The sequence below is a fragment of the Vicia villosa genome, linkage group LG7 (genome assembly GCF_029867415.1).
Source record: "Vicia villosa cultivar HV-30 ecotype Madison, WI linkage group LG7, Vvil1.0, whole genome shotgun sequence".
In the NCBI taxonomy this organism is placed as follows: domain Eukaryota; kingdom Viridiplantae; phylum Streptophyta; class Magnoliopsida; order Fabales; family Fabaceae; genus Vicia; species Vicia villosa.
The window spans coordinates 10,601,449-10,673,537 of record NC_081186.1 but is presented as its reverse complement, the minus strand read 5'-3'; the positions used below and the strand labels follow the sequence as shown (position 1 = coordinate 10,673,537).

Here is a 72,089-nt window from a genome sequence, read left to right as displayed (position 1 = left end):
TTGACTTGTAAGATGCACCTTCTGGTTGTTGGCTTCTGGGACGTAGAATAACTTCTGACTTCTCACCATGTGCCACTGCTTGGAGGATTTTCAGCTTGAGGAAATTCCCTCGATTCACCATGTTAGGGATGAGAAATCCAGGTAACGAGCCTTGGTTAGGGAAGTAGGACAACTCCTAGGAGAAATGAACTCCTATGCTTGAGGAATGGAATAAACTCTCAGGAGAAATAAACTCTTATGCTTGGGGGGAGACCAAATTTCTAGGAGAAATAAACTCCTATGGTCGGGGAGAGTCGATATAACTCAAAAGATTGTGCTCCAAGCTTTGTGACCTACGAAGGAATTTTCCCTAAGGGATCCTTGGAGAGATTTGTCGAATCTCGACGTAACTGCCCCAAATTGGTTGAACTCAAGAGAGATTCCTCGACGTGATCGCCCCAGATATGCTGAATTTGAGAGGTCAAACCTCGACTTAATTGCCCCTAATTAGGTACATCTGACTAGAATCCCCAAGCTTTCTTTGTTTTGAAGTCAAACAAACATGGAAACAACTTTACCACGCTCAACGGAGTCTTCAAACTCTTCCCCTCAGGGTAATGAGGGAATGTATTAATCGTCCATGCCCAATGAAGTTTTTTTAGAGAACCTGCCCCTTGATGGTCAACATTTGAGATGATTAGCTTTTACTCCTTGGAGTTCTCAAGTCTCTTGTACTTTGACATGATCAAGTTACCCACTGATTCTCATCCTGAAATTTTTTTGATGTTTAAGCAAATGTTTTGTATGCAAAAGAATGTTAATTCTAAGAATGATAATTCTAATGCAAAGCCTATGTTAGTCTTGAAGTTGTAAAACTTTTTTATGAAATGAGCTTGCGACCTCTTGTGACCGAATCACTAGTTGACACAACCTCGATTTTTGCATATGGAAGATAAAGCAAACGTACGATACCAACATGGATATGAGTCTCGCTTCATTAGGAGTCAGTTAAACGCTATCTCATCGGAGTGCGCTTTCAAAATAAACCCTACTTCAATTAGGACTTTTAAGGGTTGTAATTTGGCCGGGTTCACGGTTTTAGAAAAACAATGGATTTTTAGGCTCAAAATTATTTGTACCCACCCTCTTCATGATGTTCTCCATTCCTAGGTTCAATTAACTCAACATGAGTGTTCATTCCTCACAAGGAATTTGGAATGGTTGAGGAATCAATGAGGTTTTTTGGACATGGCGGTCGCTCACCTTTTATTCTTCTGATTCATTATCACACGACTTTGTTCTTGCTTGGCAATTTCATCATCTTTTTTTCTTTTGCCATTTTCTTTTCATCTTTTTTTTTTATTTTCATTATTTTTTCGCCATTTTTTTTGCTCTCCTTTTTTTTTGAACAAGTCGTGTGACCTCGCATAGTCTTTGATTCGTTGGAGGTGATTGCGATTGCCTCACTCCTTTGATTTGATGAAGGATTACCATTATGGTATTGTCATCTCTTGATCTCTCGATGGAATAAGGATAATCATTGCGGTTTTGACATTCCTCAACCTTTTGGAGGATAACCATTGTTGTATCCTTAAATGCATGCCCTTCTGGTGAGTTTTGAACACTCGATCAAGTTAAATGAACACTACCCTGCCCCAAGGTCAAAATAAGGGTTTTTATGATTGGAAAAGAAACTCCTACTTCAAGGCTCAAAGGGGTTGACGAGGGTCTATCTCCCTTATATCTCCGGTGTTTGGGGATTTGAAACAATGCCTGTACAAGATGATGCAATGGGGAGTAAACAAGATGAATTTTATAATCATGGTGGAATTTAGGATTAGGCAGATGAAGATTGAGTTCTAGCTTTTGTATAGGTGTTGTGTAAATTGGTATGGATGTAATGGATATATTTTTTGTAATGGATACTCCTTGTAATCGTAATAAAGTTTGGATTTCTTCTCTTCTTGCAAATGGGGATAAAGTGATATAGCATTGGTGCTTGATTTGAATTTGAACGATGACTTTCTCTTTTTTCGAATAATGAGCACTTGTATTTTCCTTCTAATTTGTTCTTCTTGGATTTGAGTCTTGGAAATGTGATGTGACCTTTGAATAAAGAAATGTTGACTTTTCTTGTGTGTTCCTTGCAATTCTTTTCCAATCTTGTAATACTAAATCGTACAACATCAATGGAATGAAATCTCAAGGTAGTTCGATAGGGTCTATGGTTAAAAGTCAACCTTTCATGGTTGACTTTGACCAAAAGTCAAAGTCTTAGTCATTGGCCTTCAAACTTGGAAATAAAAAAAAGCCCAATATAAACTTCAAATGGACAAATCCACTCTTTTGATGAAGCTTCAAGCAAATAACTTGTACCTCGAGTAACCAGATGAACCAAACCTCAAGTTGGTGAATAAATCAGATGAACCCTTAATGATCCAAGATCCTTGATCCCATGCCAATTTATTGATTAATGATGCATGATGAGTTAGATGACCTAATGGAAGGTATGTACATGAAATGCAAAGCCTAAGCCAGATGAAAGTAAAAGGGTAGGACAAATTTGGGGTATGACACCCGTTAGGGAATTGGAATTTTCTAAGAATCGATGATGAGTTGGAAGCCGATGCAGTAGGTTGATTCATTTTAGCTTATTCAGATAATCACTTTTTATAATCACTTAATTTAATCGCTTTTTTCCTAAAAGTTTTAAATCGAAACTTAAACCAAATCCCCCCTAAATCGATTTTGCTTTTGATTAATAATAATACAAGAATCCTTGTGAGAACGATAACTCGAGTCACTTGTCGCTATCTACGGTTTTATTCAAAATCACTCATTTTTTATCCGTGCGCGACAGTGGATCACGAAGCTTATTCACCTATCGATCTTCAATTCACATAGGTGATGTATCAACCGTCAAATTATCTCTTACTTGAACATCATCTAATTGAACAACATGCGATGGATCCACAATGTACATCCTCAATTGAGACACATGGAATACATCATGAAGATTAGAAAGAGACGGTGGCAATGCAATCCGATATGCCACTTCACCCACTCTCTCCGATATCTGATACGGACCAATAAAACATGGCGTTAACTTACGCAACTTCAATGCTCTACCAACAACGGTCATATGCATAACCCTAAAAAACACATGATAGGTTGAAAAGTGATTTTTGGTTTTGGAAGCTTTGAAAGGCTAAGGAAGGTATAGACACCTTCTAAATGATGTTTAGAAGTTTTCTAAACCATTGGTTGACACCCAGAACTCTTAGAACAAGAATTCACTATAAAAGTGAAAAGATCAAGAAATGGAGAATTTCAAGTGAAGGTGGACTTGGAGAATTCTGGTATATATGATCTAAGAGGCAATGTCCTCTATTTATAGGGGGAAATTAGGGTTTGTGGATGGTAAAAGTTTATAGTTTTAAGTTCACATGTGACTTGTGTACCATCTTGCTTGTTTGTGAAGACAAAAGAAAATTGTGTTTCCAATGGTATGGTACAAGCTCAAGCATGCTTCTATGACTTTATTCTGAGTTTGGGGAGCTTGCTTGTGGTGTTCAATTTTCTTTTGATGCAGAGGAGACATTGTAGTGGCTCAAGAAGAGTGAACTTTGTTCATAAAGCCTCTTTATCAAAATGGAAGTGTGATCTTTATGCCATTAATGAAATGATCACTTGGATAATGTATTAAACACTTGGATTATAGCTCAAAAGCAAGTGTATTCTTATGATTATGGTGCTTTGAAAAGTTATTTGGGCGGCAAGAAAGGAATCTTTGCATTTGAAATGGTTTTGGTTCATAACTTCTTCATTTTCTTCATGTTCTTCTTCATTTTCAAGTGTTCATGGTGCCATATTGCAAAAATACTTATCTCTTGGGAAAGCAATTGCTACATACTTCAAATGAGTAGTTAAAAGTTTCCTCAAACTCCTTTTGGATCATTGAGAAAAATGGCTACAAAGTTAGGAAAAAATCCAAGTAAAACACTTGAATTTTTTTTTAAGTCTTTGAAAATTATCTTCTTAATTCCAAATCTCTCAAAATAATCATTTTTGCAAAAAGTTCCAATGTGATAAGTTGATTGTTTTGCCAAGATACAACTTTCATGTTAGGAGATTTTTGAGTGTGTAGGCAAAATTTGGAGATCCATGAATTATGTCAAAATACACTTAAAACCCCTAATTTGACTTTTTGTTGACTTTTTGATTCTTGAAGAATTATTTGAATTTTCTTTTATCAAATGTCTTCAATATCCATATGATGATGATTTGGATCCTTAAAAGTCCATAGTTGACTATTTTTCTCAAAAGTCAAAGGTTGACTTGCACAATTGGCTTTTTCTAGATGAATTGCAGTTTTGTGATTTCCAAATGAATCAAGCTCTCATTTTAAAATGAATGATATGGATGGACTATAATGTTGATTTGGATGCCCTTGAATCATATTTTTATTCTTGGAACTATCTCCTGATTAAAAGTCAACCCTCTAGTGAAATTAGGTCAAAAACCCTAATGGGAGCTTCTAATGAACTTGAAGGTGATTGATCTTGCACTGACCCATCTTTGGACATTGGTAGTGATTAGAGAGCCCCTTGAATCATAGAAGAATGTTTAATTTCTTTGTGAGTCTAAAAACCCTAGTTTGCTCAATTTCTTCTTGACTAGTCTCCTGTCTTGGAACACAAGCAACAAACAACAGTTTTTTTGTATTTTTAGGTTAATGAATAATAAATGCATGATGATTATGATGACAATGATGGTCCTAATGTTTAAGCTATGGTGGGATCTCAGTGGTCAAAAATTGGGGTACAACAACAATTAACAAATATTATTGGATCATAAACAATAAGACGTCATAGCTATACTATTCACCCAATAGTATTATATTCAGATGTCCAGACAGTTCAACATCACACAATCAGCGCATCATCAATCCATAACACTGAAACATATTCAACCATGTTTGGAAAATCATACATATGAATTAATTGACACTATACATGTGGTACCAATATCATCAATGGGAATATCCCACCAACGGATCCAACATCATCAAGATACGACCCTGTCAGCACAAATTCCACACAATGGGAATTATGCCCTTCAGTGATCCACAAAAATCATTTGGATACAACCCTCAACATATGATTATGAATGAATGCAAACATATATAACATACTTATGCCATCATCGATCCGATGAACAACATCGTCTCATATTCAAATCATCATCATCATCAAAGCATGTTTATATATATTAACATCATTCATATACAATCCAATCATCACTCAACACAAAGGTTATTTCATAAGGTTCATCATACTTGAAACGACACTCAAAACAAGCCAACAGTTCAAAAGTTATGCATCATTAAACTTTCAAAAATCACAAAACAGAAAATTCTGCACACATGCCTAGCCATACACGTATGACCTCATCCATACGCGTATCACACTACCCCATACGCGTATCAGTAGAGGGATGCATTTGTGACGGGACAGGGCAGCGTATCATACGCGTACGGCCCCCAGGAACGTCCCTCATACGCGTATCATACGTAAATCACCAGTGTCTTCTGCAAAACCTGCAATCATACCAGTCCATTTTCCCCTCGTTTTCACCGCTAACAGTCTGTGATTTTGAGTCTAAATCAGTGTTTTTACACACTTTAGCTTATAGGATTCATCCAACTTCATCAATTGACTATCCTATATCAGTTTTGCACATAAAAACCTAACCTTCTATTCAATTATCTAGAAAAACCATATTCTCATATTAGTTTTCATGGATGAACACAACAACACATCAATAAACACCATATTCATACCATAACATCAATCAAAACACGATTACGCATAGAATTCAACATAGGTAACATCAATTATATAATTCTCCTCAAAATCATCCTAAACCCCAATCCAACATATAACCAAATTGATATAAACAATACATCTAATCAGCCCTATCATCTATAACACGATAAGAGATGCTAACCAGAGAGTCCCCCTTACCTTAGCTAAAGGTTCTTGATTGGTCCTCTTCCTCTTCTGTTCCTCTTTCTCGTATCGGCTTCTCTATTCCTTTGTTCTCCTTTCACGTCTAATATTCCTTTTCTCTCAATTCCTTACTTTTATGAAAATAAACTTTTAATTAGTAAAAGGCTTTACTAACATAACACCCCCCCTTCTTACTAATACCACGTATGGCCCAATGCCATAACTAATCTTTTCCAAATAATTTCACAAGATCAAAATAATTCTAATTATTAATTTAAATTCATATTAAATTAAAATTAGAAAATACGGGTATTACAATTGTGAAGCAAATTGGGTTATTGTGGATAAATTAACGAAATCTGCTCACTTTATTCTGATGAGGAAGGATTATTCGATGGAGATACTTGCGAAGTTATACATCGAGAGAATTGTTTATTTGCATGGTATTCCGTAGAGTATTGTTTCGGATAGAGATATGAGGTTTACTTCTAGATTTTGTGAAGGTTTACAAAGTGCTTTGGGTACTAAGTTGCGTTTGAGTTCGGCGTATCATCTGCAAACTGATGGTCAAACGAAGAGGACTATTCAGTCACTTGAAGATCTTTTGAGGTCTTGTGTTTTGGAACATGGAGGATCTTGGGATAGTTTCTTGCCTTTGATTGAGTTTACCTATAACAATAGTTTCCATTCGAGTATTGAAATGGCACCTTTGGAAGCTTTGTATGGTCGAAGGTGTAGAACTCCTTTATGTTGGTATGAATCTGGAGAGAGTGTCGTGGTTGGACTGAGTTAGTTCAATAAACTATGGATAAGATTAAGATGATTCAAGAGAAAATGAAAACTTCTCAGAGTCGTCATAAGAGTTACCATGATAAGAGGAGGAAAGCACTTGAGTTCGAGAAGGATGAACATGTGTTTCCTCGATTTACGCCAGTAACCAGTGTTGGTAGGGCTTTGAAATCGCGTAAGTTGACTCCGCATTTTATTGGTCCATACCAAATTTCCAAAAGGATAAGTGAAGTGGCTTATGAGATTGTATTTCCTCCGTCTCTTTCTAATTTGCATGATGTATTCCATGTGTCTCAATTGAGGAGATACATTGTGGATCCATCGCATGTTGTTCAATTAGATGATGTTCAAGTAAGGAATAACTTGAAGGTTGATACATCACCTGTGCGAATTGAAGACTGAGAGGTTAAGAGACTTCGTGGCAAAGAAATTGCTTTGGTGAAAGTAATTTGGGGTGGAGTGGCCGATGGTAACATTACTTGGGAACTCGAGGATAAGATGAAGGAATCGTATCCGGAGTTGTTCGTTTGAGATAATTTTCGAGGACAAAAATCTTTTAAGTGGGGGAGAGTTGTAACATCCCGATTTTTATTTATTTATTTAAATATTTAATTTATTCTTAGTTTAATTATTCGATTATTTGGTGTGATAAATTAATTATTTGGTGTGTTTTGTGATTATTAGAATATGTGTGATATTTGGATAATTAGATATAAGTGATAATATTATTAAATTAGCTAATAGGCCTAATTAATTAGAAAGATTAGTTGGGTGGGTTAAGTCCAATATCACAAATAAAGTTAGTAGAGATTTGTGAGAGAAAACCTAATTACAAGAAAAGAGAGAAAGATAGAAAGAAGAGAAAAGAGTCTAAAGAGTAGAGAAAGAAGAGAAAGAGAAGAGGATTGTAGATTCTTGAAGAGGGAGGATTAAAATCAAAGGTAAGGGTGTGAATCTAAGTCTTTATAGGTTTACATGATTGGGTAATGTATGATTGGGTTAGTAATTGCATGATTTAGGATTGGGAGTTTACTATTTCTTGAGTTTTGGATGAAATTGGTATGTTAATCCATAAATGATGTGAAAATCTACCTTATGATGATAATGATTCTATACATGATTTATGAGTGGATATGTGAACAACTTGTGAAATAATGTATGGATGTGGATTTTGGTGAAACCCTAACTTTGAGATGTTAGAGAATCCATGAAATTGACTTATGTGTTATGATTTGATGTTTATCATTGCCTCTATGTGTTATATATGTGATATAAGCATGAAATTCGTGATAAAATCTGAGTTGGAAACGATTTTGGGTTGAAAATTGGGAGAAATGGGTTGCTGTCATCGCAGAGAAAATTATGCAGAAAACGCAAATGGCGCGTCGCGCGGTGTAAAGCGTGCAACGCACTGTTGAATATGCACAAAACTTTTTGGTAGAACGTAGCGCGCGGAGCGCGCGTATGAGGGCGCTTAGCTCCAGATGTTCTGACTCAGCACGTGTAGCAAGCTTCTGGGCGCGTAGCGCGACCTGTAGCTTGGTCTCATACCCCAAAATTTGCCCACACTTTTGAGTGACAAAAATTTTCGAAATTATTTTCATAATTGGATTTTTATAAAATCTTGGGTTCATTTACATTGACATCTTCAATTTTATAAATATTCGATTTAAAGTCTATTTAAAAATATAGTAGTTTACTCTTAAATTGCTTATATTTTAATAAATAGAAAATGCCGGGCGATGCTTCATACACTTTCAATTGGCTTTTTATTTCAAAGAAATAACATAGCTCAGTTGGTTAGGAAGTAAGGCTTGCAAACAAAAGGTCACGAGTTTTCCATGGGCCTTTGGGTTGGATCATTTCCTTATTTAGGATTGGTCTTGACCTAATTCCACTCTATAAATAGAGCACTCTACGCCCTCTCGTTTTCACACACAATTATCAACAACCATCCATAATTTTACAATTTCTCACAATCTCATTCAAACTTTTTTTAAAAGCTTTTCACAAACACTTTAAACGTTTTTTAAAACTTTGTTTTGGCCGATGATTTTCATATGAGCCCCCCATTTTTTCAGTTTTAATTTTAATCATTAAACCATATGATGAGAATTATCTGATGGTCCCATTTTTTTTAACTAATTAGTCATATTGTTGTTAACCATTTGTACATAATTTTATACATATAACTTGTACGTTATTTTACATTGTTCTTATGACAATCCACTATGCATTATGTATGTTAACAAAAATCATGTTGCGATATGTTTGGTAATCTAAATAGGCACTGAAAGCTCCAAATCAATACTAATGCGTGCCTGGGTTCTTGCTTTGTTTCATATTGTTTTGCTAGTTGTCTGTCATATAAACAAATTGTTTTTATGCTGCAAACAAAAATTGGACTCATAATTTTGTTTTATGTGAATTGAACTAGTAGTATTTTTTTTACAAAGCTATAAAGTTGTGATTATCATAACAACACAACCTGTACATTTTTTTCCAATTGAATCAACTTTACAAATCCATAAAATTGTTTTCCCATTCTACAATGTTCAAAATCTAATACAAACTCGGGAGGTTCAAACAAATTATCAAGCAATTGGCAGATGATTTAGATATGGGTTGTTGTTTTGTTTTGAATACAAGAAAAATAAAAGAAGTATATTTGGGAGCCGATGCCGCAATCACGCACAACATCATCGTCATTATCACTTGCGATCTGAAGCATCCTTCATAAAGTAAATCCGCAATCCACTTCGACCAACACATCAGCGTTCAACGCCGATTCTTCAACAGATCCAAGAGAATCGCAACACGCATTGTAACACCCCTTTTTATACCCCAAAATATTTAACAAATAATCAGAGAATAAAATGCATATAATTCAAAAGGGTGTCACATTGATGCTTTTAGAAGAACTAAAAACCTTAAAAAAACTGACAGCATTTATCTATACAGCACAATACTCCTGGTCATTTTTAATAACACTCAATATCAAATCACAATTTAACCTGGATATGCATTCACAGCGGAAATATATGATACTCATGTGATTTATAATGATTCATGTCCCATACCATGATCATACATAGACTAGTAGTCTCAATTCAACATAAAGTAAAATCAAAAGGTTGGGCTTATAAGCCTCTCAAAATGACATGTAACTGATAAATAAGTTCACAGGTCAAAGCATAATACATACGCAAATATAACATGAGTTCAATACACCTAGTCTACCCAGTGTTACATGACCAGAGCATCGACTCACTACCTAATCTCCAATAACCAAGGAAGAACCTCCGGCTAGGTCACACGCGGCTACTAAACTCCAGAACCTGCATGTTACCAAACGAGGGCAACATTAAAATAGAAGGGTGAGAATACGAACCATTATGAAGAAAGTATAACAGAATACAATGTTTAAATCAATACTTCAAATAATTATTCATACTATGTATAACCATGTAAATAATAGTAATCAATCCATATTTCACATGTCATCGAGTGTACAATAAACTTCAAAGTATAATATTACAAGTCTACTATTATATTCTCAATTAATTATATAATCATAGTTATCATATATTCACGCATTTATCAAATATGTGTCCAAACTTCATTCGTTTCAATTATTAAACTCATACACATATCACAACTACATCAATTCCACATACTCAATTATCACATAATTTAATGTGACCTGATGCAAGATATGTGACGCTATGCATGTGGTACCAAATTGTGAACCCAAGGTTTCACCGCTTTCCGATTCAATATCTAGAATCCAAGCCATGCTTCCGATCCGGACAAGACCAAAGCCCACCAAACGTAAACATATAGTTTACCGCTTCCGATTCACTTTAGAATCTAAGCCTCGCTTTTGTTTCAAAGCAAACCACCTTTGTTTCAAGGCATCCATGATATGAATGTATGTACAATGTTAATCAAACATATGCAATTAAGATCATCTCTACCATCTTTAATATTTAGCATATCACAATAATTCACTCAATGAATTATTCCACAATATTGTACACAACATTCTCATCACATAAGCATTATTCACATATAATAATCAACACACAATTCCAATCCACCATTTTAATTAATACTAGTCATTAATATTATTATATGCTAGCTCACAATTTCTCAATTAGGTAGATTTACTCTTTTAATAATAAACTAACAAGTCATTAGAATTATTCTATCTAAATATTTATAGAAAATTCAACCTTAAAATAATCATGGAAACATATTCAGTTACTAATTAGTTTATATATATATTCCTCACATTTTTGGCATTTAGCAACAAAACATCATTAACCAAGTAACAATAAAAAGAAAACAATGAATGAACAGGGCACGTTTTTTATTGGCTAAAGAAATGGCTACTGTGCAGTTTCTACTATCCTATAGAAATGAATTCACAACTCATGCTTCTAATTGGCCAAGTAGCCGCGACGGTGGCGTTTTCTCAACATTCAATATAATATGGAATCATGTTATGGTTAACTAAGACACATATCAACAGCCATTTAAGTATAAAGGAGGTAAAGTAAATATATAAATACTAGGATGATATGAATCCACGTTTCTATAGTCCAAGAAGCACAATAGCGGACAAATGAGTGGATGTTGGTGACTCACGGTTACCTAATCATGTGCTACACGGTTTCTCACAATTAATTGTAGTGATGCTTCATGTTAAAGTTGACTAAACAAACAGCCAGCAGCCAAGTGATATCATTAATGAACAATTAAAACAAAACAAGTAAAATGAAATAAATACATTATGGATGATACCATTCTTGTTCAGCCAGCTCACGTTTTCTTTACCATTAGCGGTCACGTTTTTCATTGGCCCAATGCTAACAAACAGTAGCCTAATTAATAAAAGAAAGAATGGAACAGACACGTTCCAACTTAACATGATAACAATGTCGCCTTTCAAGCAACAGCATGCCGTTGTCACCTTACTGTGTAATGACATCACTCGGCATTTTCCAACCAATAATTTCTTTCTAGTTTCATTTTCATACCTATATGGGTACAGAAGTATACCGTTCCGACATTAATCTTTGGTTTCAAAATTTCAATTCCTCAACAGTCTTGAATATAGGAAAACAGAAATCAAAACATATTTTATAAGATTTAACCATGAATAGATATAAATAGGTTAATCTAACCATTACCCCATTATACTAGCCCACAATGATTAGGGATTCTCCCCCTTACCTCTTGATTTCTCCTCCAAAACCCTAGCTTTTCTCTTCTTGTTCCTCTCCTCCACTTCTATTCTTGAAAACCAGAAAAATGATAAAATGATGTCTCTACCCCTTATTTCCTCTCTTACTATCTTTATTTATCATATTGGGCTTTAAAATTAATAACACCCCCTAATTGCTTATCACTCCAATAAATAGGCCCAATTAATCTAAATCTCTAATAATTTAATTAATTCTATTAAACACAAATGCACTCAAGTTTAATTAATTAAATTAATAATCAAGTCTCATAATAGTTAAATAATTAATTAACACTCTAAAAAAATATATAAAATATTATTATAAAATAAATACTATAAAAAAAACGGGTTGTTACAACTCTTCCCAACTTAAAAAGATTTTCGGCCTCGAAAATTACCTCAAACAAACAACTCCGGATACGATTCCTTCATCTTATCCTCGAGTTCCCAAGTGATGTTGCCATTGGCGACTCCGCCCCACACCACTTTCACCAAAACGATTTCCTTGCCACGAAGCTTCTTCACTTCACGACCCTCAATCCGCGTAGGTGTTGTATCAACCGTCAAATTATCTCTTACTTGAACATCATCCAACTGAACAACATGCGATGGATCCGCAATATATCTCCTCAATTGAGACACATGGAACACATCATGGAGATTAGAAAGAGACGGTGGCAACGCAATCCGATAAGCTACTTCACCCACCCTTTCCGAAATTTGGTAAGGACCAATAAAACGTGGCGTCAACTTACGCGACTTCAAAGCTCTACCAACTCCCGTTATTGGCGTAACACGAAGAAACACATGATCATCCTTCTCAAACTCAAGAGCCTTCCTTCTCCTATCATGGTAACTCTTTTGGCGGCTTTGAGAAGCCTTCATCTTCTCTTGAATCATCTTAATCTTATCCGTAGTCTCTTGAATCAATTCGGGTCCAACCACAACACTCTCTCCCGACTTATACCAACACAAAGGAGTTCTACACCTCCTTCCATAAAGCGCTTCGAAAGGTGCCATTCCAATACTTGAATGAAAACTGTTGTTATAAGTAAACTCGATCAAAGGCAAGAAACTATCCCAATTTCCTCCTTGTTCCAAAATACAAGACCTTAAGAGATCCTCAAGTGATTGAATAGTCCTCTCCGTTTGTCCATCGGTTTGCGGATGATACGCTGAACTCAAACGCAACTTCGTACCCAATGCGCTTTGCAAACCTTCCCAAAATCTCGAAGTAAACCTCGGATCTCTATCAGAAACAATACTCGATGGAATACCATGCAAGCACACAATCCTCTCGATGTATAACTTAGCAAGTCTCTCCATTGAATAATCCATCCTCATCGGAATAAAATGAGCACATTTAGTCAACCGATCTACAATTACCCAAATCGCCTCATAATTACTCGATGTCCTCGGTAAACCAGAGACAAAATCCATGGAGATACTATCCCATTTCCACTCGGGAATAGATAACGGTTGCATCAATCTAGATGGTTTTTGATGTTCAATCTTTGACTTTTGACAAGTCAAACAAGAATACACAAATTCCGCTATGTCCTTCTTCATACCTTGCCACCAAAACATTTTCCTCAAATCTTAATACATTTTAGTAGCGCCCGGATGGATACTCAAACCACTTCTATGTCCTTCCTCAAGAATCCTCTTTCTCAAGTCCGCAACATCTGGAACACAAACTCGATCACGACACTTCATAATACCATTCTCATCAATTCGAAAGTCACCACCTCTTCCTTGATTAATCAATGTGAATCGATCAACCAAACTCAAATCAGATTTTTGTCCCTCTCGAATCTCATCCAAAATACCGCTAGTAAGCTTCAACATACCAAGCTTCACACCACTAGAAGTCTCTTCGCATAACAAACTCAAGTCTCTAAATTGTTCCAACAATTCAAACTCTCGAACCATCAATATAGACATGTGCAATGATTTCCAACTCAATGCATCGGCTACAACATTCGCTTTACCAGGATGATAGTTTAAACCAAAATCGTAGTCCTTCAAGAATTCCAACCATCTTCTTTGTCTCATATTCAACTCTTTCTGATCGAACAAGTACTTCAAGCTCTTGCGATCACTAAACACGTCAAACCTTGGTCCAGACAAATAATGCCTCCAAAGCTTCAACACAAACACAACTGCGGCCAATTCTAAATCATGCGTCGGATAATTCCTCTCATGAACCTTTAGTTGCCTTGAAGCATAAGCTACAACTTGTCCTTTTTGCATTAGAACACCTCCCAATCCCAACAAAGAAGCATCACAGTATACCACAAAAGGTTCTAACGGGTCCGGTAAAATCAAAATGGGAGCAGAAGTCAATCTTCTCTTAAGTTCTTGGAAATTCTCTTCACATTGCGAAGTCCAAATAAAGGCTTGTCCCTTCCTAGTCAACTGCGTCAACGGTAACGACAACTTAGAAAACCCCTCAATGAACTTCCTGTAATAACCAGCCAAACCAAGAAAACTTCTAATCTCAGCAACAGACTTAGGAGCTTCCCATTGGGATACAGCCTCAATCTTCGAAGGATCAACAGAAATACCTCCACTTGAAATCACATGCCCGAGAAAGCTTACTTCACTTAACCAAAACTCACATTTAGATAGCTTAGCAAACAACTTCTTCTATTTCAACACAGACAAAACGACCCTCAAGTGCTCAGCATGCTCTTCCTCACTCTTAGAGTAAATCAGGATGTCATCAATGAATACCACAACAAACTTATCTAGGTAGTCATGAAAGATCCTATTCATATATTCCATGAACACACCAGGTGCATTAGTCACACCAAACGACATCACAGAATATTCGTAATGACCATACCTCGTCCGAAAAGCAGTTTTCTGAATATCCTCAGCTCTAACGCGAATCTGATGATAACCAGACCTCAAGTCAATCTTGCTAAACACACATGCTCCGACCAACTGATCCATCAAGTCATCAATTCTCGGAAGTGGATATCGGTTCTTAATCGTCACTTTGTTCAATTGTCTATAATCAACACATAATCTCATCGAACCTTCTTTCTTCTTGACCAATAGAACATGTGCACCCCACGGCGATACACTAGGACGAATAAATCTCTTCTCAAGCAACTCTTCAAGTTGACTCTTCAACTCTTTCAACTCAGAAGCGGACATCCTATAGGGAGCCATCGATACAGGACTAGTTCCAGGAACTAAATCAATCGAAAACTCAACTTCTCGTTCCGGTGGTAAGTCAGTTATATCATCAGGAAATACCTCCGCAAATTCACAAACTATAGGCAATTCCTCAATGGTCCTCTTCTCGCGCACATCTAAGGTTGCTAACAACATAAACAATTCAGCTCCACCTTGAACTGATTCGTCGACTTGCTTAGCGGATAAGAATAAATCTTCTTTAGTACAATTCTCAGGAAAGATAACCGTCTTATCAAAATAGTTGATATACACACGATTAAATTCCAACCAATTCATGCCCAAAATTACATCAAGTTGTTCTAAGGGAAGACAAACTAAATCGATCCCGAAATCCCTACCAAAGATACTCAATGGACAATTCAGACATACATAAGAAGTAGAAACAGAACCCATAGCAGGTGTATCAATAACCATACTTCTACGCATATCAGATAATACAAGATTCAATCTTCTAGCACAATCCAAGGAAATGAAAGAATGTGTCGCAGCAGTATCAATAATAGCAATCAAAGGTGTACCATTAATGAAGCACGTACCTTGAATTAGCCTCTCATCAGTAGTGGCTCCTGCACCAGACAATGCGAACACTTTTCCTGTTGCTTGATCCTTCTTTGGCTTGTCACATTTTGTACTAACGTGACCTTTCTCTCCACAGTTGAAACAAGTCACATTCGAACCCCCTCTACAATTAGTAGCTATGTGACCATACTTGCCACACTTGAAACAAGTAGTAACCTCTTTCTTGCACTCAGCAGCTTTATGACCCTCAACACCATATTTGAAACACTTAGGTGAAGTAGAAGATCCTCCCCAACTTGGCTTCTTGCCAAAACCAGCTTGTTTCCTCTTGTCATCATACGGTTTCCCACGATCCTGATTCTTTCCTTTCAAACTCTTGTAGATAGAGGCACTCTCTCTACTATCCTCATCATAAATCCGACTCTTGTTAACCAATTCAGTAAAACGGGTAATCTGTTGGTAACCAATAGCCTTCTTGATATCATGTCTCAAGCCATTCACAAACTTCAAACATTTAGATCTCTCAGCATTCGCAGTAATATAGTGGGGACAATACTTGATAAGCTCTTGAAATTTAGCAGCATAAACAGCAACGGTACCATTTCCTTGTTTCAACTCAAGGAACTCCACCTCTTTCTTCCCACGACAATCTTCTGGAAAGTAGTTCTCCAAGAAGACATCACGGAAAAGATCCCAAGTAACCTCAATGCCATCTTCTTCAAACCTCTGAGCATCAATACAGTTCATAACTCTGAAGATCTTCTCAATCGCCTTCAGCCAAGCTTGAGCTTTATCAGGTTCATGTTCACCTTCAAAAACAGGAGGATTGTTCCTCTGGAATCTCCCTAGAGCACGGTACTCATCATCATCTCCATTTCGGTTACCAGCATTCGCTTGAGGAATCTGACCAATGGAGCCAGCCAACATCCTCAACGCCTCAGCAATATCATCATCATTTCTGCCTGCAACCATCGTCCTAGACAACCAAACAACCAGACAAACAATATCGATCGTGTCAGATACACAAATCAAATACAACAAGATAAGAAAACATTAACGACTATTGACCAACTGGTCAACCAGGCTCTGATACCACTAATGTAACACCCCTTTTTATACCCCAAAATATTTAACAAATAATCAGAGAATAACATGCATATAATTCAAAAGGGCGTCACATTGATGCTTTTAGAAGAACTAAAAACCTTAAAAAAAACTGACAGCATTTATCTATACAGCACAATACTCCTGGTCATTTTTAATAACACTCAATATCAAATCACAATTTAACCTGGATATGCATTCACAGCGGAAATATATGATACCCATGTGATTTATAATGATTCATGTCCCATACCATGATCATACATCGACTAGTAGTCTCAATTCAACATAAAGTAAAATCAAAAGGTTTGGCTTATAAGCCTCTCAAAATGACATGTAACTGATAAATAAGTTCACAGGTCATAGCATAATACATACGCAAATATAACATGAGTTCAATACACCTAGTCTACCCAGTGTTACATGACCAGAGCATCGACTCACTACCTAATCTCCAATAACCAAGGAAGAACCTCCGGCTAGGTCACACGCGGCTACTAAACTCCAGAACCTGCATGTCGCCAAACGAGGGCAACATTAAAACAGAAGGGTGAGAATACGAACCATTATGAAGAAAGTATAACAGAATACAATGGTTAAATCAATACTTCAAATAATTATTCATACTATGTATAACCATGTAAATAATAGTAATCAATCCATATTTCACATGTCATCGAGTGTACAATAAACTTCAATAGTATAATATTACAAGTCTAGTAATATATTCTCAATTAATTATACAATCATAGTTATCATATATTCACGCATTTATCAAATATGTGTCCAAACTTCACTCGTTTCAATTATTAAACTCATACACATATCACAACTACATCAATTCCACATACTCAATTATCGCATAATTTAATGTGACCTGATGCAAGATATGTGACGCTATGCATGTGGTACCAAATTGTGAACCCAAGGTTTCACCGCTTTCCGATTCAATATCTAGAATCCAAGCCACGCTTCCGATCCGGACAAGACCAAAGCCCACCAAACGTAAACATATAGTTTACCGCTTCCGATTCACTTTAGAATCTAAGCCCCGCTTTTGTTTCAAAGCAAACCACCTTTGTTTCAAGGCATCCATGATATGAATGTATGTTCAATGTTAATCAAACATATGCAATTAAGATCATCTCTACCATCTTAATATTTAGCATATCACAATAATTCACTCAATGAATTATTCCACAATATTGTACACAACATTCTCATCACATAAGCATTATTCACATATAATAATCAACACACAATTCCAATCCACCATTTTAATTAATACTAGTCATTAATATTATTATATGCTAGCTCACAATTTCTCAATTAGGTAAGATTTACTCTTTTAATAATAAACTAACAAGTCATTAGAATTATTCTATCTAAATATTTATAGAAAATTCAACCTTAAAATAATCATGGAAACATATTCAGTTACTAATTAGTTTATATATATATATTCCTCACATTTTTGGCATTTAGCAACAAAACATCATTAACCAAGTAACAATAAAAAGAAAACAATGAATGAACAGGGCACGTTTTTTATTGGCTAAAGAAATGGCTACTGTGCGGTTTCTACTATCCTATAGAAATGAATTCACAACTCATGCTTCTAATTGGCCAAGTAGCCGCGACGGCGGCGTTTTCTCAACATTCAATATAATATGGAATCATGTTATGGTTAACTAAGACACACATCAACAACCATTTAAGTATAAAGGAGGTAAAGTAAATATATAAATACTAGGATGATATGAATCCACGTTTCTATAGTCCAAGAAGCACAGTAGCGGACAAATGAGTGGATGTTGGTGACTCACGGTTACCTAATCATGTGCTACACGGTTTCTCACAATTAATTGTAGTGATGCTTCATGTTAAAGTTGACTAAACAAACAACCAGCAGCCAAGTGATATCATTAATGAACAATTAAAACAAAACAAGTAAAATGAAATAAATACATTATGGATGATACCATTCTTGTTCAGCCAGCTCACGTTTTCTTTACCATTAGCGGTCACGTTTTTCATTGGCCCAATGCTAACAAACAGTAGCCTAATTAATAAAAGAAAGAATGGAACAGACACGTTCCAACTTAACATGATAACAATGCCGCCTTTCAAGCAACAGCATGCCATTGTCACCTTACTGTGTAATGACATCACTCGGCATTTTCCAACCAATAATTTCTTTGTAGTTTCATTTTCATACCTATATGGGTACAGAAGTATACCGTTCCGACATTAATCTTTGGTTTCAAAATTTCAATTCCTCAACAGTCTTGAATATAGGAAAACAGAAATCAAAACATATTTTATAAGATTTAACCATGAATAGATATAAATAGGTTAATCTAACCATTACCCCATTATACTAGCCCACAATGATTAGGGATTCTCCCCCTTACCTCTTGATTTCTCCTCCAAAACCCTAGCTTTTCTCTTCTTGTTCCTCTCCTCCACTTCTATTCTTGAAAACCAGAAAAATGATAAAATGATGTCTCTACCCCTTATTTCCTCTCTTACTATCTTTATTTATCATATTGGGCTTTAAAATTAATAACACCCCCTAATTGCTTATCACTCCAATAAATAGGCCCAATTAATCTAACTCTCTAATAATTTAATTAATTCTATTAAACACAAATGCACTCAAGTTTAATTAATTAAATTAATAATCAAGTCTCATAATAGTTAAATAATTAATTAACACTCTAAAAAAAATATAAAATATTATAATAAAATAAATACTATAAAAAAAACGGGTTGTTACACGCATCACCGAAGAGTCCACTGTTATTGAGATATAAAGGGCTGAGATTAACTTGATCCAATGGCTATTATTAGTCTTCTGTTTTTATACTCATGTTAGTATTGTATAAATAACTCTTTTGTGTTCATTCTGTACTTTATCACAAAATGAGATGAATCAATAATAGCCCTTCATTTGTTATCCTTGTTATCTTTTCTGTTACTTTTCAGTTACTATGCAGTTAAATTCTGTTACACAATTTTCCTCAATATGGTATCATTGAGCCTGTGAATCCATGGCTCCTCCGCGCACCACCACCAACTCTGGTAGCTCCGGTTCTTCTGATCGAGTCTTGGATCAAACAAGTCCTTACTACGTTCATCCAAGCGACGGTCCTTCATCTGTATCCATTACTCCGATCCTCAATGGTTCAAACTATCATAGTTGGGCGCGATCTATGCGCAGAGCTCTCGGCGGAAAGATGAAATTCGATTTCGTCGACGACACGATTCTTGTTCCTACAGATCCTTTTGAACCGACATTCCGTGCTTGGACTCGATGCAACATGCTGGTACACTCCTGGATAATGCGCTCGGTATCTGAATCCATTGGTCAATCAATAGTGTTCATGGAGAATGCGATTGATGTATGGAACAACTTGAAAGAGCAATTTGCACAAGGAGATTTGGTTTGCATAGCAGAATTGCAGCAAGAAATTTACTCTTTGAAGCAAGATAATCGATCGGTAACTGACTTTTTTTCTCAACTCAAGATTCTTTGGGAAGAATTAGAGATGTACATGCCTATCCCTCACTGTAGCTGTCGGATTCGTTGTTCATGTGAAGCTATGCGTAATGCTAGGTCAAACCATAACTTTCTATATGTTATTCGTTTCTTGACTGGTTTAAATGATGAATTCAATATTGTGAAATCTCAAATTTTGCTTCTTGATCCATTACCTACTTTGAACAAAATCTTTTCTATGGTGATTCAACATGAACGCCAAATTTCACCTATCTCTACTTTAGTTGATGATGATTCTAAGGTGTTAATCAATGCTGCTGATAATCGAAAACCTACTCCTTTCAAGAAATATGGTCAGAGAATCTGCACTTTCTATGGAAAATCAGGGCACATAGTGGATACGTGTTATCGCAAACACGGTGTTCCTCCTCATTTGCAACGCAATTCCAATTCAAATGCACACAATGCTAGTGCAGATAATAGTGAGTCTTCTAACTTGGAAACACCAAGTGATCCCAATCATCAATTTCCACCACAGCTCACTGCTGAGCAATATCAAACACTTATGTCAATTCTTTAGACTTCAAATGCTAGCAATCCGATAAGTACTTCAAATCAGGTTAGGACATTCCATTCAGATGCTAACACAGGTAATATATCCACTTCACTATGTATGCATAATTCCACAATTAGCTCTTGGATTATTGATTCGGGAGCAAGTGGTCATATTTGTGGATCCATTCTTTGGTTTCAGTCCCTTTAAGATATAAATCCTGTCAATATTAGGTTGCCTAATGGTAACTATGCCATAGCTAAACAAATAGGCAACATTCATTTTACTCCTGAATTTTCCTTACAGAATGTTTTATATGTACCTCAATTTTCCTTGAATCTGATTTCAGTCTCCAAACTTTGTTTTGAGTTACCCTGTATTGTTAGATTCACTAAATCTCAATGTTTGATTCAGGATCCACAGTCACTGAAGATGATTGGTTCTGCTGAGTTCATGGAGGGATTGTATCACTTAACTCTGTCAAATAAGAAGCTTCCCCTTGCTGATGGTATTTCTACTCTCAACATTGTCACTATACCTGATCAAGCCTTATGTCATTTTAGACTAGGACACCTTTCCAGTTCTAGAATGGCTATGTTGCATTCTCTTTTTCCTTTCATTGTTGTAGATCCTAAAGGAGCTTGTGATATACGTCACTTGGCCAAACATAGAAATTCACCTTTTGATCTAATACATTTTGATATATGGGGGCCCTTAGCTATTAAATCTATTCATGGTTTCTCTTATTTTCTTACTGCTGTTGATGATCATAGTAGATATACTTGGCTCACACTCATGAAATCCAAATCTGAAGTTAGACAACATATCATGAATTTTGTCCAATTAATTGAAACACAGCATAACACTCTTGTTAAAATCATAAGAACTGATAATGGACAAGAGTTTTTAATGCCTCAATTTTACTTATCCAAAGGTATAATCCATCAAACCAGTTGTGTCGAATCTCCCCAACAAAATGATAGGGTAGAGAGGAAACATCAACAAATTCTAAACATAAGTAGAGCCCTGCTTTTTCATTCCAACTTACCCAAACAATTTTGGTGCTATGCTGTGTCACATGCTGTTTTCATCATGAATAGGGTTGTTAGTCCTCTTCTTAACAATACTTCGCCTTATTTTTTGTTACATCAAACATTGCCAGACCTGCATTGTTTAAAAGTTTTTGGTTCTTTGGTCTATGCCTCTACATTGCAAGCTCATAGAACTAAACTTGATCAAAGAGGTAGGAAATGTGTTTTTCTAGGTTTCAAACCTGGAATGAAAGGTAGCATACTATATGACCTTATTAACAAGGAGATATTTGTTTCTAGAAACACAACACATTATGATAATATCCTTCCTTATCACCCTGCTTCCAAACCACCAACTTGGACCTACCTTTCACCCTTGAAAATCACCACCAAAGAACATACTAACTCTCCTATTCCTAACCACACAGACCCTGTTCCTAACCATACAGACCCTGTTCCTAACCATACAGACCCTACTAATGATGTCGACCCTTCCACATCAACTATCCCTGTACCTTTGCACACATCCACACCACAAACATTTGACAACTTATCCACTCTACAACCTACTGCACCTATAAAACAAAATACATCAAAATCTGCTAAACCTTCCCCCCAGAAGCAATCACCTTCTTATTTGGCAGACTATGTGTTCAATGCTTCCTATGATTCAAATGAATCATCTTCTTCAGGTACACCATATCCCATTACTGCTTTTCATTCCTTTTCTAACCTGTCTCCTGCCCAACATGTTTTTTCTGCATCCCTTACACATAATGTTGAACCTAAGTCTTACAAAGAAGATAGCAAGTATGTACATTGGTTAATAGCCATTAGAGATGAATTAGCAGCACTTGAAAAGCTTGGTACTTGGACTCTCGTCGACATACCACCTCATGTCAAACCCATAGGAAACCGGTGGGTTTTCAAAATTAAACATAAAGCCGATGGTTCTATTGAGAGGTACAAGGCGCGTTTAGTAGCCAAAGGCTACAACCAGATAGAGGGTCTGGATTTTTTTGACAGTTTCAGCCCTGTTGCTAAACTCACTACAGTTAGGATGTTACTTGCTTTGGCATCAATACATAATTTGCATCTCCACCAATTGGATGTTAATAACGCGTTTCTTCATGGAGATTTACAAGAAGATGTCTATATGACCATACCAGATGGAGTTACTTGCACAAAACCAAATCAGGTTTGCAAATTACTCAAAAGCATTTATGGTCTCAAACAATCAAGCAGAAAGTGGTATTAAAAGTTAACATCACTGTTGCTTCATGAAGGGTATACACAGTCCACAGCTGATTATTCACTTTTCACATTAAAAACTGCTACCGATTTCACTGCACTTTTAGTGTATGTTAATGATGTGATATTAGCAGGTACCTCTCTTACAGAATTTCAGAGGATCAAGACAATTCTTGATCACAATTTTAAAATCAAGAATTTAGGAGTTCTCAAGTATTTTTTGGGTTTAGAAGTGGCACATTCCAAATCTGGAATTACTATTTCTCAAAGGAAATACTGTCTAGATCTTCTAAATGACTCTGGTTTGCTGGGATCTAAACCTGCAGCTACTCCACTTGATCCGTCCATCAAACTTCATCAAGACAATGGAAAACTTTATGAAGACATAGCAGCATACAGGAGGTTAATTGGAAGGTTGTTATATCTCAACACAACTCGACCGGATATCACATTTGCCACTCAACAGTTAAGTCAATTCCTTCATGCTCCAACATTGACTCATTACAATGTTACTTGTAGAGTTATTAGATATCTCAAACACAATCCTGGCAGAGGTGTTCTCTTTCCTAGAAATTCTGAGGTACAACTTTTGGGATATTCGGATTCTGACTGGGCAGGATGTATTGATTCTCGCAAATCGATCTCTGGTTATTGCTTTTTTCTGGGTTCATCCTTAATTTCCTGGCGTGCCAAAAAGCAACAAACGATTTCGCGATCATCATCGGAGGCTGAATACAGGGCTCTCTCCACAGCAACTTGTGAATTACAGTGGATCTTACATTTGTTTAGAGATTTACAAGTCACTTCCACACGACAACCGGTCCTTTATTGCGACAGTCAAAGTGCGATTCACATTGCTTCTAACCCTGTCCTCCATGAGAGAACTAAGCACCTTGACATTGACTGCCATTTAGTAAGAGAAAAGGTTCAACAAGGAGTTCTTAGACTCTTACCCATTCCCTCTCAAGAACAACTAGCTGATTTTTTGACCAAGGCATTGGCTGCTCCCAAATTCAACAGTTCATTTCCAAGCTTGGCATGATAGACATTTATAATGCCCAGCTTGAGGGAGGCTATTGAGATCTAAAGGGCTGAGATTAACTTGATCCAATGGCTATTATTAGTCTTCTGTTTCTATACACGTGTTAGTATTGTATAAATAACTCTTTTGTGTTCATTATGTACTTTATCACAAAATGAGATGAGTCAATAATAGCCCTTCATTGGTTATCCTTGTTATCTTTTCTGTTACTTTTCAGTTACTATGCAGTTAAATTCTGTTACACAATTTTCCTCAATAACTGTTCCGAACCAAAATCCATGGGAACCTCCGTCAGACCTTCGCACAATCCAGACCTCCAAGCCACACAAACCCAGATCCACTCACCAAGCACCAGCCCGTCTCCGTACGCGTGTAAGTTTGTAATATTTCTTTTTATTTTCAGATTGAAATTGATGGTTGAATTTGTTCATTTATTTTTAATCTTTGAGTATGAATAGATATGGTGATGTTGTGTTGTAAGAGAAGAAGATGCTCCTGGTTTTTCTTTTACGTTTATTTACTGTGCTCTAAAAAAGGTTGTTTGTGAGAGAGAAAAAGGGTGGCATGTTTGCAAAAGCTCTAGGTTAAATATATCATAAATAATTATTGTCTTTCATTTTTAATTGTAAAAATAAAATTAATTAACTTTCTATTTTTCAATGTTAGTTTTTTTTACAAGGACACGTTTCCCATTTTTTCTATGTACCTGTTTTCATCATTTCATTTAATTTATCAAATAGTAACAAACTCGTGCGTTCACACGGGTTCGGGTACGAGACCCGTATTTGTTTTAGATATATATTTTTTAATAGAAAAATGTCTGGTACGCGTAAATTTTTTCTTGAATGTATAGACAAAAATCTGGTACCCGTGAAAAAATAATAATTGCATATGTATAGAAAAATGTCTAGTACACGTGAAAAAATAATAATTGAATATATAGAAAAATGTCTGGTACCCGAAAAAACATTTAGATCAATAAAACCGTTTAATAAAAAAAACTTAGAAATTTAACTAAAATAACATATATTTTTATAAACACGTTTAAATATATATGAAGGATGTATTTTTTATATATATGCATCAATTATATAAATAATTAATAATTAATTTTTATGTATACTTATCATACAAGTTGTTATCCAAATACCATCACTATCATAATTCATCCTCGGGGTAGCAAAGCGGACGGCCCACCCTGTTTAGACCCGCCTCGTTTAAGCCCGTCTAAAAGCGGGATGGGGCGGAGCGGGCCTACTTAGGCGTTCGAGCTCAAATTTCATGCCCGCCCCGTTTACTAACGAGTTGGCGGCCTGCCAATTTTTTATTTATTTTTATTTTACAATTTGATTTGCCACATAATTTTAAAAAAATTGACTATTACCAAAAAGGTCGTTAAAATATTTTTTTAACAACGCACAATAGAATTTCAACATGTCTTAAGTCAAAACAGTTCAAAAAATAAAACAAATAAAGATCAATTATAACAAAAAAAATAACGAAATAAAGTCAACCACAATAAAAAAGCGTATCAAAATAAATAAAGAAAGAATACATATCACTCTAATCCTATATACAAACTAATTACTAAAAAATCTAATTAAAAATTTACATAAGATAGACAATGATAACAATTACACCGCATAATACATCACGGTGCATAAAATAATAGTGCATAAAATATCAACACCTAAATTTCTCACTAGTTACTTCATATTAACTTTTATATTAACCGATTCCTTAATAGTTAAATCCAAAATTTGTCACACTTATAAACTCATCAAATTTCTCCTTTTCTTAAAATCAACATCTATTTCTAAAGAAAACATGTGAGCTAATGTATTAACAACTTAATAATTATGCATGTTATACAACTATTCTTTTATTTCAAACTTTTCCAATCAACACATGTATTAGAAAGCTATAGAAAGAACGTTACAATTATAATTTATAATACAATTCAATCAACATAATTCTAAGAGAAGAGTGTTGTTTTTATAGTTAAAGTTGTTTTAATTCTAAATAAAAACTATTTTTTTAACAAAAAGTCCGCGGGTAAAACCCGCTCCGCCTCGACCCGCTTTTTAAGTGGGTTAGGCGGGGCAGGCCAACTTAAGGTACCGATCCAAAAACCTTATCGCAGCCCGCCCAAAATGGCGGGTCAAACGGACCGACCCGACGGACTTGGCCCGTTTTGCCACCCCTAATTCATCCCATAGTATTTCTTTTTATCCTAGAAAAAATTAGATCATTTTATCTACTCATATAATAAAAATAATAAATTTATTAAAATAATTGTTTTAATTATGGAGATAAATTTGAAGATAAAGTTTCACTCTTAAAATAAAGTTTTTCTCAAAAAATTTCTCTTTATCAACATGAAAAAAATATATAAATAAAAAAACAAAACATTTAGTACGTGTTTGGATTAATACATTGTTTTGACTTTTTTTTAATTGTACAAAAAATACAATAACCTGTTCGTTTGCACGAATTTAAATATGGCTATTCGTGCACTCACACGGTACAAGTGTGTTACACGTGCGTTCGAACAGATTCTGGCGTGGTTTGACGAATTGTGACAAAAAAATAGTAAGAAATATGTAAAAAAAAAAAAAGAAGTTGAAAAAAAAAGTTAAATAACACAAATTAAAAATAAATAAATTCTAAATGATATAGTAAATTATAATTGGATAAAAGAATGGTTATATATAGATTTTTTAAAACTAATGATTTATTAATAGGTTGAGTGGTATAAAAATAATATAAATATTATTCACATAAGTATAAATTAATAAGAAATAGAATAGTTATTAAAAAAAATTTAAGGAAATTAGTTGCAATTGGGATAGTGTTGGATTTCAAGTCATGTTGGGCAAAGAGTTAGGTCATTTTATTATTATTTGTGTTATGTAATTTATTTAAATGATAAAATATTTATTATTATATAATTTATACAATTAGTATATATATATATATATATATATATATATATATATATATATAAAATAATAATAATAATAATTTTGTTTCGTTGATCATAAAATAATTGTGAATTGTTTATATATATACAAAAATTTAGATTTAATAGATTTATAATTTTAAAAAAAATAAGACTAATTTATAATGACAAAATAATTTTCTAAGGTAGAAAATGATTGAATAGATTTGAATTGCATTAAAAAAGAGGGTTTTTATTTGAAATTGATTTGATAATACACGTGTAATCCAAACAAAAGAGACTATTTTGTTCAAATCTCAACAAAAAAAATTATTAATTTGAGTTGTATGATATTTGAATGCAACAATAATGTTACTTCAACACCTTAATGACAATATAGTATAAAAGGTACAAAATAATACTAATATTATTAAATGTCATTTATTTTAAATTAATTTTTTAAAAGCAAATGTTCAATTCTTTTTAATATTACTTCGACACGTTAATGACAATATAGTATAAAAGGTAGAAAATAATACTAATACCATTAAATGTAATTTATTTTTAATTAATTTTTTAAAAGCAAATGTTCAATTCTTTTTTAATAGAGATATTAAAATTAAAAGTAGTGTTTTAATAGAATATGTATAATGATTAGGGATGATAATTGTCTATTTAAACTTTCTCCAATATAATAAATACTTGAGATTTTTTTTAATGAAATTCTACCAATTATTCTTCAACTTTAATTTATAAAATACTATGTTTTATATTTGTTTTTAAATACGGGGACAGAGATATTAAATATTTAAATAGATAATAGAAAGGTTTAATTAAAATTTTAGTATTAAATATTTAATTTAAATTAATTAAAAAATAAGAAAGATTAGAAAACAATCATGCACTTCTCTTAAAAGTAAATCAAAGATATTAAAAAAAATTAAAAATCTAGAATAAATTTTTCTTACTAAAAAATAAATATATAGATTTTTTTCGTAAATATGAAGAGCAAGAAAATAAATTTTCTAAAATTCAAAATAATATTAAATTTGTTTAATTTTAAAATTAATAAAAATTTAAAGATATGGAGTCTTTAAGAAAATAATATAAACTATTATGTTTTTATTTATTTTAAAAATATATATAAATAAAAATTAATAATGATGATCATTAATTAATATTTAATTTTAAAATATTGATTGATTTATCAAACCATTTAATCTTTCATGTATTTTTTTTTGCAATCTTCTTTTTCTTTTTGTATGATGCAGTGACGAAAAAAATACATGAAAGATTGGGATTATGTTGTATGATGCAGTGAAAAAAAAATACATGAAAGATTGAGATTATGTTGTAGTAATGAATATAAATACAAGCCTCAGAACCTCCTTCAATTTCATGCTTAATATGTCCTTGCATAGTTAGATCATGTACTGATATACACCAAATACTAAAACCAAAATTAGCACAATATTTTTCTTTGTACTGATATTAACATAATTTGCGTCAACTTGGGTTCCTACGCAAGCCAAAATTAGCACAATATTTTTCGTGTATTGATATAATACAAACCAAATTTGTGTTGATATAATATAAATCAAAATATTATAGTTAAAGCTATAATATCCAAAATACATATTTGTTTAATATCTTTATCAATCTGTCAATGATGTGAAATCCTCATTAAAGTTTACATAATACATGGGATGATGCTGATACATGGGATGATGGTGATGACAGACCCAACATATAATACAAACCAAATATGTGTTGATATAACAAAAACAATATATTGATCAAACAAACTTCTTTGATCAGAATCATTTTTATTCAAGATCTACGGAACAGTTATATTCAAAAGAAAATAATATGAGAACTACATAATAAAGACCATATTTATACGTGGATTGACATGGCTTTCTATTTATTCAAGTTAGTTTACTGCACATACGAAAATTTGTTCAAATCAACAACAATACCACTAGATCTAATATATAAGCTACGGCTGATCCCAATTTTTTCAAAATTGAATTTATATCTGATTCGACATGGCATTCATGTTTGTTTCAAGTTGGGTTCCTACACATTCAATATTTTTTCAAATCAATAATGATACCACCAGATATAACATGTAAGTTACAATTAATATCAATTTTTTCAGACAATATTACGAGAAAACGAAGAAAGAAGGGGAAGAAGATATAATTTTCGGAAAAAAATTCAAACAACATTACAGAGAGAAGAGGAAGAAAGACAAGGAAGAAGGAGAAAGAAGATGAAGAAAGAGGAGAAAGAAGATGAAGAAAGAGGAGAGAGAAGAAAAAGAAGATGAATGATAGAAAAACACTTAGAAAGGGGGGTTTGAATAAGTGTAACTTTAAAAACTCTTAAGATAAAAACAATGTACACAATATTTTTATCCTGGTTCGTTGTTAACGAAACTACTCCAGTCCACCCCCTTAGAGTGATTTACCTCAACTGAGGTTTTAATCCACTAATCAATCTTGATTACAATGGTTATCCACTTAGAAACACTCTAAGTCTTCTAGAGTATACTGATCACACCTTGATCACTCTAGGAAATCAATACTTAGAAACTTCTAAGTCTTCTAGAGTCTACTGATCTCATCACTGATCACTCTAGGAACCTTTTACAAATCAATGTAAAATAAATGTTTACAAGAGTATGAATTGCTTCTTAGAAAGCTATAATCACAACTGTGATATTTCTCTTAAGTTCTAAGCTTAACACTCACTAAATATTACAATAGTTTGTGAGGTTGAAGATGAAGTTCGTAAGTATTGATTTCAGCAGCGTTTTGGTATTCTTGCAAGAGTTGTTTTTTGCTTCTGATAAGAACTTCATATTTATAGGTGTTTGAGAAGATGATTGTTGAAATGCATTTAATGCGTTGCGTGACTGGACAGCTTTGCATTTAATGTTTTCATTGTTTTGTCAACTACCTCGAGCCATGCTTTTCTCTGCTTTTACTAACTTTGCCTTTTGTAGCTTCTAACGTTCCTTTTGTCAGTCAGAGATTAGACTTCATAGCCTGTCATCTAGTACTAACTTCTGATCTCAAATTTTGTGAATACAACGTTTGAATAATCAGAATCAGAGTTACAGCTTGGTGCAGAGCATCTTCTTATCTTCTAACTTTGAAGTGCTTTAGCGTGATACCATAAGAACTTCAGTGCTTCTGCTTCTGATCTCAAGTTCTTCTGATGCTTCATAGACCATGTTCTGATTCTGCTTGACCATCTTTTGATGTCTTGCGAGAGCATGTTCTGATGTTGCAATCCTGAACCTTTTGAGTCAGTGCTTCTTAGCGCTGAATTGTGCATACTCCTTATATATTTCCTGAAATGGAAAATGCATAGGATTAGAGTGCCACATTGTCTTATACAAAATTCATATACATTGTTATCATCAAAACAAGAATATTGATCAGAACAAATCTTGTTCTAACAATCTCCCCCTTTTTGATGATGATAAAAACATATATAATTGATATGAATTTGCAATCAGAATATCAGATGACAAAAGACAATTACACAGATATAACATAAAACACATAATCAGAGTGTGTGAATATGTCTCCCCCTGAGATTAACAATCTCCCCCTGAAATAAATACTAGAAGAATTTATAAATAAAAGACTTCCCTGAGTATTTTTCATTTCAGTAGAGACTTTCACTTCGCCTAGAACTTCAGAATATTCAGAGCTTTTGCTTCTTGCTTCCATAGGACAGCTTCAAAGCTTTGAATTTCTTCTTTGTTGTCATAGCATGCTTGATTGAATCAGAACATTCTTGAATGTATCAGAGCATCATCAGAGCATCTTTACATCCTGAAATGTTTTAGAAACATACTAGACAAAAAAAATATCAGAACATGAATGTATCAGAACATTCTTGATAACTATCATGTATCAGAGCATTCTTAATGAATAGCATTTATCAGAGCATTTAAGATGAAGAAAATGTATCAGAGCATATTCTCTAACGAGAACATCAGAGCATTCTACGAATGACTATCAGAACATTCTTCTTCTTGCTTCTGATCTTGAAGCTTCACAGCACTAAGCTTGCTTCAATTTTCCAAGAACATGCTTCTTTATAGAATTGCTTTTCCCATGTATTTGCTTCTCATGTTGAGCTTTTTCAGAATATCTTCAATCCTGCAAAAAATCTTACAAACATAGAACTTGCAAATAATGTTAGGAATGTTGAGACTTAATCCCAGCGACTGATAATATAAATCAGATCAATTATCATGTTTCTCCCCCTTTTTGTCATAACATCAAAAAGCATTAAAAGATTCAGATGATAAAAGAAACAGAAAGTGAAGAAGATAATATTTCTTTGATTAACAAAATATCAGAAGTATAAGAGGAATAGAAGCAGATGCAAGAAACAGATGCAAGAAACAAGAAAACATCTAAGACCAAGACACACTACGACTAGCCTAGCTTAGAAGCCATCTTGGCCAGAAGGTTTTGAATCTCAGCAGTGCTTTTTGTCTGGGTCTTTATAAAAGATCTGAACTCATTGTGAGTTTCCTCATGCTTGTCCAGACGAGAAGCAAGATCAGCTTGATTATGTTGAAGAGCCTTCATGGTGTTCATCAGAACAAAAGGTCCAGCAGAAGAAGCATCAAAGTTATTGTCCAGAAGAGGAGTCTCAGCAGCAGCATCGACCATGAGAACATCAGCTTGAATTTCCTTAATAGGAGATTGTATATCAGGATGATTCTCAGCATCTTGAGTCTCTGCATCAGCTTCTGCCTCAGAAGCATCTTTAGCAAACACAGGAGAATGGATTTCAGAATCTGGATTCTCTAAAGCCAGAAGAATTTCAGCCAAGTTCTAAGGAGGTGTAGGAGCAGCAGGTTCTGATGGGTATTCAACTTCTGGATATACCATATTTGGTGCCTTAGCAGAGGGATTCTCCCTTAACCAGTTGAATAAGAATTGAAAGTCGCCAGTCAGAACATGGAGTTGAGGCTTCCACACAACCATAGCCAAAGGATGAACTTCTTCAAGCTCATCAACAAATTCCTTCTCTTCAAGAGATTTCCAGCTCTTGATGGGATGATAGTACTTACCATCATCTAACTCCAAGGAGTAACCAGAAGATCCAGGAGCTACAACTAAACATCTCTTTTGCATATTCAGAAGATCAGTCTGAATATTCTTCTTAAAAATCTTCCACAACCTATTAACAACAACAAGATCAATCTCAGAGTCATAAGCAGCTCTCAGAGTATCTAACCTTGTTCTGAATTTATAGTTAATCAAGTCATAACAAGAATCGATAGAGGGTTCAGAAGGATTGAAGGTGAATTGATAATCAGGGTAAAGAAGACTATATGGTTTAGATTCTCTTGAGAATAAAGCAGGGGTAGAAGAAAGGGGACGGTTTCTTTTTGTGGTTTTGGAAGAGGATGGAATTTCAGAAGGAGGAGGCTTTTTCTGAGGGGGATGGTTAGAAGGATCAGCATGGTAAATATCATGAATGAGCTTCGCAAACTGTTCTTCAGTTTTGGGTATTTTGAGAGACTCTTTAGGTTTCTTCTGTTTCTTTGCTTTCTTAGAATCAGGTCCTTCTTTTGTGGCCTTTCTCTTCAGCTTCTTCTCTTTCTTCTTCTTTTCCTTCTTTCTTAACTCATCCAGAGATGGAAGAGTCCTTCCACGAATCCAAGCAGGATCAACAGAAGTTTGAGCTTTGACACACGACTTCAGATAATGTTTAACAGATTTGTCTAGCTCCTCTTCAAACATGTGAGAGAAACTCACAACAGGAGTTCTTCTAGTCAGAATATCTGGAAACATTTTTGAAGGAGTGGTCACCTTTTCAATCAGCTGCATCCTTTTTAGAGTCTGAGCATTCAGAATAATGATCGGTCACCATTTGTATTGTGTTTTCATCAATCTCTCGGCGTAAATCTTGTCAATTCGGTAACACAATTGTCTATCTTTTATAGTTTTCTTTCTTATTTTGAATGTTTCGTTTAAGTAGTGTGTTTTGTTTTGATGTTAAGATCTCATGGTTTTTAAGATGCTTTGATGCTTGTTTCGGTAGTAATTATGTTTCAGGTTTAAGCGATGAAGACCATAAGAAGAATCCAGAGCCAAACAAATGCGAATCGAAGTTGAAAATGAAGATTTGGCGCATACAGTGGCCTGACACGGGTGCCAGTGTTACCTGACACGGCCCGTGTCAGGAAGCAGGAGAAAATATTGAAAGAGTGCAAAGCAGTGGTCTGACACGGGTACCCGTGTCACCTGACACGGCCCGTGTCAGGAAGTCTGGGGAAAATATTGAAAAACCACATGGACAGAGGGCCAACACGGGTGTTGTCGCACGCTCGTGAAATGATGAAACAGAGTCGCCACCAATATATTTATCCCAAAGAGGGAAAGGAATATCAGAAAACCTAAGATGAATAAGAACGAGGTCTTTCGACCAGAGATCAAGGTACGGGAGTCGGTTACGCAAGGGGAAGGTGCTAGCACCCCTCACGCCCATCGTACTCGATGGTATCCACCTATGTTTGTTTCTATCTAAAGGGTGTATAAATCTAAAGCTTAATTACTAAGGGAATGCATGCAAATGAAAGAAAAGAAACACGGGGAAAATAAGGTTTTAAATAGTTGTGCTCGCTTAGGCCCCGCGACCCAATGCCTACGTATCCTTTTCAGGAATCAGAGCGCCGTAGTTCGGCTCTTTAGTTTTTGTTTGTTTTTGTGTTTTTTAGTGGATGAAGTTACATTCGCACTCCGCTGCTCGACCTCTGGAGTCTTAAGCTGGGAATGGAGCGGAAATAACGTGTCCGATTAAAGAATGCCTCAGAGGCGAGATAGAGAAAAGAGTTTGAGCGTTCAAGTGGCACCCTAAAGCAAGGGAGACTCGAGTTGCTCTTTGGTTTGTGTTTTTTAGAAATTGGGAACTTACGCTCGAATGGTTCCCTAAAGCAAGGGAGATCCAAGCACTCGAATGATTCCCTAAAGCAAGGGAGATTCAAGCTTCCATTCCCTTTTTAATGATTTTCACTTTTTTATTAATGTTTTATTAAGTGTTTTCTTTGTATTTTTTAAAGGGATTTTATTTTGATATTTATTAGATGTTTTAAAGTTGAAAAGGAAAAGAAACTAGCCTAAGTATGAAGGGAATTTCTACCTAATGTTATCATGGTTTCTACCTAAGGTTAGGGATAAAAGAATATGAAAATAAAGATCACAATTAGAAGTCATAAGTAAGATACATGAGCAAAATTGAGAATGATATAATGGTACCAAATTATACACAAGCATGAAGCAACAAGCCAAAAAAATATAGTACAAAAGTGAAGTAAAATACTACTATTTTTATATTGATTTTTATGAGAGAAATTGAATTACAAGTCAAGTAAAAAGACTAAAAAACAAATAGCCTAAGAACTAATATTTTTATGTTTATTTTTTATATGTCAAAATTATGTACTAAAGTCTAAAATAATAGGAGAAAATTAGTGTTTTTACTACAAAAAAGAAATGGCAAAAGAAACTAATGGAATTTAAAATGAAATGCAAACAGGGGGCGTGAACTGAGAATAGAGGTGTGATGAGCAAGGCACAGGGCCCAGTGGTTCTGGCCCAAACAGAGTTTTTGTATAGTTTTTTTTGTTGGCACAAACAGATGCAACATGGGCTGAGCAAGGGGTGTAGAATAGCAATGGCCCAAGGTTTATTGTTTGATCCAATTATTATTATTATTATTATTCAGATTTTCGTTTCAATAAAGAATAAATTAAATTAAAACTAAGAAAATAAAAAAATGAGAAGAGGAATTAGGGTTTTCAGAATTCTGACCTTTGAGCTTACTTCTCCTCTTTTTCCCCTCTCTTCACAACGAAAATCGGCGGCGGCAGCGTTAGCCTTCTCTGATCGGAACAAACTCACCGCGCCGTCGTGAAATTTCCGGCCACATCCTCCTCTCATCACATCTCTTCGCATTGCTCTCCTTCGCCTCCTACCTCTTTGTTCATCTCCTTTTATCAAACGGCGAAATGAATTCACCGCGACGGAGGACTCCAGTTCTTCTCTGATTCCCCCTCTTCGATGTGATTGAATATGAAATCCGGCGAAGCCTTTCGAGAAATCAGGTATACTCGCTTCAACCCTTATTCATTCATTCCTCTTTCTTTTTTCAGATTTGTTCTTCTGCGTAAACCATCGTCGTGACTGCGTGAGGTTGTGATTGTTGTTGTTCTGACTTTGCAGATGAAGATGATGACGCAAAGGTGAGGAAGAGAGCGAGGTTTATGGATGGTTATTGAAGATTGGAAGAGGAAGGTTAAAGAAGATTATGGAGAGCTTTGATCAATGGAGATGATGAATGGTTCAGAGAGAGAGAGGGTTATTTGAAGATTGAAGATTGAGAGAAGGTGAAGATGATGGGAAAAATGGTGGAGTCCGAGAGAGTGAAGATTGAAGAATTGGTGGAGAGTTGAACTTTGATGAATGATGAAGATGGAAATGGTGTGAAGTGGAGAGAGAGAGATGAAGAATGAAGATAGAGTGAGGATGATGAAGAGTGAAGAGTTATGAGGTGGCAACAATGGAAAACAGAGTGAAAACCTGAAGAATGATGGAGGTCTTGGTTATATAGAGATGAAGGATCTTGATTCTCTGAAGGTTTGTTCTCAAACTCTGATCTTTTTTCTGTTAGGAGTCAGTTAGATTGGTTAAAAGTTTGTTAGATAATTCTGTTTTGGTAGTTAGGTGGTTATAGGTTAGTTACAAGGATAGGAAATTGTTAGTGTGGGTTCTGTTAAGAGGTATGACAGTTAGGAAAATGTTGAATGGTTGTTAATTCTGTTAGAGAAAATAGAAAGGGGTTAGTTAGAGGGTTGTTAAGTTAGTTATGATGTTTATGTATGATATGATGTGGCTGGGAGTTTTATGCAACTAATTGGTAAATGAATGATTAGGCTGTTAGGATGGGTTCCTGTTGGTTTATGCAGGGCTGCTGGTTTGAATTGAGTTAGACTTTGTAGGTGCTAATTTGAATGTATGGAGCTGTTTGGTTTTTGGTCAGTTAGAAGTTTTGGTTTTGTTATATAGCTTGAATTTGAATGAATGATGATTAGTAAGAAGTGATGAATTGAATTTGAATATATGACTTGATAATATAATCTCCTTGGATTGATATGCACTTGATTACGCAGGTTGGTTCGATGTGATGGAGAAGAAGAGGAGACTGAAATATGAGCTGGAAAATCGGAACAGGGAACAAGCCTTCAAGATTCCATTGGACTTTGGCCAAAGCAATATTATTATTTGTAATGCCTTTTTTCTGTAATGGATTTGATGATGTACATAATTAGGGATTGAATGTAGACATTTAATTTGACATAGAGACTTTTAATTTGAGATTGAATATGAGTTTGTATCCCTTTGAATAAAAAGTGAAATTCTTCTTTTGTTGGAATCGGATGAGCTTCCAAACATCCACGCCTGAACTTGAGATAAGATCAACCCCTTATGTAGGCTAGTCCAATAACTCATAATGAAAGGGACCACCTAAATGAATCCATTCATGTAGTAGAATAAATCCACTCAAACCAATGGTTTACAACATAAGCGAACAATCCAAATGACTCAACGTTCTAAACCAAACTTATGAGGCCAATATCAAAGTCATATGATCAAGTGTTCTTTGAGAGGCTGAATTAATTATCATCTTCTGATCAAATGCTAAGCTTCTTTTTTTGAATGAATAAGCTCATGCCAAAACTTTGTGAGCTCCAGTTAGTTCACCAATCGATCCCTGATCCCATGTGTTTTGGATTATGAATGCAATGATGTGTTAGGTGACCTAAAATGCAAAAAAATGAATGAGATATGTAAGCCAATTAAGAATAATTAGATGGGCAAATTTTGGGGTGCAACAGCTGCCCCTATTTAATCATCTTAAACCTGAAGGTGAGATAGGCACTAGCCTTTCGAGCATTCAAGGTAGAAGAAGATTAAATACCAAGTGAACCTGAAAATTTGCCTTATGAGAGATAGGATCCACTGAGGAAGAAATGGTGTCAACTCCAATGAGGAAGATTGCGTCAACTCTGGATTGAACAAAGGATAATCGTCAACTCTGGGTTGAGTGTGAAAGGAGAAAAGATAAACGTCAACTCTGGGTTGAGACAGAAAAGTGGGTCAACTATGGGTTGAGAAGGAAAGAAAGAAGATCAACTCTGGGTTGAGAGAAAGTAATTGGATAATGATTATGGGTTGAAGGTGGAAAGATGAACAATTAGAAATAACCGTCAACTCTGGGTTGAGTGGGAAGAAAAAAGGTGACCGTCAACTCTGGGTTGAGTGGGAAAAGACAAAAGATAACCGTCAACTCTGGGTTGAGTGGGAAAAGGAAAGGATCAATTCTGGATTGAAATAAAGGTAGCCGTCAACTCTGGGTTGAGTGGGAAAGGAGAAAAAATCAACTCTGGGTCGAATAAAAGATGACCGTCAACTCTGGGTTGAGTGGGAAAAGGATAAAGGATGACCGTCAACTCTGGGTTGAGTGCGAAATGACAAAAGGTAACCGTCAACTCTGGGTTGAGTGGGAAAGGAAACAATAAGAAATATCCGTCAACTCTGGGTGAGAGGGAAAGGAGAAAAGATAAAGAAATATCCATCAACTCTGGGTGAGAGGGAAAGGAGAAAAGATAACCGTCAACTCTGGGTTGAGTGGGAAAAGAGAAAAGATAAAGAAATATTCGTCAACTCTGGGTGAGAGGGAAAAGATAATTAACTCGGGGTCAAAAAATGAAAGGAAAATCAACTCTGGGTTGAAAAAGAAATGTAGGTCAATTCTGGGTTGAAGAATAAAGGTAAGTCAACTCGGGGTTGAATAAGAGGTAAATTTCAACTCTGGGTTGAGGACGGAAGGGTTGAAAGAGGAAAGATAATTAGGGATGACCGTCAACTCTGGGTTGAGTGGGAAAGAGAAATCAATTCTAGATTGAACAAGGGACAACCGTCAACTCTGGGTTGAGTGGGAAAAGAAGGAAGATAACCGTCAACTCTGGGTTGAGTGGGAAAAGACAAAAGATAACCGTCAACTCTGAGTTGAGTGGGAAAAGACAAGAGATAACCGTCAACTCTGGGTTGAGTGAGAAAGGAGAAAGATAACCGTCAACTCTGGGTTGAGAGAGAAAAGAAATTAATAGGGACTAACCGTCAACTCTGGGTTGAGTGGGAAAAGATAATTAACTCGGAGTTAACGGATGAAAGGAAATCAACTCTGGGTTGAACACCACAACATCAACTCTAGGTTGAAGAAGGATGAACATGATTGACTTTGGGAGATGACACCACAATGGTAACTCTGAGTGATCCAGTGGAATATCAATTGACTGCTTGTAGGGACCTCATCTGATGAGTAACTTGGCTTATGCTTCACATGCAAATGTTTGATTTATTTTATGTGCTTCTGGAGATGCAATGCAATGGATTCTATATGCAGTGTATTGATGGATTTGTTAGGGTTTCTGCTTTGTGTGGAATAGATTAGGTGGAGTTCTGACACTCTGCTTGAGAATCAAGGTAGGGTGGATGCCCCTGCTTTATTGATGATTGGATCATGTGGGAGAAATGGCAATGAAATGTATGATTATGAATGGAATGAATGTTTCCAATATATGGATAACGGATAACATGTGCCCTTGCGGGAAGGTTGTTGCTTGCAGGATAGAATTTGTGAAGGTGAGGTGTGACTCCTCGACATTTGTCTCAATATCTGACACTTGATTGAAGATGAAGAAATGAATTATTACTAGCTTGCCCCAACTTGTATGATCTCTTGAGACAGAACTTTGATATGCTTGAATCATGGAGATTTGTAATGGTCTGCCCCAGTGTTGATCAAGGGATGAATGCCTCAGATTGAAAGGAACTCTTCCACCAGATGGATGCTTCAGGTATTTGCTTTGTAGATGACCAACCTTTGCCTTTGTAAGACTACTCGGTGGAATTTCAATGTCGAACTTTCCTTGGTATCAAGTACTTACTTTCAAGTTAGAGACAATTCTGTTTTGAAAAAGATAATGAGAATGCGATGCACATGTTAGTCTCAAGGAAAAAGTTTTATTTGTCTAAATGTTGTACTGATACTAACACAAATGACACAGCAACATTAGGAGTCAGTTTGACATGATTTCACAGTTTGTATACTTTCGGAACGAACCCTGCTTCAATTAGGACTTTTGAGGGTTGTAACGTGGTCGGGTTCACGGTTTGAGAAACAAAGGATAAAGGCTCAAGTTCTACTTAACCCACCCCTCTTCGTGATGTTCTCCAGTCCTACGTTCAGTTAGTTTGACACGAGTATTCTCCTTTCAGGAAGGATTGTGATGGATGAGGATCCTTTATGGCTTTGATGGAGGTGGCAGTCACCCTTTGGTTCTTTTGTTGATGGTCATAACAACTTGTCCCTTGGAGGATTTTTCTTTTGCTTTTGTCTTTTGTTATCCCTAACTTTTGCTTGGAGAAAAAGTTTCTTTTGAATTTGGTTTTCGTTGTCCAGCGGGATATGCCCTAATTTTTGCCTAAGTCATTTTCTTCAAAGCTTTTCTTTTTTTCTTTTGACTTAGCGGGCTATCGTTTCTTTCTTTTTTTTTATTCATAACTTTCTTTTATTCCTTTTTGTCTCGTTCGGGAACAAGTTGCATGACTTTTGTGATTGACTTGATGAAAAGGTTGTGACTGCCTTCTTCTTAATGAATGGGAGACATCCATTGTGGATTGTGCTCTTCCCTTTTTTGTTGTGAGATCTGAGATATGGTTGATCCTCTGATGGAATACCTGAAAGTTGAGTGCTCGGTCGTACTAACTGAAGACTACCCTGCCCCTGGTTAAGATTGAGGGTTTTGTATTTTTTTGAAAAGAAACTACTACTCCTTAGGCTCAAAGGGGTTGACGAAGGTTTCACTCCCTTATAACTCCAGTGTTTGGGAATTGAAATAATGCCTGTACATCGTCAGCAGGATCTTTGTTCCAAAAGCATATAGTTAGTGATTCATGTGTTTTTTGATTTTAATCATTCTCCTTTTTTAGTTGCTTAAGACAAATGAGTTGAATATCAATGAACATAATGACAAAGATGAAATGATTTGAGAAAAACATGTATATTGCATTATTTTTATTTATTCAAACATAATGAGTTTCTTACAATGAGAAGTACGTGATAACAATAAAAGTAATACAGTTGAAAATGCTTGAGAAGTCTAAACAATGGCAAGATTGGCCTTATTCTGATGCAAATGAAATATTCTCTGACAAACACAAAGTCTTTAGGCTCCATTGGTGAAAGGTGCCCCCATGAGAAGGCATGGTATTCTCTGATAGTAGCTTGATCCCCATGATTCTTTGTCTGTTGTATTGTCAGATATCGGTGTAGAGGAATCGTCTTGACTGATCTGATGGAGAGGAAGAGTGGTAAGAGTCTTGGTAACCATGGATGCACATGCATGAATGCAAAAATGTTAATGAAGATGCAAATGTATCATAAATCAGGATCAAGGATCAAGGCCTCTTGGATAACAGCTTCTCATGGTCAATAAGATATGGTCGAACCCTCCAGATTCAGAGGTTCGACGTTGCTTTCTGGATAAATAGCTTGTGCATAAGTCAAAGATGGTCGAACCCTCCAGATTCAGAGGTTCGACGTTGATTCTGATAGATAGCCTTTGCATAAGTCAAATAAGGTCGAACCTTCCAGATTCAGAGGTTCGACGTTGATTCTGATAGATAACTGATGTAGAACTTCTGTATAGGTCAAATATCCCAGGATCAAAGGTTCGACGCCTTTTATTGAATAGCAGAAATCCGGGTATGATGGAGGTCAAGTTTCCTGTCCCATCCCAATCTCACGGGTATGTAGTCTAGACACGGACAAGTGGTCCCTAATGGTCACTAGGGTCTACAGTTCCCATGGGGTACAAAGTGTTTGAGGCAACAAGCGTGCCAGACACAGTGTTCCATGAAAGAACCTCGCCCAGTTGTGGTACCCCATGTCAAGCTCGATCATAGCAAGCGCTACGGGAGTCAACATGAGCATCCACGCTAATCCTATGTGTCACTGGCCTGGGTAGTGGGCCTTTTACCTCATACAAACCCCCCACCTGCAAAACAGAACAGAAGACCCCAGGGAACACAAAATATAATCCATATGCATGGTGTGCAAACAGAAATAAACATGATATGCAGGCAATGAATAAGCATGCAAACATATATACAAGGTATAGACATAAAACAAGTAAACACCCAGTAAATAAACAAACAAACGCAGGCTAGGATCGACTCGCTAAGAATGGACCCGCAATAGGTCTAGCAACATCCCCAGCAGAGTCGCCAGTTGTCGCACGCTCGCGAAATGATGAAACAGAGTCGCCACCAATATATTTATCCCAAAGAGGGAAAGGAATATCAGAAAACCTAAGATGAATAAGAACGAGGTCTTTCGACCAGAGATCAAGGTACGGGAGTCGGTTACGCAAGGGGAAGGTGCTAGCACCCCTCACGCCCATCGTACTCGATGGTATCCACCTATGTTTGTTTCTATCTAAAGGGTGTATAAATCTAAAGCTTAATTACTAAGGGAATGCATGCAAATGAAAGAAAAGAAACACGGGAAAAATAAGGTTTTAAATAGTTGTGCTCGCTTAGGCCCTGTGACCCAATGCCTACGTATCCTTTTCAGGAATCAGAGCGCCGTAGTTCGGCTCTTTAGTTTTTGTTTGTTTTTGTGTTTTTTAGTGGATGAAGTTACATTCGCACTCCGCTGCTCGACCTTTGGAGTCTTAAGCTGGGAATGGAGCGGAAATAACGTGTCCGATTAAAGAATGCCTCGGAGGCGAGATAGAGAAAAGAGTTTGAGCGTTCAAGTGGCACCCTAAAGCAAGGGAGACTCGAGTTGCTCTTTGGTTTGTGTTTTTTAGAAATTGGGAACTTACGCTCGAATGGTTCCCTAAAGCAAGGGAGATCCAAGCACTAGAATGATTCCCTAATGCAAGGGAGATTCAAGCTTCCATTCCCTTTTTAATGATTTTCACTTTTTTATTAATGTTTTATTAAGTGTTTTCTTTGTATTTTTTAAAGGGATTTTATTTTGATATTTATTAGATGTTTTAAAGTTGAAAAGGAAAAGAAACTAGCCTAAGTATGAAGGGAATTTCTACCTAATGTTATCATGGTTTCTAGCTAAGGTTAGGGATAAAAGAATATGAAAATAAAGATCACAATTAGAAGTCATAAGTAAGATACATGAGCAAAATTGAGAATGATATAATGGTACCAAATTATACACAAGCATGAAGCAACAAGCCAAAAAAATATAGTACAAAAGTGAAGTAAAATACTACTATTTTTATATTGATTTTTATGAGAGAAATTGAATTACAAGTCAAGTAAAAAGACTAAAAAACAAATAGCCTAAGAACTAATATTTTTATGTTTATTTTTTATATGTCAAAATTATGTACTAAAGTCTAAAATAATAGGAGAAAATTAGTGTTTTTACTACAAAAAAGAAATGGCAAAAGAAACTAATGGAATTTAAAATGAAATGCAAACAGGGGGCGTGAACTGAGAATAGAGGTGTGATGAGCAAGGCACAGGGCCCAGTGGTTCTGGCCCAAACAGAGTTTTTGTATAGTTTTTTTTGTTGGCACAAACAGATGCAACATGGGCTGAGCAAGGGGTGTAGAATAGCAATGGCCCAAGGTTTATTGTTTGATCCAATTATTATTATTATTATTATTATTCAGATTTTCGTTTCAATAAAGAATAAATTAAATTAAAACTAAGAAAATAAAAAAATGAGAAGAGGAATTAGGGTTTTCAGAATTCTGACCTTTGAGCTTACTTCTCCTCTTTTTCCCCTCTCTTCACAACGAAAATCGGCGGCGGCAGCGTTAGCCTTCTCTGATCGGAACAAACTCACCGCGCCGTCGTGAAATTTCCGGCCACATCCTCCTCTCATCACATCTCTTCGCCTTGCTCTCCTTCGCCTCCTACCTCTTTGTTCATCTCCTTTTATCAAACGGCGAAATGAATTCACCGCGACGGAGGACTCCAGTTCTTCTCTGATTCCCCCTCTTTGATGTGATTGAATACGAAATCCGGCGAAGCCTTTCAAGAAATCAGGTATACTCGTTTCAACCCTTATTCATTCATTCCTCTTTCCTTTTTCAGATTTGTTCTTCTGCGTAAACCATCGTCATGACTGCGTGAGGTTGTGATTGTTGTTGTTCTGACTTTGCAGATGAAGATGATGACGCAAAGGTGAGGAAGAGAGCGAGGTTTATGGATGGTTATTGAAGATTGGAAGAGGAAGGTTAAAGAAGATTATGGAGATCTTTGATCAATGGAGATGATGAATGGTTCAGAGAGAGAGAGGGTTATTTGAAGATTGAAGATTGAGAGAAGGTGAAGATGATGGGAAAAATGGTGGAGTCCGAGAGAGTGAAGATTGAAGAATTGGTGGAGAGTTGAACTTTGATGAATGATGAAGATGGAAATGGTGTGAAGTGGAGAGAGAGATGAAGAATGAAGATAGAGTGAGGATGATGAAGAGTGAAGAGTTATGAGGTGGCAGCAATGGAAAACAGAGTGAAAACCTGAAGAATGATGGAGGTCTTGGTTATATAGAGATGAAGGATCTTGATTCTCTGAAGGTTTGTTCTCAAACTCTGATCTTTTTTCTGTTAGGAGTCAGTTAGATTGGTTAAAAGTTTGTTAGATAATTCTGTTTTGGTAGTTAGGTGGTTATAGGTTAGTGTGGACCTCCGATTTTTTTTAATACCGGGCCATACCTCTGATCTGTAGAGATACGTGAACTGACTCTTTTTTGTCGCTTAATGCTTTCGCATTTTTTTGAAAATATCACAGAGTCGCCACCGACCTTTTATTTTATCCAATTAAGGAAAGGTTTATAAAAGAAACAGAAAAAAGACCTTTAAGAAATTCTGGGTAAGGGGGTAGGTTATACAAAGGGAAGGTGTTAGCACCCTTTGTATCCATGGTTATCCATGGGCTCTTAAGTTTGCTTAGCTCACTTGTTTTTCGATCACTTTTCAATTGCTCTGAAATTGCTCATATGTGGTTTCAAATACCTTTGTAAATTGAATTTTGTAATGATCCGTGTGTGGATGTATACAAAATGCTTGTTTATCTTTCGAAAGATGTTTTGAAAAGAACGTTAACTTTGTAATAACCCGTGTTTGGATGTATACAAAGTATTGTCTTTTTTGAAAGTTTTGAAAAATCAACAGTGTATGAGAATTTTGTTTGTTTTGATTTGAGCAAGCAAACTAGGAGGTCTACCTTGAGTTGTAAGGTCTTTATCCTATTTCCTTTAAAAATCTATCCTTTCACCGGATATAAAAGCAAGGTTCGATTTTGTACTCGAAACAGTAGAATTTTGACTTTGATTTTGAAAGGAATGAGAAGGGTATTACCTGAAGAGGTGCAAGTGTGATTGTGATTGGATTCAGATATTTATCTTTGAAGTTAGTGATCTAACGGTTCAATTTTATCTTTGACATACACGCAGTTTATATGTGCTGGAAATTAAAATGCGGAAATGTAAAGTGCGGAAAGTAAATCTACGCTATTACATCGATTGTGCGGGAAATGTAAACTAGCCTATTTACATGAATTTGACATCCTATACATTTATCTAGGAATCTTAAATTGCAAGAAAAATAAAAGGCATGTTTTTGGATTTTTCATGATTAATTTTAATTATGATTAATGCATGATTAATTAAATTAAAATGAAGAAAAAGGATGAAAATAGATTTAAACCTAGAAATTAAGTTTAAAATATGTACAAAATATTTGTTGATTAATTTTAAAACAAAACTAATTTTTTTGGAATTTTTGGAATTGATTTGAAATTGATTTAAGTTAATTAAAACATAATTATGCAAATAATTATACAAATAATTAAAACTTAAAGATAAAATTATTCAAAATATGTACAAAATTAGTTTATAATATATAAACAATATTTAACACAAAGAACAAATTTTTTTATGATTTTTTGATTGGTTAGAATAATTAAAAAGCAAATATATAAATATATACTAATTAATTATGCAAAATATTGAAATTTTGAAGAAAAATAAAATATTTTTATTTCATAAAACAGTATATTATTTTAGAAGTCTAAAAATATTTTTTGTGTATTTTTTGGATTTTTAAAACTATTTTTAATTAATTTAACAAAGAAATTAAATAAAATAGAAAATAAAATAGAAAATAAAAGGATACTGATCCTGTGTGGTAATTTGTGAGGGAGCATGGTGTGCATGCGTGATCTGGATCATTGGATTATTCATTAAATGAGATCAGGTGGTCCAGATGGTGAGGCACGTGGTAAAAGCTACACCTGCAAAGCACAGAATCAGAGGACAATTTAAAAAAACGCGCGCGTCTGAACCAATGAGGTGGGGACACCTCATCATCTTCAACCTCTCGCCAGGGCCTTTTACAGCGCTTTTGTGAAACAAGCGCTGTAGTTGATGAACCTCAAACCTGCAAAATTACGAATAGGGTCAAACAAGTATAGAAATCAAGCGCGATGGTACCATTGGATTCGTCTTGGTCCGCTGAGTTTAACCATGTCCTTAATTTGTTTTAATTTTGGCCCTAATGAAGAACCCTAATTTTGAGCTAAGTAAACCCTAAAATGGTATATGCTACAAACATCCATTAAAATCCAATTGAAGCTCCAGAAACGACCGGAGCCTCAAACCAAACACAATTATGCATCTACATCTTGTTAAATATGCGTGTGTTATGAGATATAAGTTGGTTTTAGTTTGAACAAACCGTGGCCTATATAGCTCGATTCAGTGATATTTAGGACTTGCAATTGATTGGAATAGTTTCAGTGAAGCTCAGAGATGATGTTTGAATGCTTAGTTTGTATTGAAATGGACTGAAACTTAAAATTCGAATTTAAAGTTTCTTTGAAAATTACAAGTGGTTACAAGTATGCTATATGCTTAGGGATGCTTCTGAACTCGTCTCCCTTTTGTTACTGAAGTGCTATAGCCTATTTATAAGCATTAGAGTGCTTAGAAACTAAGCCAAGAGCATTGATGAGTTTTTTGGAATCTTGACTTTTTCAACATTGGTAGCTTTGTCTTTAAGCCACCATGGCTTGATTTTCCTCTTCTCCTCTGCTGTACTTTGCTTTGGGACAGAGTTGAATGAGTCACATTGATGAGTCATGCTTGGAATGCAAGCTATCATTTATCCATGCATTTCTTTTTTAATTTAATCTTAAAATAAGAAAAAATCAAGCAAACATGGATGAAAAATGTTATGGGCTTAGTCTTGGTCGTGGGAGGCCCATAATAACATGGCAAGGATGTTTGAATGCTGAAAACTTGGCCCCATTTGGAAAAAATGCAATTTTGAACAATGTTGATTTCATGTATTTTTCCAAAATTTAGCCAACTTCAACAAGGTGTAAATCCTTCAATTTTTGTCATATGAAGGCGTTCTTGCACTTTTTAGAAACCTCAAAGAGTCCTCTAACCAATGTCTTTGGTCTCATGTCAAAATGATTTTTGAAGCTCCTTGTGTGTCCTTTTGAAAAAAGTGTCTTTTTGTTGACTTTGAAAATGACCTGTAATGTCTTTGGTCATATTTTTCAAATGGTGAATCCAATGACCATGGGATCAATGGCATTTGAAAGATAATTGAATTTCCTTCAAAACAAGCTTTGGTTTGAACTTTTTGGATGAAGGATGAGAGAGTTATGATCAGTCAAAGTTGAGTTGACTTTTCAGGCAAAAACCCTAATTTTGAATCTTAGGGTTTTGTTGATTTTTGATCTTTCCTTGATGAATTATGATCATCCAATGATCAAATGATGAATCCTTTGACAAAATATGGATTTTGACAAAAAATTTCATTTTTGACTGTCTGTTGACTTTTTTGGTCAAACGGGTCGTCTGTTGACTGTTTGAGCTGCTGACGGTGCGTCTGAGTGAATTGAAGTTTGAAAATTTGTATGATGGTACTTTGAGATATATGGATGTGTATGAAATCCATTTGAGCTCTCAAAAACTTGTTGCTCCTGTAAAACAAGAAAAACCCTGATTAGGGACTGTTTGTGTAGGAGACAGTTAAGCGTACCTGATTTTTGTGCAGTGTTGAGTCTCTGCTAATCACGTGATATTCAGAAGACTTCTAACACAAAGATCTTGGAAATTTGAATTGTGAAAGATTGATTTGATTGATGGTACAAAACACTGAGAATTGTACTGCCAGCAGTTTGGCTGTCAACTGACTGTCCGGGTATTGATGCAGCAGTTAGAGTGAAAAATCAACAGTCAAAGTTAATTTTATTTTTGTTGTTTTTGTTTTTGTTTTATGTGAAAAATGAAAGTTTATTTACATGACTTGTTAAAAACACAGACATAATAAATAACTAATATTTACGGTATGCGGGCCAAAATTACCGATAATAACCCTGAAAATCATTTAATGCACAGAAATAGGAATATTTGACTGGCAGAAAACACACAAAATATTATCTTAGTAATTAAGCAATATTATGACAAATAGTACAACATTTAATACTGACAGTACAAATATTACATACTATATTGAACAGTACGACGAATAAACGGTACATTTAAGAAATAAGAAATACGACAAATTTTAAGAATGACGATTAATGACCCATGCTATGAACAATAACATGTAGATGATTGGGAGTGCAACCATTGCAGGTCCACACTCTTCAGGACTATGCAGGCAGAAGAAAGTTATGATCACCGTAGCAATGGTGATGACTGTAAGAAACAGTGTCTCTATCCACTTTGCCATTCTTGTTAGGGAAGAAGAGAAAGATAGATATGAGGTAGAAATTTGAGAGATGAATTAGAATTTGATGTGAGATTTTATGAAAGAAAATGAGAGGTATTTATAGAATGGAAAGAAGGATAGAGACGTTGGGGAATGATGTGATTCCGTACAAAAGGAAAATTTGAGTGGAAGTAAGATTTGAAAGAAAGTGGAGATAGTGTTGGAAAAAGAGAGATTTGATTTTTGAAAAAGAGATTTGAAAAGATTTTTGCAAATAATGGAATATAGTACAAAAATTAGTGGGAAGCAAAAGATAATAATAATCTACTTGTTACCAGTACAGTCTGAGTTTCCTGATTCTGCGCCTGCAAAAAAAGATTTAACTCTGTACCAATTGTGTCAGTACTATTTATCTGTAAATAAATAAATAGCATGTGTGAAGTAATAAACAGTATTTGGTGTTTGTGTAAGAATAAATTCAACTGCAAGCCAAATTACTGTATAAGAAAAATTCTAAAAACTAAGTATTTCATATATCAGGATCTTTGTTGAAATAAAAATCCATGATTATATGAGACTCTTAATTTTCAGATTGGAGTTTTCTTGAAAAATATGTGGGCAAATTTTGGGGTATAACAGTTAGTTACAAGGATAGGAAATTGTTAGTGTGGGTTCTGTTAAGAGGTATGACAGTTAGGAAAATGTTGAATGGTTGTTAATTCTGTTAGAGAAAATAGAAAGGGGTTAGTTAGAGGGTTGTTAAGTTAGTTATGATGTTTATGTATGATATGATGTGGCTGGGAGTTTTATGCAACTAATTGGTAAATGAATGATTAGGCTGTTAGGATGGGTTCCTGTTGGTTTATGCAGGGCTGCTGGTTTGAATTGAGTTAGACTTTGTAGGTGCTAATTTGAATGTATGGAGCTGTTTGGTTTTTGGTCAGTTAGAAGTTTTGGTTTTGTTATATAGCTTGAATTTGAATGAATGATGATTAGTAAGAAGTGATGAATTGAATTTGAATATATGACTTGATAATATAATCTCCTTGGATTGATATGCACTTGATTACGCAGGTTGGTTCGATGTGATGGAGAAGAAGAGGAGACTGAAATATGAGCTGGAAAATCGGAACAGGGAACAAGCCTTCAAGATTCCATTGGACTTTGGCCAAAGCAATATTATTATTTGTAATGCCTTTTTTCTGTAATGGATTTGATGATGTACATAATTAGGGATTGAATGTAGACATTTAATTTGACATAGAGACTTTTAATTTGAGATTGAATATGAGTTTGTATCCCTTTGAATAAAAAGTGAAATTCTTCTTTTGTTGGAATCGGATGAGCTTCCAAACATCCACGCCTGAACTTGAGATAAGATCAACCCCTTATGTAGGCTAGTCCAATAACTCATAATGAAAGGGACCACCTAAATGAATCCATTCATGTAGTAGAATAAATCCACTCAAACCAATGGTTTACAACATAAGCGAACAATCCAAATGACTCAACGTTCTAAACCAAACTTATGAGGCCAATATCAAAGTCATATGATCAAGTGTTCTTTGAGAGGCTGAATTAATTATCATCTTCTGATCAAATGCTAAGCTTCTTTTTTTGAATGAATAAGCTCATGCCAAAACTTTGTGAGCTCCAGTTAGTTCACCAATCGATCCCTGATCCCATGTGTTTTGGATTATGAATGCAATGATGTGTTAGGTGACCTAAAATGCAAAAAAATGAATGAGATATGTAAGCCAATTAAGAATAATTAGATGGGCAAATTTTGGGGTGCAACAGGTGCCTGTGTTACAAGACACGGCCCGTGTTGGCAGGCGCGATCAGAATTTTTATAATGTGTGTTATTCTCTGCCTCGATTTCATTAAGGGTAGAGTGGACTTTTTGCGCGTTTTGAACCTAAATCAGCATTACTAAAACCTAATTTGAAGGAGAAGGAGGCATCTTTGATCGTGGAAAGAAAATTGACAGTGAAAGAAGAAGAGAGCAAGGGTTTTGGAAGAAGATCTTCAAGGGCAATTGCAATTGGAGATCATATCAACTGCTGAATTCTTGTAATGTCAATGAATATCTGTTTTATTTCTTTTATCAGTACGAGTAGCTAAACACTTTTATGTTAGGGAGATGTCCCTGAATCACTATGTTATGATGATTTGATTTACCGTTAATTTACGAATTGAAAGTTTTTATGCATTAAGTTTTTTATTCAATGTTTTTCATGCTTCATTCTATTGGAAAATATTATGATGATTTACGGTTAAGGTTAGGTCGGACAAACCATCTTAACGCTTCGTTGAATTCTAACACTACCGGTAAACCACTTAGGAATAAGGATTTAACCGTAGTGATCAATTATTCTTGGTTATCTTCACATAGACATTGATATGCAATTTAGTGGTCAAGGAATTAAAACTGAGTTTTAATATCAAAAAGGTTTACAACTAAGGAATTAGTGTAAACTAACATCGAGAATTGATACTTAATCATACTAACGAATCTCTCGTAAAATAGCGGTTACATGATTCATAAGGCGATTCATACATCGACCCTAGCATATTCCCTCATACTTGTGTCTAATCTATTTACTTTTTGCTTAATTTCTTTATTTGCATTTCAAGATAATAAAATCAACCCAAACCAACCCCCGTTATTTTTTTGTTCAATTGAATTCATATTTCCTCTTATAATATCACACCAGTCCTCGTGATCGATACTTGGATAATTTCCACTTTAATAACTACATTGGTAGAAAATAGTACACTTGCTATTTTTTCGATCAAATTTTTGGCGTCGTTGCCGGGGACTGCCAAATTATAAGTTGAAAAATAGTTCAATTGAATTTTTGTTGCTCTGCAACTAAATTTTTTTTCCTGATATTTCATTTGCTTATTACTAATAATTGTCTAATCTTTGTATGCGAGGTAAGGCCTCGACAAAATTTCTTTTTGACGCAGAGCCAGAGCGATCACTACGAGCTAGACTTCAAAAAGCGAAGCAAGAACGACTGGAAGCGTTAGAAGACATTCTGACAGCTTCGGAATCTGATAACGAGGAAATTCTCTCTATTCATTCTGAGCATTCAGATTCGGAGGCTGAAACGATGGCAGCTCCCGTAGAAAGGCTGTTAGGTGATTATGGTGGAGCAAATGCACCAGCTGGCCGGATGACAATTGTAAATCAACCGGTCGATGTTGCTCACTTTCAGCTACACCCGGCAACGATTCGACAGCTGGAGAAGAAACCATTTTCAGGAAGAATAAATGAAGATGCTAATAAGCATTTATAAAGCTTTCTTACTATGACAACATCTCTGAAGATAGAAGGGCATTCTGAAGAAGCCAAGAAGTTGGTTATGTTTCCATTCACGTTAGCGGATGACGCTGAAGAGTGGTTCTACCCATTACCTGCTGGGAGTATTACCACATGGCAACAAATGGAGTCAACCTTTCTGAATGAGTATTTTCCCGCGGCTGTTTATATTCGTAAGAGGTATGATATTGTAAATTTTAAGGAGAAGGAAAGGGAATCACCTGGAGATGCGTATAAGAGATTCAAGAGGTTGTTAGTGGCATGCCCAACTCACAACATGGATGTCACTGAACAAATGCAAAATTTTCTGAATGGTCTTAAGATGAAGACTAAGCAATTGATTGACGCAGCAGCTGGTGGCTCATCCAACTTTTCAACAGCCACTGGTGTTAAAAAAATCATAGAAGCTATTGCAGCCAATGAACACTTGGAGCTATATGATCGTAGTGTTAGCCAACCTGAAGGATTAGTGGATATGAAATTGTCAACGCAAGTTGTGAAAATAGAAGATCAGGTAGCTGCGGAAGTTGAGCAGAGATTGAAACAGATGGGTCTTGAAAACCAAATAGTAGCACAAGTTCAACCGACTCAAGCAAGTCAACCAGTGGGGTGTGAAATATGTGGAGGACCTCATTTTACTGTTCAGTGTGTTTCTACAGCTCATCAAGTGGAGGAAATAAATTTCTTGAAGCAAAACAACCCCTACTCAAAACCTATAATCCGGGGTGGAAAAATCATCCAAATTTTTCATGGAAGGATCAACCAGGGAATGCTCCTAAACAAGAGGTTATTCCATATCAAGGTCAACAGTCGTAGCAATAGTATAGACCTCCTCAACAACATTATCAACAACCTTAGCAACAGGCCACCAGAAAATCAGATTGGGAGATTGCCATCGAAAAGATGGCAGCTCAAAGCTCTCAATTTCAAGAATAAACGAGGAGTAATTTCCGGAATACGGGTTCCTCCATTAAAAATCAGGAAATTCAAATGAGTCAGATAGCACAGCAATTAGCAAACTCTCAACAGCCGGGCGTGTTACCAAGTGCCACAGTTACCAATCCTAAAGATCATAATAATGTGAGCGCTATTGTTACTAAGAGCGGTAAAGGGAAAGGTGTAGTTGAAAATAATGCTGAGGAAGAGGAACCATTATTGGAGGTAGACTTGGAGATAAAAGAAAATGAGGTAGAAGCTGAGGAAGTGGTCGTGATGGAACCAACACCAAAAGAGAAGGCGGTTGAGCAAAAGCATACAGTAAAACTTCCTTTTCCGATAAGGAACAAGAAAAAAGGGCAACATGAGAAGAATTTCGAAAAAGTTCTTGGAGATGTTCAAGAAGCTGGAGATTAATATTCCATTCTTGGAGGCATTAGAACAAATGCCTACTTATGCAAAATTTATGAAGGACATCATCTTCAAGAAAAGAACCATCGATCGTGACCCTATTATTCTAACCGAAACGTGTAGTGCTATTTTGCAGGGTATGAAGATTCCGGTGAAGAAGAAGGATAGAGGTTCCGTGACTATTCCTTGTACAATTAGGGATAGGTCATTCAAGAAAGCTATAATTGATTTGGGAGCAAGTGTGAGCCTTATGTCGTTGTCTATCTATAAGAGATTGGGGATAGGTAACGTACAGGATACAAGAATGACACTCCAGTTTGCTGACCATTCTGTGAAAAGACCTTATGGGATAGTAGAAGACGTGCTTGTGAAAATAGACAAATTCGTGTTCCCAGTGGATTTTGTGATTCTAGAAATGCCGGAAGATGAGGAGATCCCTATCATTTTAGGAAGGCCATTTCTAGAGACAGGGTGATGTTTGATAGACATCGAAGAATGGACGATGACTCTAAAGGTATATGATGAGGAGTTAAAGATAGATGTGCGAAATACTATGAAGTACAAAGATGATGTTGCCACAAGCCAACACATCGAGGTAATTGATCAAGTCATCACAAATGAGCATGCTTTGACATCACAACAATTGCCTTTAGAGAGAGTGTTGAGTTCGTCTATTTTTGAAGAAGCAGAGGTGGTTGATGAAAAAGAGATGGAAGTGGTAGCAATGATGGAAGAAATACCACCGTTGAGAGGATCTCGGCATAACAGATGGGAAGATTTGAGGCAACCTTTAGTGGAGGAAAAGAAAGATGATCCAAAGAAGGGGGCTGAATTGAAACAACTTCCAGAGAATTTAAAATATGTCTTCTTAGACACCGAAAGTAAGTGCCCAGCTATCATAAGTTCGCACCTTGAGAGTTTACAAGAGAATAAGCTTGTGGAGGTGTTGAAGAAGCATAAAAGTGCTATCGGTTGGTCCATTGAAGATTTGAAAGGGATTAGTTCTATGATTTGTATGCATAAAATTCTCATGGAAGATGATCACAAACCTGTGGTCCAACCTCAAAGGCGGTTAAATCCCGCAATGAAGGAAGTGGTCAGAAAAGAAGTGGTAAAGCTATTAGACGCAGGGATGATTTATCCAATATCTGATAGTGCTTGGGTGAGCCCGGTCTATGTGGTACCAAAGAAAGGAGGAACAACAGTGATAAAGAATGAGAAGAATAAGTTGATCCCTACTAGGACAGTCACAGGATGGAGGGTTTGCATTGATTACCGAAGATTAAATCTGGCTACTAGAAAAGATCATTTCCCGCTACCATTCATCGACCAAATGTTGGAGAGATTAACCGGGCATGAATACTATTGTTTCCTCGATGGCTACTCAGGGGATAATCAGATTGCGGTAGCACCAGAAGACCAGGAGAAGACCGCCTTTACATGCCCGTTCGGTATTTTTGCCTACCGAAGAATGCCATTCGGGCTATGTAATGCGCCTGCCACATTTCAAAGATGCATGCAAGCTATCTTTGATGATATGCTTGAAAAGAATATGGAGGTCTTCATGTATGACTTCTCGGTCTTTGGTAAGTCTTTTGATAATTGTTTAACTAACCTTGCTCATGTTTTAGAAAGATGCCAACAGACCAACTTGATCCTCAACTGGGAGAAGTGTCACTTCATGGTGTTGTTTACGGTGATTTCCGGTAAACAACCGCTAGTCCTCCAAACTATAAAATATACTTTGGTTACTCGCAGGATCGACTAGATTGATCCTAGGACATAGTCAAACATTTGTCTTTTGATATGACTTGGTTCATATTTGTTTGTTCTTGCTTCGAAAACTCGTTTGTGATATGATCATATGACTATTCATGTGAAACAACACTTGTTATACATGTTAATATAACTTCGACAAAGAAAACATAAAAAAGCATGTAAACTGCAGAAATATAAAGTGCAAGAAAATAATGTGCAAGAATGTTAAGTGCAGAAACGTAAAATGCTTTGAAATGAAAGTTAAACAAAAAAGATAAAGGAATTGGAAAGATACTTGAATAAAGAAAGATACAAATGTATTTAAAATGGTGTTGGTGTCATACGTACATTTCTCAGCGAACTCGTTCTCCTAACACTTGATACTTGAGTAATTTGTGAGTGATTTGTACAAAATAAACACACGGAATCCTAACATTAAGACCCTTATTTATACAAATTTCGACCCTAACGGTACTACACTAATCTGATGCCACGTTGCTCACATGAATCCCTGGGATGCCATCTGTCCTTGTTCGGTTACACAGACTATTTCGAAATTCAAATCCTCCCGCCTGAATCCTCTTTCGATACGTGGAAACGTGATCAGAACCGAGAATGCCACGAAAACACATTTAAGCTTCAGTACCCTTCGTATTTCGCAAAAATTTTAAGTCTTAAAGACAATACACTTCAAATTAGCTCCAATTCTAATCATCTTCACTCCAACTTAAACAACATCCTCAAAACATGGCCATCAATAGCCATTTTTAATCTCAGAAGTGGTCATCAGTAACCATCCTTCTTCGAATTCTAACTCTTCAAAGAATATTTTCTCTAAACGAAATCTCCGGCCAACAAATTGCCCCCAATTAATTTTTTTTTTGGAAACAAGAGAAATAAGCGTTTCTTGTTATGATGAGATTTCGTTTTACTCATTTTTTAAAGTTCCAAGACAACTGACTAACGTCATAATCATTTATGACTCCACTTTCAAAACGTCTTGTCATTTTCAAAAACGTCTCCTCAGAACTTACATTCCTATGTTCTGTCATTACTTTATGATCATTACTCCTATATATTAGGAGTAAGGCTAACAACTGTTCGACCGTCGTTGGATTAAATCAACGCCTGCCGCGTGTCCTTTGACCTTTACCCAATATATTTGAAAGGGTTTTCGTTAAACCTTTAAATACTTGAACTTTTACCCTCACATAACTTTCACTCCTATTCTCCTCCTATCATCAAAAAAAAGAAATCCCCTTAGGTTTCGTTTAACCCAGTTCTTAAAGCAATCTCATCTATGGCGTCTTCTTCAACTTCAAATGTTCTTCAACCTATCCAGAAGCTTCAAAATCCTACACAAATAGGTAATCAAAAACACATTCCAGACCCAAATGCCGCAGAAATTCATGCTACCTACGCTTCCCAGGTAATCATTCCTTTTGAACTTTGTGGGAAAATTCACGCCTTCATGGGTCCTTTACCTGGAGGAAATAACCCTTCTCTGGGTAAATTTTTTCCTGCTTATTACAAAACTAGGCCCTTGGTTAGCAAGAACAAAATAGATGAAGATGGCCACCCAATCTTAGCTAAAACTGACAATGCATATGGCACTTTGATTGAAGCCACTATGACCTTAGAAAAAATTAGGTTAAACTATGTAACCAATTTCGTGAAAGATTTAGGTCAATCCCTTTAGCAAAAGATCCCGACCTGTATTACGCTTGGCTAACTAAAGTGGAAAAACAAAAGGCTTCTTTTTGGAAACAACTAGGGATTTATGACCTGATCCAGTTATCCAAAACAGTTTTAGAATATAACCAAACCATGCTAGTAGCGTCAGTTCACTTCTGGGATGCTTCTCATAATACTTTCCACCTTCCATGTGGAATGGTTACCCCTACTCTCTTTGACATAGCCGCTATCACAGGGCTTCGACCAACTGGGGAAACCTTCGATCCCAACTTCATGGATACTGACACCATCCACTTTAATGAAGCAACAATCACTTATACCGCTTTTATCAAAAGATACCATGTCCTAACGACCACAGAAGTCACAGATGAAGAACACATTTCCTTTCTAGCACTCTGGCTTTCGAGAATCTTGGTGAAAGGTTAAACTTAAGCCAATTAATTCTAGGATTTCTCTACGAGAATCTTGGTGAAGCAACAGACCTTGTTAAGAACTACAAAACACGATCCCTTCTCTTTGCTGGTCCCTTCTGGTTGTTGCAGTTATGGCTCAATGCCACTTTCGAAGCTCATCTCCCATACAAAGGTGTTGTAAATGAAGAAGATACGACCATAAAAAATCGAACGGTAGAAGGAATTAGATTGGCTTACCTGACTCCAAAAGAAGAAACGGGCAAGCTTCATGAAACCTTCTTGGCATACATGATGATGTTTGCTAAATGTTACCAATTTAGCCCCTCCATAGCTCCATTTGTACAAAGGAAAGTGGGTCCTGAGTGGTTTACTCGAGAATTTCCAGCAATGTCTCCAGATCAACAAGTCGAATCCATGGTTATCTGGGAGGCTTTCCTTACCTCAAAGCTGTTATACCACCGACTTCGATCTCCTAAAAGTCACTGTTGTCTTCTTTGCTACCAACCAAATCTGGTATCAAGACAATTTCGGTTGGTTCAACTGAAACCAAAATGTATGTACGACAAAAGGAATCACATGTGCCTACACACTCTGCATCTAGTGGAAGATGAATATGAGTCCAAAATCTCCAAATATGTTGGCATCACCACTCTCTCTCCCGTCTCTTTCGAACCTGCTTTTTACTCTACCATAGATTTTCATCAATGGTGGACAGATTACTATACTACACAAATCTTCGATGCTGAGAGCCTTACTCAAGAACTAACTGAAGCTTTTGCTGATGTGCAGGCGAACTTTCATAAAGGTACTTCGACTAATATTAAAGAAATCCAAGCCTTTCAAAAATTCTTTGAAACTATCTACAGGCCTGATGACCTTAGTCGGACCGTTCGTGAAGCTGCGGTCACTTTACGTGAAAAGTTTTCTGCTAAACTGGATAAGTTGAAATTGCTCACATATGTTCGACCTGAACTACGTTATGAAGTGGCTTTTGAACTTAATCCTCCAAAATTCCCTCCACTACCTAGTGCTGAATTTGGTGTGGCTCTAAGTCCTCCTTTTCCAGACTGGTTTGTGTGTGGGAATGCCATTAAAATCCTTCAGGAACAATCTAAAAAATGCGCTGAACGAGTGGTCCCGACTAAGCATACCCTGGATACTTTCAAAGGACATCTTCATATAGGTCTTGAGCACGTTCGTGTCTTGACTCCAATACCTAAAGGTTGGGGTTTAGACAATCCTTCTACTAATTTTCCTTCTTTACTTAAATACTGATTTCTATCTTGTTCACAGCTGTTACTCGAAAGAAAAGTATCAAGGAAACCCCTGCACAGAAAGGCGCGGGAGCTTCGAAAAGCACCAAGACAAGCGGGAGTGACTCTGTCACTACTGGCAAAAAACTCACGATATACTCATACCTTACATTCTGACTTGTGCAATTTTATGAATATTGCTTACTCTAATTACTGTGCATTTTCAGAGTTCAAAGCCTCTGACCCCTCCGAAGCGGAAAGTTTCTCCCACCAATATTTCAGATGATGAAGATAAATCTCCCCCTCGTACCAGACAAGCAGCAAAGAAAAGACAGAAGGCTACCATTCCTTTAACTAAAGAAAAGGAGTCTGGAACTTCGAAACTCACTTCATCGAGTGATACGATATCTTCTGATGAATCACCTCCAAAGGTCTCTTGTGCTATTCCAGTTGTGGAAAGCCATAACTCGAGCCTAGATAATGTCTCAAACAAGGTATTTGAACCTTATAACGTAATCACTTTTATACTTAACTTCAACAGCCGAGTTTATCTCTTATCTTGTCGATACAGGATGACGTGGGCACCGCTACTTCTGATATCAACACTTCAAACCTCAGCATTGATCTTGGCAACCTTCAAGGTATGCATTTGTATCTTCGATTAATAGACAACTCTTTGAGGGCTTCTTGTCTTAACAAACTTTGATTTACGTAACAGGTGTCCCTCAACGTAAATCTCCTTCCCTTTCTGAAATCCTCGAAGATGTTCAACCTATCGCGACCATCGTCTCCCCTGTGCGTGCTGAGGAAAGTCATTCGAATGATGCTTCTCCAATTACCCATCGAGATGACGACATGGAAGAGATCCCACAAAATTCAAATAGTGGTAACATAATCAACCAGCCAATCGAGAGCGAAGACACTATCTCTGAACATGAAGATGCAGATGAAACTTCTAATTTGCCTCCTCCCGGAAATAATGAAACTTCGACTCCCGGGAATATAGTTACTTCTGTGGCTACTTCGAAGCAGACCACTGCAGTGCTTACTCCTACAGAACTGGAGCAACTCAAAGAGACTAATCCCGTAAGCTTTCTCAAGATTATGATGAATTTAAGGGTATTTCGCCTATTCGGCTTGAGCCTTCTTCGACTATTTTGACGAACGATGGTAAGGAGAATGATATTCCAACGCTCCTTCGTCAGATAAAGGAAAAGATCTTTGAGACCAATCTTATTGAAACTCTGCGCAAGGACTCCACCAGTTGTTTTGGTTTGATCAACCTTCTGAAGAAAGTGGATCTACTCCAGGTCTCGGACGAAGTCTCCAACGTAATTGTCTCGCTAATTACTGGGACAACCGTGAAGCATCTTGATTTCAACAAATGGAACCTGTTCAAGTAATCATCTATAGGCTCCGTGACCTTCCTCTTGATGCTAGCCAATTCGTTCAGACTTATCTTGGTTTGACCCATGTAGAATTGTTCATGGAACAATCTCTCCAAGTGTGCCCATGCGCCTATGGAATTTGGGGGTAAGGTAGTGAACCAAACAAAAGCATTTTTTGTTAGCGAACTAGGAAAGTATTTAATTCTCAAATCCTCGTTCCCTGCTAGATCCCCTGCTTCTATCAAATATCTGGCTATGTGTTCCACCGTTGATTCACTAGTGTCCCTTGAAAATTTCGTGAATTTGGGTACCTTGGTACCTCTTGGAAATTCTGTTTGCATAATATATTCAGGTATGGGGGATGTGTAGTTTGGACGTCGAAGTCCAATATTAAGGCCATTATTAGCCATTATTCTCTCTATCATGGCAGTGAGATTGTTTTCTGTTGCCAAATTGTTTCTCCTAACCCTATGTACAACTTCGTCAGGATGTTCGTCTCTTCCCACTACAACTACTCTAGGCTGTTGTTGGGGAACTGCTTGTTGACCAACATTAATCGTTTGACTTTGAGTTTCTAAATCTACCACTTGATTTCGTTCGACTGGCGTCGGCCTAGGTGGCGGAACTGCATTTCGAATTTGTTCTAGAACTGGGTCCCCTTCTTGATAGGTTGATTGGTTACTTCTTCGCCTATTTTGTGGGACTCCTAAGAAATCCGCCATTCGTCCTATTTGCGAAGATATTTTTTGATATGTTTCTACATTTTCCTGGTTAGTCCTGGTAATATTTGTTGCTAATGGATTAAAGATCGACCCCAATTCTATAGCAAGTACACCTAACATATCATGGTTACTTGCATCCATTTCTTGTCGAAATGCCGCTTGACTACTGGTAGTTAAGGGAGGTATTTGGGCAGAGAAGCATGTGTTTTGTGCGCTTCGACCTATCGAACCGACATTAGGCGAAAACGCCGTTGGGTTAGGTGCAGTGTATGTGGGTCCTGCCCCTTGTAATCCTACCATGTATGAATATGGCATTCCATATGGGTTGTTGGCTCTCCAACTTTCTAAAGCAGATGAGGATGGTCCTGGGGTAAATAATTGACTTGCAGCGTTTGTCGAGAAAGGTGGTATCTCGCTTGCGCCTGTGAGCGGAGGCACGGTAGTCGAACTCGAGACTGGAACAGTCCCTGTTGTCCCTGATGTATTTTTGGGCATAGCCTGGGAACTACCTATGGGTGCAGATTCTGTCGAACCTGGTATATCCTGCGCTCCTTGAGTAGAAGTCGAAACATGCGTAGAATTTGCTGCTACTGTTCCTGACCCCTGTGGGGGATCTTGATCTCCCCCTCCACTGGCCACATTGACCATTTTCTTGTTGTACCTTCGTTTAGGAATCAGCTGTGCACTGTTGGTTAATTTACCGTTCCTAAGATTCATACAAGGTCTTGATATTTTCTAGACAAAACAAAACAATCAATTAATAACAATCTGTTTGACACCGTCCCACTGGGCGTGCCAATTTGTTTACGGTGATTTCCGGTAAACAACCGCTAGTCCTCCAAACTATAAAATATACTTTGGATACTCGCAGGATCGACTAGATTGATCCTAGGACATAGTCAAACAATTGTCTTTTGATATGACTTGGTTCATATTTGTTTGTTCTTGCTTCGAAAACTCGTTTGTGATATGATCATATGACTATTCATGTGAAACAACACTTGTTATACATGTTAAAATGGTGTTGGTGTCATACGTACATTTCTCAGCCAACTCGTTCTCTTAACACTTGATACTTGAGTAATTTGTGAGTGATTTGTATAAAATGAACACATGGAATCCTAACATTAAGACCCTTATTTATACTAATTTTGACCCTAACGGTCCTACACTAATCTGATGCCACGTTGCTCACATGAATCCCTGGGATGCCATCTGTCCTTGTTCGGTTACACAGACTATTTCGAATCCTCCCGCCTGAATCCTCTTTCGATACGTGGCAACTGTAGCGGGGAAAATCTGATATCGAAGCCATAGGATTGACTCGAATCAATATTCCGTTTGAAATCGCCACCGCGCTTTATTGTTTCCAAAGGATAAGGGAAAAGAACAAAAAACCCAAAGTTTTGTTTTTTAAAACAAGAAAGAGATCTCAGGTACGGGTGTTAATTATATGAGGGGAAGGTTTAAAGCACCCCTCATATCTGTGGTACTCCACATGAACCTTTTTGAAAATCTGTGTCGTGTGTGCTAAAAAGGGGTTTGTTTTATTTTTAAAATAAGCTCGGCAAAACGTTAAGCCTTGGGCCTACATACCTCCTCGGTGCAATGGAGAAGTCAGAGCTAATGTAGTTCCGCTTAAAGGGAAAACAGTTTTTTAAAACGAATAAACACTTTATCGTCGTCGGAGAGAAATACTTAGCCATTGACCTTGAGCATGAGAACAAACAAGTTCTTTGCATCGCAAATGAAAGAAGGGCTCCAACTCGGATAAAATCGACGAGTATGCCACTTGCTCTCTCACGCGGAAAAGATCTCATTATATCAATCAATTTCAAAATCGTGGGGTATAGCCACTCGTTTCGACAATTAACAGTGTCTAAACTTTTGAAGAAAAAGCCACTAAGGGCAAAAGATATTTTAAAAGAAAAGGTTTTGAAAAGGTTGCAAATATAAGAAGATTTTTGAAAAAGGGAGAAGATTTTGAAAATCTAAGAAGTGGGAGGAGATGAAGAGGCTAACCTAGTGCATAAAATAAAAGCTAAGGAAAAGAACGGTCTAACCGAAAGTAAGAAGCCAACACTTGACATTAAGAGTCAAGGTAGATTTCCCATCCTTTGGAATTATCAATACCAAACCAAAATTATCACTTGGGGATCCAGATGAACTTATTGTCTTAGCACCATTTTGCATTAAGCACATTAAGATTCTGACGAAAATCGGGCAGAGTAACGGCTGTTTTCGGGTAAAATCCTTATATCAATGCCTTGGAATTAACCATCAAGGACTTTCAAGGAAATACCTGCACACACAAACAGACAACAATCCAATGCCAGATAGACAGAACAATCACAGAGTAACAATAGAATAAGGGTCCAGAGGCACTAAGTCCATAAGTCCAAATCTCCAAAATGCTCGGGATAGTAACCAATAGTCCAAAAGAGAGCCTTATGTGTTTTTTAGATTTTTGTTATTTATTAGTGTTTTAGCATAAAAGTAAAGTATGGTCCAAGTGGACAAAAGAAAATGGCGGAAACATAAACATAGTGTCCAAATGGACAAAGAAAAAATAGCTGAATATAAACGTCCAAGTGGACAAAGGGAAAATAGCGGAATGTAAATATGATGAAATGATAAAATAAGCGATAAAGCGAGAAATATAAAGAGCGATATAATAAAAGTGCGGAAATTAAAGTCAATTGTTAGATGTTAAAGATAACCATCTTGAAACTTGTCAAGTATGTTATCAAAGTTAGTAATGAAGATCGATGGTGAGTGAAGGATGTACTCGGATTTAAATTCAATGGAAACTTATCAGAAGCTTGATAAAATCATAGCGACTACACGATAAACTTCCATAAGTCATAAATCAACCGCATACAATTCTCTTCCATATTTGATCTTTTTTTATTCGGGACACGAAATATTGCGCTATGTTAAGCAGATCGCCAAGTGATTTATGTAGAAATCACCCTACAACGAGGCCGGTCAAAACTGTATGTGCTAATGCATGCGAGAGAAATGATATGTAGATCATTCTCCGAAAGCAACACCGCACGAAAAGAAAATAGGTAACGATCTAGTCTTTACTAAGAATCCACAAGAATTCTCAAAGTATTAAGACTTTCATCGATCAAAAGAAAAAAAAGAGAAGAAGAAGATAAAATGCATAAAGTAAAATCAACTCACACTATCATTAATATCATTCACCTAATATTATGGATTTGGCTCTTTCAAACCTATCAACATCCTAGATCCAATGATATTAATGAAGTGGAGGAAGTAGGAAACCAAAACAAGCATAAAAAAGGCAAAAAACCACATTCTGCCAGCAGGAAATCGATTTCATGCAGGGGGAAATCGATTTCCATAGTGCAGTTTTCAAAAAAAACAAGTTACGTTCAGCAGGAAATCGATTTCAGCCTTAAGGAAATCGATTTCCTTAGTATAAATTTCAGCAAAAACAGCATTTAAAGGCATGAAACTTGATTTGAACAAATATACAAACACCTTATGATCACACATCAATTGGAGCACGAATTTTCCATCAAATCACCATCAAATAGCACCAATATAGCATCAAAGGTGCATTGAACACAAGCAATAAAGATCTACATCATGGATCTAGCAAATTACCACTTCTTGAACAAAAATCATGGAGTAGCTTCAAGAGCAAGCACAAAGTGTGTAGATCCTTCAAGTTTGGAGATGAACAAACAAAGAAAAGAGTGAAATGTAGGAGGTTTAGTTCAAAATTTGCAAGATTCAATGTGAATCTCACTAATCTTATGAAGATGAAATTTATGTGAGGGTTTTGGAAAGAGGTGAGAAATGAATTTGCAAGCAATTTTTTGGCTCTCCAAGCTTGAGAAATGAGAGAGTAGTGGCCTCTATTTATAGGATGAGATCAAGAGTAGTGGTAGTTTGGTCTTTTTGCATTTGGTAATTAGCTTGTGTTTAATTGATGATTAAAGTGGCATTTAAATGGTAAAAATGGTAAAATGAGGTTAAAATGGAATTAATGAAGGGAATTATTTTGATGAGGTGGAAAATTGGTAAAATGATCAAATAAAAAGGTGCCAAAATGATGTCAAGCTTCCCTCCTTATATTTTTTTGAATTTCGCCTTAAGGAAATTGATTTCCCCAGGAGTGAAATCGATTTCACTCTGTTCCAGAAGAGAATTTGGCGCAAAATACACTAGGGAAATCGATTTACCCAAGAGGGAAATCGATTTCATGCTATCCAGAATGTGATTTTGTTGAAGATTGCTGCAGGGAAATCGATTTACGCAGCAGGGAAATCGATTTCATCAGTTAAAAATGTGAAAAATGTCTTGTTTATTGCATGTCTTGGCTTGGTACCTACAAAACAAAAGCCTACAAAGAAACAAAGCAATATTTTTGGTATTTGGGTTAGTACAATATGCATACAAGATAAACAATAATTGGTGCTTGATGGTCCCTCTTGTTGATGAGGTGAGTGCAACACCACAAACTAAACTTCCAAGTGAAGCTCTTGATTAGTGATTGGGATATGAAAGATATAGGATCTTAGGGTCAAAAATTGGGGTATGACAGATGCCCCTATTTAAGTTTCTTCGATTTGGAGATACGATGATTGGAAATCTTCGTTTTGACAAAATCGAAGAGACTTAAATATATAAAACATAATTTTTGAACCTAAGATGCTATGCAATGTTTAATGAATGCATATGGTGAGGATAAAACATGACAACACTGGGGAGTAAAAGGAACTCCACTGGGGGAAAACAAATGTCTTGCTGGCATAACTCCGCTGGGAAAGGCAAGACTTCGTTGGAGAGATGAAACTTTGGTGGGGAAAGAAAACTTCTCTGGGGAAAACAATTCGCGTCAGAGAGGTTATAGCATCCTCTTTCACTGGGGATGAGAAAATATGCATCCTGAATCAGAATGCCAATCTTCCGTTAACAGAAATCACACCATCGTACCACTGATGATATGAAGAGATGTACCGCCGTACCACTGACGATAACACATACCAACGTCCCACTGAAGGTATGAATAGATATACCACCGTACCACTGATGATATAAAGAGGGATAATTCATCGACGTACCACTGACGATGAAGGAGATGTACCTCTGTACCACTGACGATAACACATACCAACGTCCCACTGAAGGCATGAAGAGATATACCACCGTACCAATGATGATATAAAGGGATAATTCATCGACGTACCACTGACGATGAAAGAGATGTACCGCCGTACCACTGACGATAACACATACCAACTTCCCACTGAAGGCATGAAGAGATATACCACCGTACCATTGAAGATATAAAGGGATAATTCATCAACATACCACTGACGATGAAAGAGATGTACCGCCATACCACTGACGATAACACATACCAACGTCCCACTGAAGGCATGAAGAGATATACCACCGTACCACTGATGATATAAAGGGATAATTCATCGATGTACCACTGACGATGAAAGAGATGTACCGCCGTACCATTGACGATAACACATACCAACGTCCCACTGAAGGCATGAAGAGATATACCACCGTACCACTAATGATATAAAGGGATAATTCATCGACGTACCACTGGCGATGAAAGAGATGTACCGCCGTACCACTGACGATAACACATACCAACGTCCCACTGAAGGCATGAAGAGATATACCACCGTACCACTGATGATATAAAAGGGATAATTCATCGACGTACCACTGACGATGAAAGAGATGTACCGCCGTACCACTGACGATAACACATACCAACGTTCTACTGAAGGTATGAAGAGATGCCCTTTTGGTACCAATGACGATGAAGAGCAATCAATCATTCTTTTTCAAAGATTTGAGGATGCAAACACAAATGCATAATCTCAATATTCATCGTCCAGCGACCAAAATTCAATCCATGACCAAATGGAAAGAAGCTGCCAAAAAGACTGGACCAAGTGAGGGAGAAACTCACTGATCTTCTGTTCGTAGATATCTGAACAGAATAACTGAAACATATTATCCACCTAGAAACAAATTTAGTGGGGATTTTCAAAGAAAGTGAGTTTTTTTCTGCTTAAGACACTCTAAATGAAAGAGCAATCTGTTTGATAGTAAACTTCATGATAGCAAATGTGAATGTATGACTGTTTTTGATGCATGTTAATGATGCATATGCTGCCAAAACTTAGCACAAGAATTAACTCAAGAGACGGAGTTCGAAAGATAACATAATCAAGCATGTCTCAAGCTGAACACCAGAGCAGAAACTGCTATAACAATCTTTTGATGGCTTCAGACTAAGTGCTGCCCAACACTAGGGGAACATCAGAGCTGAGAGAAGACAGTAGTTGAGTTCTACACCATATTCGAACCAGGCCAAAGATGCATTGAGTGGAACACAATCTTCCTTTTTTGCACATGAATACATCAACATATCCATTCCTTGTAATGCACTCATGAATCAAAGTAAAACTTCTTTTATAATTTTCAAAAGGATTTTATTGAAATCAATTTTCTCTTTGTTTCAAAAATTACTATCAACAATAAATGATATTTTGAGAGATATGAAAGAAATAAGATTGCCAACAAAAGGTAAAGGCTCAAACTTTTTTAATAGAATGGTAGCCTGCAAAAGGCAAGACCCCATGGATTATTACAAAGTTTGGAAAGTGGTAATTTTGTGGAAAAGGTACATTGAAATGTAATGACCTCATCCTCTCTCTCAACTTGGAATTCCTGAGCAAAGGCTTCCGTTGAAATGTGTTGAACTTCTCATGATAAACAGATGACTGCTGATGATCAAGTCTTGTCTGATGTAGTTACTTGCCATGAATCCCTAACTTTTGCCTGGACCTCCCTTTCGGGTTTTCAGTCCACCGGGTATTTTATTCTGTTTATGTCTCTAATTTTTGCCTGGACTGCCCTTTCGGGTTTTCAATCCACCGAGACGCTCTTTTTTGCCTAAGCCGCCCTTTCGGGTTTTCAACTTAGCGAGCTGTTCTTTTATTATTTTTGGGCGAAGTATTTCTTGACTACATCAGCATTCACGGGACGTGGGAGCTCTTCTCCATCCATAGTTGTAAGAATTAATGCACCGCCAGAGAAGGCTTTCTTAACAATATATGGTCCTTCAAAATTAGGAGTCCACTTGCCCCTTGAATCGGAGGTAAAGACAAGATCCTTTTGAGCACGAGGTCGCCTCCTCTGAATACTCGAGGTCGAACCTTCTTATCAAAAGATTTCTTCATTCTTTTCTGGTATAACTGACCATGGCATAAGGCCGTCATTCTCTTTTCTTCTATCAAATTCAATTGATCAAACCTGCTCTGACACCACTCAGCCTCAGATAACTTGGTTTCCATTAAAATTCTCAATGATGGAATCTCGACCTCGACGGGGAGCACTGCTTCCATACCATAAACCAAAGAAAAGGGGGTTGCCCCTGTTGAAGTACGAACAGATGTACGGTACCCATGCAAAGAAAATGGGAGCATCTCATGCCAGTCCTTGTACGTAACAACCATCTTTTGCACAATCTTTTTAATATTCTTATTTGCTGCTTCAACAGCTCCATTCATATTTGGCCTATAAGGCGAAGAGTTGTGGTGTTCAATCTTGAAACTTTCACACAGTTCTCTCATCATACTATTGTTCAGATTCGAGCCATTATCAGTGATGATCTTGCTTGGCACACCATATCTGCAGATGATGTTGTTCTTGATAAATCTAACCACAACTTGCTTTGTTACATTAGCATATGAAGCAGCTTCTACCCACTTGGTGAAATAATCAATTGCTACCAGGATGAATCGATGTCCATTCGAAGCCTTGGGTTCAATCATGCCAATCATATCAATACCCCACATAGAGAAAGGCCATGGGGAAGAAATAACATTGAGAAGTGTTGGAGGCACATGAATCTTGTCAGCATACACTTGACACTTGTGACACTTCTTTACAAACTTGTAGCAATCAGATTCCATTGTCAGCCAATAGTAACCTGCTCTAAGCATCTTTTTAGCCATCGAATGTCCATTGGCATGGGTACCAAAAGAACCTTCATGAATTTCATGCATCAACATGTCTGCTTCGTGTCTATCCACGCATCTGAGCAAAACCATGTCATAATTTCTTTTGTACAGAACATCAGCATTGATGAAGAAACTGCCAGCCAATCTCCTCAAAGTTTTCTTATCTTTATTCGATGCCCCAAGCGGGTACTCTTGAGTCTGAAGAAGTCCTTAATATCAAAATACCAAGGCTTTTCATATGTTAATTCCTCAACGACAAATACATGAGCAGGTCTATCAAGACGCCTGATTGTAATCTGAGGTTCCTCATTATGGAAATTCACTTTGTACATGGAAGACAATGTGGCTAAAGCATCGGCCATCTGATTATCATCTCGAGGGATGTGGTGGAATTCAACTTTGTTGAAGAATGTCAACAGCCTTCTGGCGTAATCTTTGTAAGGGATCAAGCCAGGATGACGAGTTTCCCATTCTCCTTTAATCTGATTAATCACAAGCGCTGAATCTCCATAAACATCAAGAATCTTAATTCTCAGATTAATGGCCTCTTCAAGTCCCATGATGCAAGCTTCAAACTCCGCAATATTGTTTGTACAGTCAAAACATATCCTTGCAGTGAAAGGTACATGTGATCCATGCAGAGTGACAATAATGGCGCCAATTCCATGGCCATGAATATTAGAAGCTCCATCAAAAATTAAACCCCACTTGGATTCAGGATCTGGTCCTTCTTCTGACAATGGTTCATCCCAATCTTGAGCTCTCAAATACATTATATCTTCATCTGGGAAGTCCATTCTGATAGATTGATGATCATCAATTGGTTGGTGAGCGAGGTACTCTGCCAACACATTTCCTTTCACATCTTTCTGAGCTCGATATTCAATATCATATTCTGATAACAACATTTGCCAGCGAGCGATCCTTCCAGTTAATGCAGGTTTCTCAAATACATACTTAATTGGATCCATTTTGGAAATCAATAGGGTGGTGTGGTTCAACATATATTGTCTCAGTTGGCGAGCAGCCCACACCAAAGCACAACAAGTTTTCTCAAGCAGCGAGTATCTTGTTTCGCACTCGGTAAACTTTTTGCTAAGGTAGTATATTGCATACTCTTTTCGACCAGACTCGTCGTGCTGACCCAACACACATCCCATTGAATTTTCAAGCACTGTGAGGTACATAATCAAAGGCCTTCCCTCAGCTGGAGGGAGCAAAATGGGAGGTTCAAGCAGATATTCTTTGATGTTGTCAAAAGCCTTTTGACAATCTTCATTCCACACACATCCCTAATTTTTCTTTAACAGCTTGAAGATTGGCTCACAGGTAGCAGTCATATTGGAAATGAACCTGGAAATATAATTCAAACGTCCGAGGAAACCTCTCACTTGTTTCTCAGTCTTTGGTGCTGGCATTTCCTGAATTGCTTTAACTTTATCAGGATCTACTTCAATTCCTCTCTGACTGACAATGAAACCCAATAATTTTCCGGAACGGACACCAAAAGTGCATTTGTTTGGATTTAAGCGGAGACAATACTTTCTCAGACGCTGAAACAACTTAAAAAGATCTTCCATGTGCCCTTCCTCTGACTGGGACTTGGCAATCATATCATCCACATAAACCTCAATTTCTTTGTGCATCATATCATGGAAAAGAGTAGTCATGGCCCTCTGATACGTCGCACCAGCATTCTTCAACCCAAAAGGCATCACTTTGTAACAGAATGCCCCCCATGGCGTAATAAAGGTTGTCTTTTCCATGTCTTCAGGTGCCATCTTAATCTGGTTGTATCCTGAAAAACCATCCATAAAGGAGAAAACCTCATACTTTGACGTGCTATCTACCAACATATCAATGTGAGGTAGAGGAAAATCATCTTTCGGACTGGCTTTGTTCAAATCTCTATAATCAACACACATGCGAACTTTTCCGTCTTTCTTTGGAACAGGCACAATATTGGCAATCCATTGAGGATATACAGAAGTGACAAGGAAACCTGCGTCAATCTGCTTCAAGACCTCATTCTTAATCTTTTCCGCCATATCAGGATGACTCCTTCTTAGCTTTTGCTTGACAGGAGGACATTCTGGTTTCAACGGTAAACGATGCTCCACAATATCTGTGTCCAACCCAGGCATGTCTTGGTAGGACCACGCAAAAATGTCAACATACTCTTTAAGAAGCTCTACCATCCTCTTCTTAACATCTTGACCAAGCAGTGCCCCAATCTTGACTTCCTTTTTATTCTCTTCAGAACCCAAGTTGATGACTTCTAATGGCTCTTTATATGGCTGAATAGTGTCTTCCTCGTGCTCAAGCAGTCGGGAAATCTCATCAGGTATACATTCATCATTCTCTTCTTCCGCCTCATACACAGGACACTCAAAGTTAGGAGAGGGTGCAGGGTCATTACTTTCAACGGTTTTATTGATTAATCTGCACAAATGATTATTATTTCAGGAAAAGGAAAGATATATGCAAACATGTAATCGTGCAGATTATGGAAAAGAATGAAAACATTTTTAAGGTTTTTTTGTTACCACTTTCCAGAAAAAGCAAAAAGATAAAAAGCATTTATATGCAGAAACAAAATGACTTTTATTGATGATTTTAATGTTTAAAACAAACAGAAAACAGCCCCAACAACTTCACTTTCATCTTGGGCAGAATGAAAGGATTTTTTTGAAAAACATAAAAGCAAATTACTTTGAAGCATGAGTACACTCAGGAATGTCAATGGTGATCCAGTTCTTAATCATCTTTCCATGGGTCACAAAGTTTGGCACTTCTGGCTCTAATTCGTCTTCAACAATAGCATCCACCTCTGGAAGAGTTGGGTGTAGAAACCCAGCACTATGAAACATCTCCTGATAAGGGCGAAAAGCAGATTCAGGCTTCATCACACACTTGTCTGAGGCAGAAAATCCCAGACCCGCTCTATTCTTGTTCTCTTGTAGACTCACCCCTTGTCCCCAGACTCCTGAATGTCCATTCTGAACCACCAGTTGAGCGTCTTAGAAGGAGGCAATGGAAGCTTCATCCTTTTTGAATTCATCATTAACAGACAGGGCTTGGAATGCAGTTCCAATGACCACCTCATCAGCTTCTATGGTACGAAGCGAAGAGAGATGACTAATCAGCAAAGCTTGTTCTCCATTCACAACGACCATCTTTCCATCTTTCACAAATTTCAACTTCTGGTGAAGAGTTGAAGTAACTGCCCCAGCCTTATGGATCCATGGGCGTCCCAATAAGCAACTGTATGCAGGGAAAATGTCCATCACTTGAAAAGTAATCTTGAAGACAAATGGTCAAATACCAATAGGCAAATCAACCTCTCCGACCACTGATTTCTTCGATCCATCAAAAGCCTTGACAATCACATTCCTAAATCTCATTGGTGTACCACCATAAGACAGCTTAGCAAGAGTGGATTTTGGCATGACATTCGGAGATGATCCAGTGTCGATCAACACATTAGACATTGAGTCCTCTTTGCAACTGACAGAGATGTGCAAATCCAAATTATGATTCCTTCTTTCCTCAGGCAAATCTTCATCATTGAAGCTCAAATTGTTACACGCAGTGATATTACTCACAACCCCATTAAACTAATCCAGCGTCACATCATGATCCACAAAGGCTTGATCAAGTATCTTCATCAAAGAATCTCTATGAGCAGGAGAACTCGTTAGCAGCTCCATTATAGAGATTTTGTACGGAGTACGATGTAGCTGATCCACGATCTTATAATCACTCATCTTGATAAGTTTCAAAATCTCATCCATCTCCTTTCCTGAAGATGACCCAGCATTCACTTTTGTCGCATCATTATTGTTCACAGGCACTTGAGTAGAATTCCTCTGGACATCCACAACTGTTTGGGGCTGAGTAATGACTCGTCCACTTCTAGTCACTCTACTAACATCTGCTATATTCTCAACAGAAGACAGAGGCTTAATCTCGATTTCTTTTCCAGCTTCCAGCATGGTGGCATTGTATTTGTAGGGTACAGCTTTGTCAGAACTATAAGGTACAGATCCAGGCAAACATATCACAAGAGGTTCTGCAGCAGCTTTGCCATAGTAACCAATCTC

The 72,089-nt window shown here is 36.6% G+C and overlaps 1 protein-coding gene and 1 long non-coding RNA gene across 2 annotated transcripts; both read left to right on the top strand.

The window, feature by feature from the left end:
• The first annotated feature begins 24,391 nt into the window (after nucleotides 1-24,391).
• Nucleotides 24,392-36,381, top strand: LOC131620310 (uncharacterized). Its single transcript, XR_009289072.1, has 3 exons — nucleotides 24,392-24,608; nucleotides 29,339-35,323; nucleotides 35,442-36,381. It is a non-coding gene; the product is annotated as an uncharacterized LOC131620310 (long non-coding RNA).
• A 16,374-nt stretch (nucleotides 36,382-52,755) lies between these two features.
• LOC131618656 (uncharacterized) lies at nucleotides 52,756-53,196 on the top strand. The gene has a single exon (XM_058889834.1). The coding sequence runs from the start codon at nucleotides 52,756-52,758 to the stop codon at nucleotides 53,194-53,196; it is 441 nt and encodes a 146-aa protein (XP_058745817.1).
• The last annotated feature ends 18,893 nt before the right edge of the window (nucleotides 53,197-72,089 follow it).

Excerpts from the sequence above, each read along its gene's own strand:
- LOC131618656 (XM_058889834.1), top strand. The coding sequence starts at position 52,756 with ATGCCTACTTATGCAAAATTTATGAAGGACATCATCTTCAAGAAAAGA.